The 72089-nt window shown below is 43.5% G+C and overlaps 1 protein-coding gene across 3 annotated transcripts; it reads right to left on the reverse strand.

The window, feature by feature from the left end:
* Positions 1-7059: 7059 nt before the first annotated feature.
* LOC130367794 (intercellular adhesion molecule 5-like) lies at positions 7060-44948 on the reverse strand. Of its 3 annotated transcripts, XM_056570581.1 has the most exons (9): positions 44762-44948; positions 41320-41832; positions 19216-19461; positions 17097-17408; positions 16025-16312; positions 14841-15113; positions 13342-13572; positions 10690-10956; positions 7061-8062 (listed from the first exon to the last, which is right to left on the reverse strand). In XM_056570581.1, the coding sequence occupies exons 2-9, from the start codon at positions 41372-41374 to the stop codon at positions 7833-7835; spliced, it is 1902 nt and encodes a 633-aa protein (XP_056426556.1). In that variant the 5' UTR covers positions 41375-41832; positions 44762-44948; the 3' UTR covers positions 7061-7832. The 3 variants fall into 3 exon arrangements, with proteins under 3 accessions (XP_056426557.1, XP_056426558.1, XP_056426556.1); XM_056570582.1 differs by lacking the exons at positions 41320-41832; positions 44762-44948 and adding an exon at positions 32862-32915 and having other exon boundaries at positions 7060-8062; XM_056570583.1 differs by lacking the exons at positions 19216-19461; positions 41320-41832; positions 44762-44948 and adding an exon at positions 18941-19093 and having other exon boundaries at positions 7060-8062.
* Positions 44949-72089: the final 27141 nt, after the last annotated feature.

The raw sequence follows: 72089 nt of genomic DNA on the forward strand, positions 1-72089 counted from the left end.
TATATGGTCTTCTCATGTTGCCACAAACTCCAAGCTGTGTCATTCAGGCACTATATGCTGCCGTGAACTCCAGGCTGTGTCATTCAGCCACTATGTGGTCTCCTCATGCTGCCACCACCTCCACACTGTGTCATTCAGCCACTATATGGTCTCCTCATGCTTCCACCACCTCCAGGCTGTGTCATTCAGCCACTATATGTTCTCCTCATGCTGTTGCCACCTCCTGGCTGTGTCATTCAGCCTCTATATGTTCTCATGCTGCCGCCACCTCCAGGCTGTCATTCCCCCACTATATGGTCTCCTCATGCTGCCACAAACTCTGGGCTGTGTCATTCAGCCACTATATGCTGCCGCCAAAATCAGGCTGTGTCATTCAGCCACTATATGCTGCCATCACATCCAGGCTGTGTCATTCAGCCACTATGTGGTCTCTTCATGCTGCTGCCACCTCCACGCTTGGTCTCGTGCTGCCACAAACTCCAGGCTGTTTCATTTAGCCATTATATGATGCCACAAACTCCAGGCTGTGTAATTCAGCAACTTTATGCCGTTGCAAACTCCAGGCTGTGTCATTCAGCCACTATATGCTGCCGCAACCTCCAGGCTGTCTCATTCAGCCACTATGTGGTCTCTTCATGCTGCCGCCACCTCCATGCTGTGTCATTCAGCCACTATATGGTCTCCTCATGCTGACAACACCTCCATGCTGTGTCATTCAGCCACTATATGCTGCCTCCAACTCCAGGCAGTGTCATGCAGCCACTATATGGTCTCCTCATGCTGCTGCCACCTCCAGGCTGTGTCAGTCAGCCACTATATGGTCTCCTCATGCGGCCGCAAATACCAGGCTGTGTCATTCAGCCACTTTATGCTGCCTCCACCTCTTGGCTGTGTCATTCAGCCACTATATACTGCCACCAACTCCAGGCTGTGTCATTCAGCCACTATATGGTCTCCTTATGCTGCCGCCACCTCCACGCTGTGTCATTCAGCCACCATATAGTTTCCTCATGCTTCTGCCACCTCCACGCTCTATCATTCAGCCACTATATGGTCTCCTCCTGCTGCTGCCACCTCAAGGCTGTGTCATTCAGCCACTATATGGTCTCCTTATGCTGCCACAAACTCCAGGCTGTGTCACTCAGCCACTATATGCTGCCGCCAACTCCAGGCTGTGTCATTCAGCCACTATGTGGTTGCCTCATGCTGCCGCCTTCTCCATGCTGTGTCTTTTTTATCCACTATATGGTTTCCTCATGCTTCTGCCACCTCCAGCCAGTGTCATGCAGCCACTATATTTTCTCCTCATGCTGTCGCCTCCTCCAGACTGTGTCATTTAGCCACTGTATGTTTTCCTCCTGCTGCCTCCAACTCCACGCTCTATCATTCAGCCACTATATGGTCTCATCATGCTGCTGCCATCTCCAGGCTGTGTCATTCAGCCACTTTATGGACTCCTCATGCTGCTGCAAACTCCAGGCTGTGTAATTCAGCCACTGTATGCTGCCACCACCTCCAGGCTGTGTCATTCAGCCATTATATGCTGCTGCCTACTCCAGGCTGGGTCATTCAGCCACTATATGCTGCCGCCAACTCCACGCTGTGTCATTCAGGCACTATATGGTCTCATCATGCTGCCGCCACCTCCTTGCTGTTGCATTCAGCCACTATATGGTGTCATCATACTGCTGGTACATTACCTAAACAATTTTTTAGTAGCCCTAGCTACCAAAAATCTTCAATTAGAATTTGAAAATGTATCTTTTATTTTTTGGAATTGTGAGGCCTTATGGTCTCCTCATGCTGTTGCCACCTCCAGGTGTTGTCATTGTACCACCATATGGTCTCCTTATGCTGTTGGCACCTTAAATTAAACTTGAAAAATGTTGATGTATCTAAAATCTTCTTTTTAAATTTTAAAAAATATCTTTAATCTTTTCTGTTGTGAGGCCCTATGGTCTCGTCGGGCTGCTGCCACCTCTAGGCTCTGTCATTGTGTCGCCATGTGACTCCTTGTTAGATTGGGTTTTGTGGTCATACAGTGTTAGATCAAAGTAAACGCCGGGATATTAAACTTGGGAATCTATTATAAATCTTAAATTTAAAAAAATCGATGTCATCTTTTCAAGACTGAGGCCCTATGGTCATCGATGTCTTATATTACCTGTGGAATTATCACAAGAATCCAATTAAACAGCTTGGAGCCATAACAATGAACCATAACTGAACCATAGGTGGTAGGTGGTACAGGTGGTATCTCGCCTGGCAGAGGTCCGCCAGGTTGATTGTCACCAGAATGGGTACTCTTTAAATAAATTGAAATTAAATAAAAATTACATTAAAAATGTCTTTATTCTCTTCAATTTTGACGCCAAATGGTCTCCCTGTTGCCACATCCAGACGCTCTGTGGCAGTGATTCTAACAGCGATGCCTGTAATCTGCATGTCATACTGAATAACAGTATTATTTCACTAACACAGCACACTCCCTATGCGTGTTAAGACAAGGTAAAGTGTTCTACACCCCTATTGAGGCTATGTGGACTCCCCATGCTTCTGCCACCTCCACGCTGTGTCATTCAGCCACTATATGTTCTCCTCATGCTGCCGCCACCTCCCCGCTGTGTCGGTCAGCCACTATATGTTCTCCTCATGCTGCCGCAACTCCAGGCTGTGTCATTCAGCCACTATATGCTGCCGCCAACTTCATGCTGTGTCATTCAGACACTATATGGTCTCCTCATGCTGCCACCACCTCCATGCTGTGTCATTCAGCCACTATATGGTCTCATCATGCTGCTTGGTCAGTACCTTAAAAAGTTTTTTGGTAGCACTAGCTACCAAAAATCGTCAATTAAAGATTGAAAATGTATCTTTCAATCTTTGGAATTGTGAGGCCCTATGGTCTCCTCATGCTGCTGCCACCTCCAGGGTGTTTCATTGTGCAACCATCTGGTCTCCTTATGCTGTTGGCACCTTAGATTAAACTTGAAAAATGTTCATGTATCAAAAATCTTTAATTTAAATTTTACTAAATATCTTTAATCTTTTCTATTGTGAGGCCCTATGGCCTCATTGGGCTTCTGCCACCTCTAGGCTCTTTCATTGTGCCGCCATGTTACTCCTTGTTAGATTGGGTTTGTGGTCATACAGTATTAGTTCAAAGTAAACTCCGGGACATTAAACTTGGGAATCTAATATAAATTTTAAATTTAAATTTTAAAAAAATCGATGTAATCTTTTCAAGACTGAGGCCCTATGGTCATCGACCTCATATATTACCTGTGGAATTATCACAAGAATCCAATGAAACAGCTTGGAGGAATGACAATGAACCATAACTGATTAATTGAAACATTCGCACTTTCAGAGTCAGGGGGGCGCTGAGAGGCAGGGGCTGGAAAAAGTGGTATCTCGCCTGGCAGAGGACCACCAGCTCGATGCTCACCAGAATGTGTACTGAAAAAAATTAAATAAATTGAAATTAAATAAAAATTACATTAAAAATTTATTTATTCTCTTCACTTTTGACGCCATATGGTCTCCCTGTTGCCACATCCAGATGCTCTGTGGCAGTGATTCTAACAGTGATGCCTGTAATCTGCATGTCATACTGAATAACAGTATTATTTCACTAACACAGCACACTCCCTATGCATGTTAGGACAAGGCAAAGTGTTCTACACCCCCATTGAGGCTATATGGTCTCCTCCTGCTTCCGCCACCTTCACGATGTGTCTTTCAGCCACTATATGTTCTCCTCATGCTGCCGCAAACTCCAGACTGTGTCATTCAGCCACTATATGGTGTCCTTATACTGATGCCGCTATGCGACAGTGATTTCAATAGAGACGCCTCTGATCTGCATGTCATACTGAATAACAGTATTATTTCACTAACCCAGCACACACCCTATGCGTGCTACAGCAAGGCAAAGTGTTCTACACCCCTATTGAGGCTCTCTGTAGGCCCGAAATAGTCATTTTTAATCCCTTAAGGATGCAGGGTTTTTCCATTTTTGCATTTTCATTTTTTCCTCATTACCTTCTAAAAATCATAGCGCTTTCAATTTTGCATTTAAAATTCCATTTGATGGTTTATTTTTTGTGCCACCAATTCTACTTTGCAGTGACATTAGTCATTTTACAAAAAAATCCACAGCGAAACAAAAAAAAAAATTCATTGTGCGACAAAATTGAAGAAAAATTGCCATATTGTAACTTTTGTGGTCTTCCGTTCCTATGCAGTGCATTTTTCAGTAAAAATGACACCTTATCTTTAGTCCATAGGTCCATATGGTTAAAATGATACCCTACTTATATAAGTTGGATTTTGTCGTAACAAAAAATTTTGTCGTAACAAAAAATCTTAACTACATGCAGGAAAATTTATATGTTAAAAATTCTCATCTTCTGACCCCTATAACTTTTTTATTTTTCTGCATACAGGCCAGAATGAGGACTAATTTTTTGCAGCGTAATCTGAAGTTTTTATCGGTACCATTTTTGTATTGATCGGACTTTTTGATCGCTTTTTATTCATTAATTTTTTTTGCGTGTACGCCATTGACCGTGCGGTTTAATTAATGATATATTTTTATAATTTGGATATTTCCGCACGCGGCGATACCACATATGTTTATTTTTATTTACACTGGGTTTTTTTTATGGGAAAAGGGGGGTGATTCAAACTTTTATTAGGGAAGGGGTTAAATGACCTTTATTAACTTTTTTTTCACACTCTTTTTTTTTGCAGTGTTATAGGTCCCATAGGGGCTATACCACTGCACACACTGATGTTTTACACTGATCTTTTACACTGATCCCTGCAAAGCCATAGCTTTGCATGAATCAATGTTATAGGCGGTGGATTGCTCAAGCCTGTATCTCAGGCTTGGAGCAATCAATCGCCGATCGGACGCGACGGAGCAAGGTAAGGGGACTTCCGTTCACGTGCTAGCTGATCGGGACATCGCGATTTTATCGTGATAGTCCCGATCAGCCCGACTTAGCTGCTGGGAATCTTTCACTTTCATTTTAGATGCGGCGATCAAAGTTAAAGGGGTATTCCAGGCAAAAAAATTTTTTTTTATATATCAACTGGCTTTGGAAAGTTAAACAGATTTGTAAATTACTTCTATTAAAAAATCTTAATCCTTCCAATAGTTATTAGCTTCTGAAGTTGAGTTGTTGTTTTCTGTCTAACTGCTCTCTGATGACTCACGTCCCGGGAGCTGTGCAGTTCCTATGGGGATATTCTCCCATCATGCACTGCTCCCGGGACGTGACATCATCATTGAGCAGTTAGACAGAAAACTTCAGAAGCTAATAACTATTGGAAGGATTAAGATTTTTTAATAGAATTAATTTACAAATCTGTTTAACTTTCCGGAGCCAGTTGATACAAAAAGGTTTTGCCTGGAATACCCCTTTAATAGCGCACGACACAACGCTATTTGCCCAGGGTCCCGGCTATCATTAGCAGCCGGGACCGACCAGGTATGATGCGGGGTCACTGTGTGACCCCGTTTTAAATACTGGGACCGGGCGTAGGGCATACAGGTACGCCTTACGAGGTTAATAGCAACTCGCCACAAATGAATTCGGACCGAACCAAATTTTTTATCAGAAATGTTTTCAAAAATTTGCTCATCTCTAGTTATGGATATTATAGGAAAATGTCTTGTAAATATATATATATTTTTGTGAGAAGGAATGAGTGTGGGGTGGACTTGTGTTTTATTTAATGTTATGGTGTTGGTTTTTATGATTCATTATATTGTTATTTAATGTTTATACACAGTGACCTCACCAGCAGAACAGTGATTATGGCTCATATATTATATAATATATTGTTATTGAAAGGTGCACTTATCCTTTTACTATCCTGAGCAGTTATAGTTATACAACTATGAACTACTATAAATTAGCTTATTTAAAAAAATGATCAATAAAACAACCAACAAAATAATAAGAAACCATAATCTCCTTATATAACAGATTATACCTGAGATGGACATAATACACAGACAAGACAGAATTCTATAAAACCTATAATATACTTAAAAAAAAACTTAAATGACTATGGAATAACTAGAACATTGACACGATAATTTACAGCTGCAGAGATATGAACCTGTGGTGTTCTCCACGTGCTAATATACTATGTAACCAGGGTGCGGTATAATGGATGTCTGTGATAGTGTCATATATGGACCTTCATCAACTAAGTATCTATAAGCAATAGAAAGGAAGATAATTATGGATAGATAGATAGAGAGATAGATATATATGAGATATATATATGAGATAGATAGATATGAGATAGATAGATAGATAGATATGAGATAGATAGACAGATAGATAGATAGATAGATATGAGATAGATATGAGATAGATGATAGATATGAGATAGATATAAGATAGATAGATATGAGATATAGATAGATATGAGATAGATAGATAGATAGATAGATATGAGATAGATAGATATGAGATAGATAGATGAGATAGATAGATATGAGATAGAAAGATAGATTTGAGATAGATAGATATGAGATAGATAGATATGAGATAGATAGATATGAGATAGATAGATGAGATAGATAGATATGAGATAGAAAGATAGATTTGAGATAGATAGATATGAGATAGATAGATAGATATGAGATAGATAGATAGATAGATAGATATGAGATAGATAGATATGAGATAGATAGATGAGATAGATAGATATGAGATAGATAGATATGAGATATAGATAGATATGAGATAGATAGATAAATATCAGATAGATAGATATGAGATAGATAGATACATATCAGATAGATGAGATAGCTATGAGATAGATATGAGAGAGATAGATAGATAGATAGATAGATAGATAGATATGAGATAGATGATAGATATGAGATAGATAGATAGATAGATATAAGATAGATAGATAGATATGAGATATAGATAGATATGAGAGAGATAGATAGATAGATAGATAGATATGAGATAGATAGATGAGATAGATAAATATGAGATAGATAAATATCAGATAGATAGATATGAGATAGATAGATAGATAGATAGATATGAGATAGATAGATAGATATGAGATATAGATAGATATGAGCTAGATAGATATAAGATAGATAGATATATATGATATAGATAGATAATTTTTCTTCTATTTACATTTGTACAACTGTATACATATCTATATCTTTCTATCTTATATATATCTATCAATTTATCTAATCACATGTTTAGCTCCACAGATCCTTTCTTGACGCCTCCCTGTCTCTAGGGGGCCCACTGCGCCTATGATCCAGTAGTTTCAGGTACTCCTGATCTTTTTGACCTTGTGGTAGATAACATTTTCCTCTGAATCTTAGGTAAGTTTTCTTTGATAAATCGTCCGCCTTTGGTTCAGCGAAATAACAATAACAACAAATATTAAAGAAAAAACTGAGTAAACAAAAAAAAAAAACATACAAAAATATTTCTCTTTAAAGTTGGTGGTAGGGGAGTCCTGTATGAAGATGTGCGGGGGAGGGACAGTTGTGTTTCCTTGGCAATAGAATCTTTCTGATGTTCCATTTTATACTGGCAGTTGGAGTTTGGTTGCTATGGGTAACACCTTCACCTAAACCTCAAACAATCATAGCTGGAATCTGATTGGCTGTCATAGACATTATTCCCCTCTTTGTCCAGGATAAAGTACAGTGAATGTGGTGGTTTCCATGGTGACAGGCAGACATTGTCCTCATTGACCGCAAAGGCCACAACATGGCGGCTCACATAGGAGTCCATTTTTTACATCCCTGAAGCTCCCTGCCCGGGTTATGAGTTTTGGGATTGATGAATGGGATCCATATTCATTTCAGTATAGTTAGTTTCTTGGCTCAGTGTTGGAATGTTTCCATTCTTCTGACTTTGGTGCTTTTTCTGCATCCGCAGTTTGTAAAATCCCTTTCGACCCCTTTTCCAAGTACAATATTTATATGTGCCTATAGCGATTATTACGACCACTGTGGCAGCCACTATACCAATAATCAGTCCAATATTACTGTCTGTATGGGGAAGCAAAAACACAGAACAATTACTACAAATACTACAAAAATATCTCCAATGTGACAGAATGTGAGGATCTTTGTTCATAAATATACAAACAAAACAGTGACGAGAAAAGGATATGCAAAACAGCTCTCACAGCGCTTCTTTTGTAGCGGCTTTCCCTTAAAGGGGTACTCGACTGGCCAGCATTCGGAACATTTAGATCCGAACGCTGTGTGCTCGCTGAAGGGATTGGCCATGCCCCCTCGTGCTGTCAAGTCACGTCCCCTCAATGCAAGTGTATGGGAGGGGGCGTGGCAGCCGCCACGCCCCCTCCCATACACTTGCATTGAGGGGTGTGGCCTAACGCCATGAGGGGGCGTTCCGACCCCGGCAGCGTACACACAGAGTATGGAACTAAATGTTCCGAACACTGGCCAGTGGAGTACCCCTTTAAAGTTAGAGTTTCACTCCAGCTAGTTGTCTGGAAAGCTGACTGGGAATTTATGCCATGCCAGAGAACTCCCCAGAAGGAGCGTGAATGGCCCATAAGTCTCCACACATCTTTAGAACGCTCTTCTTAAGGAGAAACATTACCCTTTTTGTCCCACAGTGATAGGCCTCTCACTAGCCAGACAGCACCTATGTACTGATGAAGGGTAACCTCAAAACAGCTGTCTGCAGATGGGTATTCTTTCCTTTTTGAGGGATCTCTGGCTTGGCATACGTTCCCAGTCGGTTTCCGAAACTGTAAAGACTAATACATAATGGAGCAACACAGTAGGAGAAAGATAATAGTGCAGGGATGTAACTCTGCTAAATCATCCCTCTAATATCATGACCTCTAAACCACCCCTCTAATATCATGACCTCTAAACCACCCCTCTAATATCCTGACCTCTAAACCACTCCTCTAATATCCTGACCTCTAAACCACCCCTCTAATATCCTGACCTCTAAACCACCCCTCTAATATCCTGACCTCTAAACCACCCCTCTAATATCCTGACCTCTAAACCACTCCTCTAATATCCTGACCTCTAAACCAACCCCCTCTAATATCCTGACCTCTAAACCACTCCTCTAATATCCCGACCTCTAAACCACCCCTCTAATATCCTGACCTCTAAACCACTCCTCTAATATCCTGACCTCTAAACAACCCCTCTAATATCCTGACCTCTAAACCACCCCTCTAATATCCTGACCTCTAAACCACTCCTCTTATGCCCTGACCTCTAAACCACTCCTCTAATATCCTGACCTCTAAACCACCCCTCTTATATCCTGACCTCTAAACCACCCCTCTTATGCCCTGACCTCTAAACCACCCCCTAATATCCTGACCTCTAAACCACTCCTCTAATATCCTGACCTCTAAACCACCCCTCTAATATCCTGACCTCTAAACCACCCCTCTAATATCCTGACCTCTAAACCACTCCTCTAATATCCTGACCTCTAAACCACCCCTCTAATATCCTGACCTCTAAACCACTCCTCTAATATCCTGACCTCTAAACCACCCCTCTAATATTCTGACCTCTAAACCACTCCTCTAATATCCTGACCTCTAAACCACCCCTCTAATATCCTGACCTCTAAACCACCCCTCTAATATCCTGACCTCTAAACCACCCCTCTTATGCCCTGACCTCTAAACCACTCCTCTAATATCCTGACCTCTAAACCACCCCTCTTATATCCTGACCTCTAAACCACCCCTCTTATGCCCTGACCTCTAAACCACCCCCTAATATCCTGACCTCTAAACCACTCCTCTAATATCCTGACCTCTAAACCACCCCTCTAATATCCTGACCTCTAAACCACCCCTCTAATATCCTGACCTCTAAACCACTCCTCTAAAATCCTGACCTCTAAACCACCCCTCTAATATCCTGACCTCTAAACCACTCCTCTAATATCCTGACCTCTAAACCACCCCTCTAATATCCTGACCTCTAAACCACCCCTCTAATATCCTGACCTCTAAACCACTCCTCTAATATCCTGACCTCTAAACCACCCCTCTAATATCCTGACCTCTAAACCACCCCTCTTATGCCCTGACCTCTAAACCACTCCTCTAATATCCTGACCTCTAAACCACCCCTCTAATATCCTGACCTCTAAACCACCCCTCTTATGCCCTGACCTCTAAACCACCCCCTAATATCCTGACCTCTAAACCACTCCTCTAATATCCTGACCTCTAAACCACCCCTCTAATATCCCGACCTCTAAACCACTCCTCTAATATCCTGACCTCTAAACCACCCCTCTAATATCCTGACCTCTAAACCACTCCTCTAATATCCTGACCTCTAAACCACCCCTCTAATATCCTGACCTCTAAACCACTCCTCTAATATCCTGACCTCTAAACCACCCCTCTAATATCCTGACCTCTAAACCACCCCTCTAATATCCTGACCTCTAAACCACCCCTCTTATGCCCTGACCTCTAAACCACTCCTCTAATATCCTGACCTCTAAACCACCCCTCTTATATCCTGACCTCTAAACCACCCCTCTTATGCCCTGACCTCTAAACCACCCTCTAATATCCTGACCTCTAAACCACTGCTCTAATATCCTGACCTCTAAACCACCCCTCTTATGCCCTGACCTTGTTACTCACCAGACACAACCGTCACCTCCCGCTTTGTACTTGATTCTCCATGCTGGTTCCTGGCCACACATGTGTAGGTTCCACTGTGGGTCTGAGCTGCTGTGCGGATAATGACTGAGTTTTTATCTGCGGAGTATGTGACCTCAGCATTATTGGGGATCTGCCAACTGTATGTGGGATCCGGCAACCCCTCCGACTTACACGTTATATTTAGTGGATCTCCTATTGTAATTGTTGCATTGGTAGAAACAGTCAGGACTGGGGTCACTGGTTTATCTGAGGAAAAGAGAAAAAATATAATTACTGTGGAAAATTAAGAAAGTGGACGCCCATGAGCAGAAGAATAGGGATAGGAGCAGATATACTCCCTATTGTCCCACTGACTATTATGGAGAAGTTCATATAACAATATGGATTTTTCTTCTGACAATCCACTATACATTAGAGAGACTTTAATGGGGGAACTCTGCTGGAAAACATTTTTATTTTTTATTTTTAATCAACTGGTGCCAGAAAGTAAAACAGATTTGTAAATTACTTCTATTTCAAAGTCTTAATCCTTCCAGTACTTATCAGCTGGTGTATGCTCCACAGGACATTCTTTTCTTTTTGAATTTCCTTTCTGTCTGACCACAAGTGCTCTCTGCTGACACCTCTGTCCATGTCAGGAACTGTCCAGAGCAGATAAGGTTTTCTATGGGGATTTGCTCCTGCTCTGGACAGTTCCTAAAAAGGATAAAGATGTCAGCAGAGAGCACTGTGGTCAGACAGAAAAGAAATTCAAAAAGAAAAGAACTTCCCGTGGAGCATACAGCAGCTGATAAGTAGGTTAAGATTTTTAAATAGAAGCAATTTACAAATCTGTTTAACTTTCTGGCACCAGTTGATAAAAAAAAAAATATATATATATATATATATATATATATATATATATATATATATATATATATATGTTTTCCAGCGGAGTACCCCTTTAAGGCAAGGCTTTCTGGGAAAAAAATGCAAAGAAGCTCTTCTCTACTCTCTATTGCCACCTATAGGACAGAGAGCGCAGCTAATCTGTGAATTCATACCACTGCCCAGCGGTCTCTTCCTTATAGTATCTGTTTCAGGGAAATTTATGGGATGATGATAGGCATTACAGCTCCATCAGAGGTAGTTTTACCCAGCTTTCCCAGATCCCTACATTTTCTAGTTATATAGGAGGTATGGGAGCAGGAGATTATCAATGAATGAGTGCACAGAGTTGTAGAAAAGCTGGATAGCAATACTCATGGGAGCTGTGATGGTTATGGGTAAATGTGTTGTCACCCAGCTTTTCCAGAAACAGATATTGAAAAGATAAAATAGGGGGTGGTTTAATAAGCCAAATTTAAAGTATCCTATTAAAGACCCAGGGCTAGAGCCCAAATCCCAGCCATGCCCCCTAACCACACCCTCAGACACACCCCTAAGAGAATGCATGAAGCATTATCAGAGACATTACTCCTCTATTCTGGTGATCGGTGGGATTCCCAGCAGGCAGAACTCACCGATCCCCTAGCTATTCCCGATCATGTGGATAGGGGATCATTTTAAATTTTGGGAATACCTCTAAGAGCAATGGTTGTTGCGATATGATCATAAATCATCAATTTGGGCATTTGGAATTTTTTAAAGTTTACTCCATTCATCGTGTGGGATAATAAATATTATATTTTCAAAGATCGGACATTTACACATGTGGCAATACCAGATATATAGGGAATTTTTATTTCATGATATTTTTACATTTTATTTTATGGAGAAAGGTGACAATTTTTTTTTTATTGGGGGGGGGGGGTGGGGTAGTTATATATTTTTAGAATCTTTTATTTATTTATTTATTTTTTACCTGGCTGGTTAGCAAATACAGGGGGAACATCATGCTTTTTTTTCCCATTTCTAACCCCTTAGGGACATGTGCTCTAAATGTACGCTGCAACGCGTTAAGTCTGTCTGCCGCAAGGAGATGTTGTTCTTCCACTTGTCGCACCTAGCCAAGCCTGAAAGCCTGGAATCTTCTGAAACTACAGCTATGCACGGAAGGTGGGAGAACAGTGGGGATGACATCGGCCAGGAGTATCATGTTACTTCCCAGAAGCCACTGCTGGCAATAAAAAAACTGCAGTAGCCAGACACCTGGGGCTATGGGCCTGAGACCCGGGGCTACAGCCCCATTAGCCCCCCCCCTAGCAACGCCCCTTAGAAGAGTCAGAGAGGAGTTACAAATAGAGTGTCTCTAGTTCTGCAGGGTTACTTTCAGTTGGCGTCATGTAATGCTTCATTCTCCCGCAGAAAAGGAATTGAATTGACTTCTTGACGAGTTTCGCCATAGATTACAGAAGGGGTCTCCAGCAGCAACCACTGCTGGGGAAATGTGGTATTACATGGCATCTGTTCAAAAGAAAGCTCTTTGTAGTGTCTCTCTACCCTGCACCTCCTTAAAAGGGAGATATTTAATAAAGATGTTGAAAGGAAAACTTGTTTTTCTCTAGCTGTTATGGAACTACAACTCCCAGCATGTCCTGAAAAACAACAGCTGGGAAATGATGTTTCACAACAAAGAGAGAATAAGAGGTGACAAAACATTGTATTATGTTGTGAGGAGGGAGACCAGATCATAGAGCGCAGCAGACGTACATTGCACGGTTACATTGATCTCCTTCGATACGTTTCCTCTGCGGTTTGTTGCCTGACATGTATAAATCCCGGACATGTCTCTTGTTATTATATCTCTGTCCTTTATATAACGTCCATCGGCTCCGCATTCTACTATCGGCTTTGGGTTTCCGTCAGCCTGACATGAAAATGTCTGTCCTTCTACGAAAGGTAAAATCGAGGGGCAAGAACTTTCCGTGAACTCTGGGGGATCTGAAATGGAAATAAAAACATTGTATATCACATATTAATAATAAATGACATCTATATATCTAATATCTATCTATCTAATATCTATTTATCTCATATCTATCTATCCATCTCATATCTATCTAATATCTATCTATGTCACCAAAGGTACATATAACCCTACATATATAGTAGGTAAAGGTATGTGATTGTAATTATAACACCGAAAAGAGAACCATACCACAGAATAAACAGCAAGATAATAGAATATACAAAATCAATCTTTATTAATACAATTTAGTGATAAAAAATATATTAAAATTTGAAAAAAAGAGAATAAATAGGCACTGGTGGACATACAAAGATATAGGACAATGGTAGGACACAAATACATCAAAATATGCAAATATAAGGAATAAATGCCACAATAGCTGGTAGGATACAAGGGTGATGCCTGCCAAAAATATGCAATAAAGGGTGCCAAACCATACCTACACCTGAACCCCAACGATCGTTTCGCTGTTATGCCGCTTCTTCAGGGGGCCCCCTGAAGAAGCGGCATAACAGCGAAACGATCGTTGGGGTTCAGGTGTAGGTATGGTTTGGCACCCTTTATTGCATATTTTTGGCAGGCATCACCCTTGTATCCTACCAGCTATTGTGGCATTTATTCCTTATATTTGCATATTTTGATGTATTTGTGTCCTACCATTGTCCTATATCTTTGTATGTCCACCAGTGCCTATTTATTCTCTTTTTTTCAAATTTTAATATATTTTTTATCACTAAATTGTATTAATAAAGATTGATTTTGTATATTCTATTATCTTGCTGTTTATTCTGTGGTATGGTTCTCTTTTCGGTGTTATAATATCTATCTATCTCATATCTATCTATCTATCTATCTCATATCTATCTATCTCATATCTATCTATCCATCTCATATCTATCTATCCATCTCATATCTATCTATCTCATATCTATCTATCTATCTATCTATCTATCTATCTATCTCATATCTATCTATCTATCTCATATCTATCTATCTATCTATCTCATATCTATCTATCTCATATCTATCTCATATCTATCTATCTCATATCTATCTATCTCTCTCTCTCTCATATCTATCTATCTCATATCTATCTATCTAGAAAATTCCAGAAGCAGAGCAGCACCTCAGGAAAACACAGGAGTGGGTGGAGAAATCCGGCTCATGTCCTAAGCCTCTACGATATCCAAACTGAAGAAATTCTTTATTCACCAAACATGTGGAGCCATAAAACACTTACAATGTACTTCTAGTGTCTGTGTTGAAGATTGGGATATGTCCGAATTCTCAATAATATAAGCTGTGCAGGTGACGACAAGGCTCAGAGTTCTCCTGCTTGCTGTGAATGTGTGGGTCACCATAGAGGTCTCCTCCCTCCGCTCTTCTTCATCATCCACACTAATGGACAGACCATAAGGCTCGGGTCGTTTGTTAGTTATATGACAAGTAGCCGTCACATTCTCACCCAGGTCTGTGACATTTCTGGATAGAGAAAAATTCATAGTCGGAGGCTCTGGAAAAGAGGATTGAGAAGATGTTACTATGAGCAGATACAGGACGTCATGTCTACTGTTTCTATAATGGCATTATCAGACTAGGTTGTCTCCGGATGACTGGTATAATGACAACTAAGGGACATCCCCCACATGGGAAACTTCAGATATAGACTAAAAAGATGAACTTGTAACTGGCATCAGCGCCACAAAAACCTGGACAGATGCCATGGCTCACTGACTGTTGAGCTGACCATGGTTATCTGGACAGATATCTTCTATATCAGTGGTCCCCAAGTCAGTCCACAGGGCCAACCAACAATCTGGGTCCTCATTGGCTCACCAACATAATATGTCCTCATGGCTCACCAACATAATGGGTCCTCAAGGCCCTTGAGGACTGTGTTGGGTACCTCTGCTCCATATTGTAATTCAAAACTTGAACGTGTCGTGAGGTAGAAGGAAGTCCTACTTTAATTCTTACTCAAGGGCCCACATATACTGTATCATCAATATACAGTTTTTCCCCATGTATTAAGGTCAGATTATGGCTCTGTTTACTGCACTATTCGTGTCACTGAAATGGTGCAAACTACAGCAGAACCCCAACAAAACCCACTGTAAGTCAGTTAAACCTGTTGGGCATCGGTCGTATCTGTCACATGATAAAGATTTGTCACCTTTCCATTGTCACGTACGTCTGGACATTTTAATATTTGCCATGAAATATTATTTACACAATTCTATGATAATAAGCAAGGGGTGAAATGTGACTTCACTAATTCTTAGGGTGTCTATAGACAGGTAGCGGTAATAAAGGAAAAGGGAAGGTGGTTTGAGATTGCATCACTGCGTGCAGATACCGAGGCATTATGATCTGTTGGATATGAGGAACCCCAACTCTCAGCATACTCAGACCCCAACAACTTACCATAAATATATACATTCACTGTAGTCTCATTGGACAAATTAAATAGGGAAGATTCACAGTTGATGGTTTTCAATCCTAGAAGTGAGTATGAAGCATTTGGATGGACCGTGCCCTTTACGGTCCCTTCATCTGTCACAACAGGAATAACATCTAAGCTGTTGTCTTCAATGAGTATGTTCAGTCTGACATCTTGTGGAGGAAATCCATTGGAGACCAGACATTCTATTGAAAATATGGTCCCATTCTCTATCCATTTCTGTACTGATATAACAGGAGCTTCCGGCAGCGCTGGTATTAAGAGAAAAATCTATATTAATGCAATATATTACTGTAGACATACCAGAATTATGTCAGATGCCCTAGGATTGTACATATAAAATGTGGGTTCTGGCTTGAAATGTACTTATAATTTTAGTTTTAGAAGAACAGCTCAGAAGTGGTGCGGTATATCAGCTTTACTCCAGAATAAAATCAAGCATACATCATAGTACGAAGGTAACGCATTTCAGGTTTGATCCAACCTTACTCCATCATTTAGTTTTAAATAGCAAATATATTGTTAATATGTCCACAATTCTCAAGATTGGGCTCTGTTTTATGTGTAGAAAGTTCCTGGTACCACATCTTTAGGGTAACACAAGAACATTCTGTCTTCTTGAGTCTAACACTAGGGGGACCTCACTGCATAGGTATGTTTTGCCATTCTGAATAAATTCATTTGCCCCTAGTGGTAGAACAAAGAACTTCAGAAGCTTTTTCCTGAACTGCTCAGATAGACATAACCAGTTACTAGGATCCCCCACGAATCTGGACTGACCATTCAAGCTGTGCAATAGAGCTGCAGGCCTTTGGTCAGAAGGAGTCCAAAGAAGTACACTCACAGTACATTATATAACTAAGGGGGTGAAAAAGGGGGCAATGACCATTATTACCCATGGGGGCCCACCCCCCTCTCAGTCCTCCTCATGTATACATTTTTTTTAAATAAATATTGTCTCATAAGGATGAGGACTATGGGCCATACCTCACTTTTGTAGGAGAAGATAGAAACGCCAGTCATGATCCAACTTACTGTAGGTCTGCACAGTTATCCTCGAGGACTTGACCATGTGGTGTTCTGATCCAAGTTGTAGGACGGCCTCACAGGAGAAGTTCATAAGGTTGTCTCTGCGACTAGCGATGAATGTATATAAGTGGCTCACAGTCTGTCTGTCCTTCACGTGGGGTCCTTCATAGGATTTGTTGTTGATGATATCACCTCCTCTTGTGATGTATATGGTAAGATACTCCAAAGGAGCAACGTCATAGACCGTACAGATGATCTTATAATCTTTTCCTTCTACTAGCTCCGTCTGCATGTCTATAGTGATGTTTGATGGGAGAGCTGCAATGACATCAAAAAAAATTATTTTTATTGTATTATTCTAGTTGTATTATTAGCCAGACACCATTGGGATTGATGCATTTCACACCTTGATGTAAGACACACAATGGCTCAGACTCTCAAACCACTCCAAGGCCATGAAGAACGCTTGTACAATTATACATCCTTTTCTTCTCAGGTCTTAGTTGTTTTTATTGGGGCATATAGATTTCGTAGATCTGCCCCTACTTCGTAAGCTAGACGACATGCCATGCTACATTCCTATTGAGTTCTCTCATGTTAGGACACAATTTTCCCTGGAGATAACATCAGATCACCAGATCATTTCAGCAAGTGATGAAATGGGTAGATGTCAATTTAAATATTCATTCTCACTGGCGCAGCGCTCACGTGACCAGCCACAATGATTATTTAAATTGAGCGGGTGGGTCCGCCTCCAGCACGCAATTCACAGAAGAAGAAAGCGGATCTTCGGAGGGACAGATCTCCAGAGTAAAGGTACGTATAGGAAACAGTGACCATTCATCGGTCTCTTGTTCACTCGCACTATAACCCAGTTGATTGGGTTTAATCTGGGTGAACAGGATGACCATTTCCCTTTAAAATCTAGTATATTCACAGCTGAAGGATTGTTACAATTATCTCCAGTCTAGATAATCATCTGGAGGGTAAACACTGAGAAGGGTTTGTTCTCTAGATGTATTTAAAGGGGTATTATGGCAATAGACAACTTATTCCCTATCCAAAGGGTAGGGGATTAAATGTCTGATTGCGGGGGGCCCGGTGCTGGGTCCCCCCGTAATCTCCATGCAGCACCTGCTCCAGTTTCAGAAATCTCTGTGTTTCCAGGACAGGATACGTGATGTTACGCCATGCCCCCTCCATACATGTCTATGGGAGGGGGCGTGACAGACATCACGCCCCCTCCCATAGACATGAATGGAGGGGGCATGGTGTGAGGTCACGTCTCCAGTCCTAGAAACACAGAGGTTTCCGAAACTGGAGCAGCAGCCCGCCATAGAATGCGGGTGTGGCAGGCCTCCCCACAATCAGACATCTTATCCCATATTCTTTGGATAGGGAATAGGTTGTCTATTGCCAGAATACCCCTTTAAAGGGATATTCCAGGCAAAACCTTTTTTTATATATATCAACTGGCTCCAGAAAGTTGAACAGATTTGTAAATTACTTCTATTAAGAAATCTTAATCCTTCCAATAGTTATTAGCTTCTGAAGTTTTCTGTCTAACTGCTCAATGATGATGTCACGTCCCGGGAGCTGTGCATGATGGGAGAATATCCCCATAGGAACTGCACAGCTCCCGGGACATGAGTCATCAGAGAGCAGTTAGACAGAAAACAACAACTCAACTTCAGAAGCTAATAACTATTAGAAGGATTAAGATTTTTTTATAGAATTAATTTACAAATCTGTTTAACTTTCAGGAGCCAGTTGATATATAAAAAAAAGTTTTGGCCTGGAATACCCCTTTAACTCTTAGAGGATTGAGTAGACGAGATAAAAAACCTTACATTCTATCTCCTGCATCTGCATTCTAGAACCCGGTGAAAAGATAGAAGCAGTTTATAGCCGTCTCTGTTTTCCCTTTTGTAGTCTACGTAGGACTCCGTCAGGGGGATGTAGTAAATAGAGGCAGTGGTAATGGTGTGATCACCGTGTGCGTCTCAACAAACCTGATCTGGAAAAGGTAAGAACCTTCTCTGCTCTGTCTAACAGTCTAGATGTCATAGAAGGATAAAAGACCGAGTCATACATGTATATCATAAGTGTATAATTTACTACTCACCATAAGCCATGACTGTGGTAGAAATTTCTACCTTATCATATAAACAATATGTTGTTGTGTTCTCCCAGTCATCAACCAAAACTTCAACTGCTGACCAGTTGGGCCCCTTCTCGGTATTGATCTTCTGTAATCTGGATTCATGCGCTGTGTTTTTAGGATTAGGAGTAGAGCAGTTCATCCAAACTGTTGTATTAATTGGGGCAAATAGTGGAGGACTTAAGACTTTCACCAAATCCTCCGACCTCACTGCAAAAGAAATCAGAAGGCACTGTTATATACCGGAAGAACATCTCAGAGATACATAGCCACTCTCACAGTCATGTAATCGAATCACAAGTTCTAACAGTTCCTTTTCTCACATTTTGTATTATTGCACCTTATGCTAAAAAAAAGGTCAAGTCCCCCCCCCCCTCCATTATTATGCTCTCAATACCCGAGAATTAGACCCTTCACTTGGGACTTAGTTAAAACCCTTTGACAGTGATTTCAGCCTTTAGTCTTCTTGGGGATGAGGTCTCAAGGTTTACAAGCCTGGATTTGGGAATTTTCTGCCATTCTTCTCTGCAGATCCTCTGAAGCTCTAAAAGGTTGGATGAGGAATGGTGGAAGCCATTTTCTGGTCTTTCCAGAGATGGAGCGTTCTGGGTCATTGAGACTATATCTGTATATAGGGGTACTCCGCCCGTAGACATCATTTGGAAAGGGGATAAGATGTCTGAACGCGGGGGTCCCGCCACTGGGAACCCCTGCAATCTCTCCTACAGCAGCCCGTGTCATCTGCTGCACTGAGCGAACTCAGCTTCATGCCAGAAGACGGGCGATACAGGGGCCCGAGTTTCGTGATGTCACGGCCCCGCCCACAAAATGCAAAGTTTGCTCCGTGCAGCAGATGACAGGGGGTGCTGCTGGAGAGATCGTGGGTGTTCCCAGTGGCGGGACCCCCTGCGATCAGACATCTTATCCCCTATCCTTTGGATGTCTAGGGGTGGAGTAACCCTTTTAACCCTGGCCAGTCCCTGTCCTAGTAGCTATATACACCCCCACAGCATAATGCTGCCCTATCATGCTTCACTGTAGGGATGGTAATGAGCAGGTGATGGGCAGTGCCTGGTTTCCTCCAGACATGATGCTGCCCCCACCATGATCACTGTAGGGATGGTATTGGGCAGGTAATGGGCAGTGTCTGGTTTCCCCCCAGACATGATGCTGCCCCCACCATGATCACTGTAGGGATGTTATTGGGCAGGTGATGGGCAGTGCCTGGTTTCCTCCAGACATGATGCTGCCCCCACCATGATCACTGTAGGGATGGTATTGGGCAGGTGATGGGCAGTGCCTGGTCTCCTCCACACATGATGCTGCCCCCACCATGATCACTGTAGGGATGGTATTGTGCAGGTGATGGGCAGTGCCTGGTCTCCTCCAGACATGATGCTGCCTCCACCATGATCACTGTAAGAATGGTATTAGGCAGGTGATGGGCAGTGCCTGGTTTCCTCCAGACATGATGCTGCCCCCACCATGATCACTGTATGGGTGGTATTGTGCAGGTGATGGGCAGTGCCTGGTCTCCTCCAGACATGATGCTGCCTCCACCATGATCACTGTAAGAATGGTATTAGGCAGGTGATGGGCAGTGCCTGGTTTCCTCCAGACATGATGCTGCCCCCACCATGATCACTGTAGGGATGGTATTGGGCAGGTGATGGGCATTGCCTGGTCTCCTCCACACATGATGCTGCCCCCACCATGATCACTGTAGGGATGGTATTGGGCAGGTGATGGACAGTGCCTGGTTTCCTCCAGACATGATGCTGCCCCCACCATGATCACTGTAGAGATGGTATTGGGCAGGTGATGGGCAGTACCTGGTTTCCCCCAGACATGATGCTGCCCCCACATGATCACTGTAGGGATGTTATTGGGCAGGTGATGGGCAGTGCCTGGGTTTCTGCAGACATGATACTTGGAACCAAGATTGGACCTTTTGTCCTTAATTCTATCAGACTAGAGAATCTTGTTTCTTATAGTCTGAGAGTCTTTTAGGTGCTTTATTTGTAAGCCCCAGGTGGCTTTTATGTGTCTTATACTGAGGAGAGGCTTCTTTCTGATTACTCTTCCATAAAGCCCAGATTGGTGGAGGCTGCAGTGATGACCTTCTGGAAGTTTCTCCCATCTGCACACAGGATCCTCAGAGCTCACAGTTGCCTCTCTTGCCAAGGCCCTTCTCCCCATTACTTAGTTTGGTGGGGCAGCCAAGAATGGCCTCCAAGATAAGCTGCTCCTTCTGGAGAAACTCAGCCCCACATGGCCATTACCTATCAATGTGATGTGCCAGGGAACTCCAGGATGACCACATGGTGATGCCTGCAGTGGGTTGGTGTGATGAGGGTAGTAGTACCTGATATGTCATGTGGCTTCATGGGTGCAACCCTATGTCCCGCTGTGAGCCCACAACTTCCTTTCCAATTAAGTAGTTCCCCTTATGCAAAGTCCAGGAAAAAGACTTTTGTAGCCAGGGTTTTGGAAAACATCTATAAACTTTAATTAACTCCTGAGGCAGATCAGTACAATGCAAACACTTGGAAAAGTTGCTCAAGTCTTGTACAGTTCTCTAGAATACAATGTTGAACTCAGGAGAAGCACATTTTGTCATTAGTCACTGTCCCCTGTGCGTTTGTGAGATTTGTTCTTGTGAGACTTGTTAATGTCTACTTTGGTACTTTCTTGTACTTGGACTTGAGAATGAGTCTTGAGAATGTAGACTGACTTTGTAATGTACTAGCATGTGTCCCGTTAAATTGAGCAAACTGACAAGGAACCTCATGAGGGGTGGACCATGTCAGACTGTGTAGAATCCCTCTCCACTTGCTTCTATGGACTATGCTGAGACATGTCTCCTTGACCAGGAACGGAGGCAAGCGGCACCCACTGTTCTTTTGCAATTGAGCCTCAGAATACTTATCCCAAAGGCTACCCCTTGATTCTTTAGCTTTTTGAGATGAAGATAGATATGTCCTTGTAGAGGGACAATAGGTGGAACAGACTTGGATATGGATTGTAGACAGGAATAGGAAATGGTGGCCTACTGCCTGACTCCAGCTACATGTAATGCTCACTGTTTTGCAGTCTCCTTATGTAGCAGAGGTAGCAGCTGCACTGGGGCCCTGTTGCTTAAGGGGGCCCTAAAGCACATCTTCCCCATTAGAGACCAGTAATGTATTTGGGGCCCTGTTGCAGATTTTGCATTGGGGCCCAGAAGCTACGCCTCTGGATGCAGAGCACCATCTGCTCCCCTCACCAGGACTATACTCTTTAACTAGAGAATTGGTCCATCCTCAAATCCCAGGCAAAGGAGTTGGACATGTTACTATATACACTGCTCTTTTCACATTGCAATACATTTTTAGAAAGGCAACTGATAACCACTAGAATGCTGTAAAGAACTCAATGTATTCATATTTGACCATAAAAATACAGGATACATGTGCAATGTAGACACAGAGATATAGGCCATCAGCACTTTATACACATATTTGACTGTCCAGCAAACCTTATTACATTACAGACACCCGAGACTAGTTAAGCACAGAAGCTGGTACAGCTCCGTGGGCCACCACATCAACACAAACAGAACAAACATTGTTGTGTTCCAGAGAAGATACACAATCCCTTCATAATCCCTATACAACCACCCACTAACAGGTGCTGACAGGTACCTACCTACCTGGGCCTGGAAATTCATCACTCACGTAGAGACACTAAAAGACAAGACATGCAAATCCTTCTACACCATCAGAGTACAACTGTACCATCTCAAACCACCAATGGTGCTTTGACTGGACATGTTTGACTGCATCATGGTCCCAATCCTACTGCATGGCAATGAAATAATAACACATACGATGAATGATCAAGGAGGGATTTTAGTCCAACCTTCTCTAAGGCTCGGTTCACACTACGTTTTGGACATACGGGGACCGGATACGGGGCAAAAATGAGCCGACCAGAGTCACTATCTGACTCCGGTTGGCTCATTCAAATTAATGAGATGGGGGCTCGGGCCTGCTGGTATATGAGAGTGCCCAGTTTTCACTTCCCCCATCCAGATCCATTCCCTGTATGTCCAAAACGTAGTGCAAACCCAGCCTTATTCTACTGGAGCACATGAACAAGAACCTGTGGAGTTGGCTGCGCAGATTCCACTATACTCAACAATCCAGAATAGGGCACTAATCATTCTAGGCCCATGAGATGTTCTACTACAACCTCCTAACTGAGGTCCGCAGCAACCATATTATACTGAATATATTTTCTTTACTCCAATATATCTAATCATTACAAGTAATACAAGCATATGATCGTATCATAGGAGTTGGCACAACCGCAACGCCTCTAAGTGATACCATGCTGAGTTGACATGTTCCCTGTCAGATGTTTGACTGATGATGATGAGCTTCTTCCTTTACGCTTCTAACTCCCCACACTAAAGTGTCTTAGCCGCAGTACCACTATACACACAGTTGTGTCAGATCATTTCATACACTTCAAGATGACTTATTTCTTAAGAAACCAGACATCTAACTAAAGACATCTTCACAGGAAACACTTGTCTGGTGAAAGTTGTCGTGTCATCATTTAATGGTGAACTTGTGGGTTCCAAGTACCAAATTATACTAGATGGATGCCTGAGAAAGAGTTAATCTAAGGTACCGAGAGAGTACATAAAGTACTCCCAGATGTTTTGCAAAGTGGGGGTCTGATTTTAGTCTGTAACCATGGAGACACATAGGTGTGCATGGGAGCTGTATGCACTAAACTGTAGTAGGTCTAGTGACAAACCCTAAAAAAGTCTCAGCAGTTTTGGTTTTGTCCAGGATCATTAAAATAAGGCTGATGCAGTGCCACACCTGTCCGCTGGCTGTGTGTGGTATGGCAGCTCAGCCACATTCACAGTAACGGGGCTGTAATACAAGGCACAACTCATGGACAGATGTAATGCTGTTTCTAGAAGCATGAAACCATGTTTTTGTAGCCCTGCGCAAACCCTCATATCATGATTGTGGCTTTTACGCGTAAAGTCAATAGACACAGGTTGTGGACTAATAAACAGGACCATGAAAATGAAAGTAATACGTATATAGAAGAAACAAACAGGCGTCTTGCACTCGGGGCCGGAAGAAGCGCATTCCTATGCGTGAAACCGCCGGTAGTCGCCTCTGAGCGCCCCACTCTACCTTGCATACCGATCCGGAGGAGCAGCCCGAGATGGGAGCCGACTGACCAGTACTTATGCGGTGAGTGCAGGACGCCTGTTTGTTTCTTCTATATACATATTACTGATTGCTATTCATGTTGTCCTAGCATCGCCGCACCTGGATTTACCTGGCTACCTGCCCTGTTTTCCAGTATCCATCTCGGGGGGCTGCATTTTGAAGGCATCGGTGCCACTTTTTCTTTTTTTTCTTGCTAGTATGATGAAAATGAAAGTCATGAATGCGGGAAGCAGAGAATTATTTAGATACGGGGAATAGGCTGGAGCAGCGAGCAGCTGGCTTCACTTACTGTCATGGTGTTTGGCGGTAATGGAAACCCCCAATAAATTCCTCTCATACCAAACATACTCCAGATGCCCTCTTGTATTAAGCATCACAATTCTCACACCCAATAATAGAACAGAAAGTATTCAAGATTAGAACTGTTCTAAAATGGTGACAGAGCATTCCCCTCCGCCTCATTATTAGTGCTCTGCCTGTGTAAGGGCTCCTTTGACTTAAAGCGGGGTTTCCACTTTTGACACTATCTTAGTTATCTTGAAAGAATATGTACCCTTTTGAAACAGTTATGCAAACAGTCTTAATTTAAAAAAAAATCCCTCCAATAGAAGTCTCCAATAGTGTCTCCATGGTGACAGACTACAAATAAACACTGTGTGTAGTCTGACCTTGTAGTGATGGGGAACTCTTCCTTTTTCCCTGTCTTCTTTGTAACTGGAAAAGTGCAGATGGAAGTGACAGCAGGATCTGACTAGTAACTACACACACTTTTCTGGTATTGTGTAGACCTGTGGTCTCCAGATGGTAGACCAAACCCATTTCTTACCAGTCTGTTCCTTATAGGCTAATAGATCTAATTGCAGAATGCAGAACTGCTGAGAACCCGATAAGCAGCAAGAATTTTAGGAGATGGTACTATTCATGAGGCTGTACTTTTCTGGTATTTGCCTCATTAACATAACCAGCTCCCATATACCCTGTTAAGGAAAATGGACATCATAGACTCCTGTCTGGGACCCCCATACTCCGAACCAGAGGGACGGTTTAACCGCACTATATAAAGTCACAGATATACACCAAAAACGACCCATGGGCATGGTCTCCTTCTGTACCTACCTTTTACCAAAGTGAAAGAGCGAGGGTGAGGGTTTGTTTTAAAGTGTACCTGTCGTTAACAAAAACTTTTAATATAATGTAGATAATACTGTTACAGTAGAATCTCCCAATAGTGGACACTCATGGGGAAAATAAGTGTCCACTATTGAGAGATGTCCCCTATTGGGAAAAAAGGCTAAAAAATCTTTCTAGATGACCGAATACTTTAATGTACTCACTCCAGAGTGTAATTACCTATAAAACATGATAATAAGCAATATTACAGTAGAGACTCCCAGTGCTGTTTAATTCCCCCTCCCCCAATGCCACAACATTCTTTCCCCTTTAAACCCTTCTGTGCCACTTTATTCCCCCTGTGCCAAATTATCCCTTTCCCTTCCCCTTGACCCCCCCCTTGTGCCATTTCATTCCCCTTTTATTACCCCCTTTACCACTCCCTGTACCATTTCTTCTTCTTCCTGTTCCATTTCATTCCCCTTTTATTACTCTCTGTTTAAATTCATCACCCCCTCTTTACCACCCCCTGTGCCACTTCTTCTTCCTGTGCCATTTAATTCCCCCTTTATCACCCTGTGCCACTTTATTCCCCCACTGTGTCTTCTGCCAAATCATTCCCCCTCACCCCTTATACCACATCACTTTACCCTTCCCTCCTTCCCCTGTTGTTCTTCTTACCTGGCCAGCAGGCTCAGGGGCTCTCAGCGGGTTTGACATGTTCCTGAGGTCTTCTGTGCTACACTTACTGAGAGCAGCAGAAGCGGCTGCGGTCACGACCGTCAGGAGCATCACTCATCGGTGCCCGCAGTTGCTGCTCACAGCCTCTTAATGAGTGCAGCGCGGAGGAGAACGTCAAACCTGTACAAAGCCCCTGAGCCTGCTGGCCAGGTAAGAAGAACAACAGGGGAAGAAGGGAAGGGAAAAGTGATGTGGTACAAGGGGTGAGGGGGAATGATTTGGCACAGGAAGAATAAAGTGGCACAGGCGGGATAAAGGAGGGAAAGAAATGGAAAAGGGGTAGTAAAGGGTGAATGATGAATTTGCACAGAGAGTAATAAAGGGGGAATGAAATAGCTCAGGGGGGGATCAAGGGGAAATGATGTGTCACAGGGATTATAATGAGGGGGATGATTTGGCACAGGGAGATCTGGGGGGGCAAATGATGTGGCCGACTGAACATACAGAAGTGTGGAGGCCCAGTGCAGAAGTGGTCCTTCTGTACACTGTTGGTCCTATCAGGTGGACTCAGTCCCAGTCCCCGTCCCCTGGCCTCCACACTCCTCAGGACTCTCATACTTTCTACTGTGATATAAAGAGTTAATGTATTATAATCATGTTAATGTGCCTTTAAGTGTTGTTGCTAAGTCTTTGTAACCAGGGAAGGTGCATGTGACCAGGTAACTTGTGGGTGACCTATGGAACCCCTCCAAATTGCTCCCTTATATAGCAGGGAGGAGCTAGTTCAGTCAGATTAGTCTTAGTGCATGCTGAGGAGCAGTAAAGTTAAGAGCTGAGAGTGTCTGGTGTTCTGAGGGAGAACACCTAACCACGCAGCCACGCTTCCACACACAGTGAACACCCTCCAGGTGAAAGTCAAAGCCTGGTAAGCAAATACAGGGGAGAAGTCTAGTCAGTCATAGTCAAGTAGGTCAAGTCTAAAGTCAGCATGGGACTGCATAATTGAGTCCAAGTCCACTACAAATCCCAGCGAGACCATAAGTCTCTTAAAATCACTGGTCATCTCCTTTGGCCTAAACTGAGCTAAGACTAAAACATCTGTCTGCCTCAGTAAAGCTGCCGTAGTTCCGTAACCTTCAAGCGGAGTGATTATTTGTCCCGCGCCTAGCCCAGGATCCAGGGGCCATACCTCGGGGGGTGTAGAGGATAACTATGCCCTGGTGTCACGAATACTAAGGGTTAATAACATCTGCCCTAAGGGTAACAATATGTGCCTTTCATAACACCCCTCACCACAGAAGCAGGAGACCACTGTTTAAACAGCAGTTTTCTGCTTCTGTGCTGGTGAACCTGGACTCCTTACTGATGTATTGGCTGTACCCCCTGACAACAGCCCTGTGTACAAGGTAGGGCCGGCACATAAGCCTGGTTGTCCCCTATTGTGAGCGTTTTGTCCCCTATTGGGAGTGTCCCCTAATCAGAGGGTGCAAATAGCAATGAGCAGTAATACCAGCTGCCCCTTTTCACATCTATGGTCTCTTGCCGTGCTGACGGAAGGGGAGAGGAGGGAAAGCACAAACTGCATTTAGTGCCTGTGATGTGATGTCACAGCTTACAAGGGGAAGAGCACAGCTGATATGGAAGATCTCTGAAACTATGACTAAAAACATATTATTAAGTTGCTATATTATACTTTTTAACACCATACAATGTTTGATTCTTTTGTTGGACATCCCCTTGAAGGCCAGTCATGTTGGAAACAGAGAGTGAAACTAAACTTAAAGGGGTACTCCGCCCCTAGACATCTTATCCCCTATCCAAAGGATAGGGGATAAGATGTCAGATCGCCGCTTTCCCGCTGCTGGGGATCCCCGGGATCCCCGCTGTGGCACTGTGCTATCATTACAGCACAGAGCGGGTTCGCTCTGGACGTAATGACGGGCAATACAGGGGCCGGAGCATCGTTACGTCACGGCTCCGCCCATCCTGACATCACGGCCCGCCCCTTTCAATACAAGTCTATGGGAGGGGGCGTGGCGGTCATCACGCCCCCTGCCATAGACTTGCATTAAGGGGACGGGCCATGATGTCAGGAGGGGCGGAGCCATGACGTCACGCTGCTCCGTCCCCTGTATCGCCCGTCATTACGCACAGAGCGAACTCGCTCTGTGCTGTAATGATAGTGAGGTGCCGCAGCAGGGATCCCCGGGCTCCCCAGCAGCGGGACCACGGCGATCTGACATCTTATCCCCTATCCTTTGGATAGGGGATAAGATGTCTAGGGGCGGTGTTCTTCAATTATATAAATAGGAGAAAGGTTAAAATTTTGATAGATTTGCTATCTCCTCATGACATTTCCACTTTCATTGCTTTTTGAACAGCTGACACTCTTAGCTGTTAGAGTGTCAGCTGTTCAAAAAGCAATGAGAGTGGAAATGTCATGAGGAGATAGCAAATCTATCAAAAAAATTTTCCTCTGAATCCAAGAAAATATAAGGAAATGTAGAGGGATAATATAATTTCTTTATTTAATGACAGTTAATGTCGCCTTAAGAAGATTAATATAGACAAATGACTGGGCCTGTATGACATTCACCTCCGGGTTATAAGGGAACTAAGAAACGTCATAGACAAATTGGCAGAACTGGATGGATTTATGCATTTATTTGTGCCATGTTACTATATTAATAATTCAGCCAACAGAAAATAGGACCAATATATCATTTTTTTCTATTATTTTATTTTATTTTTTTAACATTAAAATCCAGAATATTTGTCCTCTCGGACCCCTGTAATCTATAGAACAGAGCCCCATGAATGAAGTGGTGGATAGCATGTACACCATTCATTCTCTATGGGATATCTCCGAAGCTCCCATAGAAAATAAATGGAGCGCATGTCATCTACCGCTCCTTTCAATAACAAGAGCCAGGGCCCCGTTCTGGAGATCGCAGGGGTCCCAACGGTCAAAGATTTACCTCCTATCCTATGGATGGGTGATATTATTTTAGGTCTATTTTAGTACTCTTTCACTTATTGATTTATCATGTGACTTTGATTCTTACGTAGGATTGGTCATTTTATTGCTTTTAAAAGCCTTGTGTCTCTTCTTCTTGAATGCTATGATTAAGGGATATGTCAGCACCCGAAACGCGTCAGCTGTCATGACTGTGGAATGACCAAAAGTTGAGGATTTTAATGTAGTAAAATAAAAATTCATCATCTCTGGGAATGGACTATCTTTATTGAGTTGCTATCGAACAAGTTTATCTTTGCATCGATCTAGACCAGTGGTCTCCAAGTTGTGGGCCTCCAGCAGTTGCAAAACCACAACTCCCAGCATGCCCGGACAGCCGTTGTCCGGGCATGCTGTGAGTTGTGGTTTTGCAACATCTGGAGGTCCACAGTTTGAAGACCACTGATCTAGAGGGTTGCAGGACACCATACTCTTCGTACAGAAGCATTCTTCCCCTCGGATTATTTATGACCTTATAGAACTAAGACACTGACCAGCACCGTGACAATCTGGCCCTTCACTAGTGTTGCTCGCGAATATTCGCAATGCGAATTTTATTCGCGAATATCGCATATTCGCGAATTCGCGAATATTCGCGAATATGGCACTATATATTCGTAATTACGAATATTCGTTTTATTTTTTTTGTCATTTTTATTTTTTTGGTAATTTTTTTTTTCACAGTACACATCACAGTGATCATCCCTCTCTGCTTTCAGCTTGTGTGGTGTAAAGAAGGCTGTAATACTGCCGCGCGAAGTTTCGCATATGCGAACATTTGCATATGCTAATTTTCGCATATTCGAATTTTCGCTTGCGTTAATTTTGTATATGCTAAGTTTTCGCATATGTTAATTTTCGCATTCGCGAATTTTTCGTTTATGCGAAAATAAAACGCCAATATTACAAATATGCGAATATTCGCGAATATATGACGAATATTCGTCCATATATTCGCGAATATTCGCGAATTCGAATATGGCCTATGCCGCTCAACACTACCCTTCACATGCTTAGTGTGTAAAGGGGAGAATAAGTCTGTGACCACAGGAAATTATTACAAGGAAGTGGAAGCCAACTCGGATTAGATTACACAGAGCCCCGGGATAATATGGAGCATGGATGCTGGTTTATAGTCAGTGAATATTCTGCAAAGCAAGGAGAAATTCTTCATCTAATCACATACAGAGAAACCTAAAAAAAAATGTGTGTGTGTGTGTGTGTACATATATATATATATATATATATATATATATATATATATATATATATATATATATATATATGTATAGATCAATAGTAAGCAGCACATCAAGTAAAAAGTCCCAGGGGTGCACGCCAATTGGATCTCGGTGCTCCGATCCCGCTTTAGATAAAGATGATAATAGGCAGCACACAAAAATTATTGCAAAAGAAAGTGTTCGTTATTCCATATACGAGACAACGTTTCAGCGATCTCACATCGCCATTTTCACATCGCCATTTGAAAATGGCGATGTGAGATTGCTGAAACGTTGTCTCGTATATGGAATAAAGAACACTTTCTTTTGCACTAATTTTTGTGTGCTGCCTATTATCATCTTTATGTATATATGTATATATATATATATATATATATATATATACATATATATATACTGTATATATATATATATATATATATATATATATATATATATATATATATTGTGTCCTCTACAGTGTCTCCATTGTCTCTTTTCATATATATATATATATATATATATATATATATATATATATATATATATATATAATATGGCTTAGTTAGGGCTATTACTTTGGTGCTAGGGTGGTGGCATATTTATCACTAAGCCAACAAGACCTAGGAGGGCGGCAAAAATGTCTCTCCATGATAAACCACTGGTCCGAACGGATCTCCGAATGCTTAGTCCCAACTTGTAAACCCCTAACCCTGTCATCACCATATACAGTAAATATATTATCTGTCTGTATACACTGTTATATATATATATATATATATATATATATATATACATACAGTGGTCCCTCAACATACGATGGTAATCTGTTCCAAATGGACCATCGTTTTTTGAAACCATTGCATGCTGAGGGATCCGTGCAATGTAAAGTATAGGACAGTGGTCTACAACCTGCGGACCTCCAGATGTTGCAAAACTACAACACCCAGCATGCCCGGACAGCCGTTGGCTGTCCGGGCATTCTGGGTGTTGTAGTTTTGCAACATCTGGAGGTATGCAGGTTGTAGACCACTGTTAGAGGAAGTTGTACTCACCTGTCCCCGCCGCTCCGGACCCGACACCGCTGCCCGGGATGTCGCCGTTAATCGATGTCGCCACGTCCCCGAGGTGTCCCCGACGTTCCGGCAAGGCCTCTACTTCCCCGGCATCCGCGCTCTCCGTCGCCGCCATCACGTCGCTATGCACGCCGCTCCTATTGGATGACGGGACGGCGTGCGCAGCAACATGATGACGACGATGGAGAGCGACGACGATGCAGAGGATCCCGAAGAGGACGCACCAGAGCCCCGAGGACAGGTAAGAGACATCACCGGAGCTCACTGGGCACCGTAAACGGCTATCCGGTGGCAGCTGAAGCAGTCTGCGCTGCCGGATAGCCGTTTATGCGATGGCCCCGACATACAAAAGCATCGTATGTTGATGCTGCCTCTGAGAGACCATCGTATGTTGAAATTATCGAATGTCGGGGCCATCGTAGGTCGAGGGGTCACTGTGTGTATATATATATATATATATATATATATATATATATGGCACCCTTCATAGGAGGAGGGGGTGCCTGAGTTTAGCTAGGCTTTGGGCAGAACAAAACCTAAATAAAACATTGGTTTTAGGCATAGTTGGTATACACACATACATGTATGGGGGTATACATTTTATTTCTGTTATTATATTTATATTTTTACATTCTTTTATAATAAAACTTTTCCCCAAAAGGAACATTCATTAAACACTCTGGGGGGAGATTTATCAAAACCTGCGCAGAGGAATAGTTGCTGAGTTGCCCATAGCAACCAATCAGATCGCTTCTTTCATTTTGCAGAGGCCTTGTGTTAAAAATGAAAGTAGCGATCTGATTGGTTGCTATGGGCAACTCAGCAACTTTTCCTCTGCACAGGTTTTGATAAATCTCCTCCTCTGTCTCCGCTCCAATCTCCAACTCTGTTGCCCGACTAATCCACCTCTCACCTCACTTCTCCTCTGTCTCTTCCCTATGCCCATACCGTTTACCTAACCCTTCTCTGTTTAGCCATTGCCCGACAAATTCCGTGTAAACTGCTCACGATAACAGACAACGCCATTCACAAGCTGTTCCCTCCATATATCTCTGATCTGATCTCCCTCACCTACCGTATTTTTCGGCATATAAGATGCTCCGGCATATAAGACGCACCTAATTTTATAGGATAGAAATCTGGAAAATAAAGATTCTGAACCAAATACAATGTAAAGTATAGGACAGTGTTCTTCAACCTGCGGACCTTAAGATGTTGCAAAACTACAACTCCCAGCATGCCCGGACAGCCAATACGCTGCACTCACCAGACTTCCAACGAAAGTGTCTTCTTTATTCATATAAGATAAAACACACCAGCAGGTACAGCGGGAGAGCGGGCACACAGGCAAGCGGGGGGAGTGGCGACGGACCGTTGCCACTCCCCCCGCTTGCCTGTGTGCCCGCTCTCCTGCTGTACCTGCTGGCGTGTTTTATCTTATATGAATAAAGATGACACTTTCGTTGGAAGTCTGGTGAGTGCAGCGTATTATTTCTCCTATACTAGTATGGACTGTTTCTTCTTTGTACGCTTGCACCACGAACACCAACAGCCGCAGGAACACACCGGAGCAGCCCCCTCTGATAGCACTCTGACATACGAGCCGTTTAAATAGGTTACTGGTGCCGGTATTTAATTCTTCTATGTAAGAAAGATTTGTAAATTACTTCTATTAAATTTTTTTTAATATTTCCAGTACTTTTTAGGGTCTGTATACTACAGAGGAAATGGTTTTCTTTTTGGAACACAGTGCTCTCTGCTGACATCATGAGCACAGTGCTCTCTGCTGACATCTCTGTCCATTTTAGGAACTGTCCAGAGCAGCATATGTTTGCTATGGGGATTTTCTCCTACTCTGGACAGTTCTTAAAATGGACAGAGATGTCAGCAGAGAGCACTGTGGTCATGATGTCAGCAGAGAGCTCTGTGTTCCAAAAAGAAAACCATTTCCTCTGTAGTATTTAGCAGAATTAAGATTTTTTTTAATAGAAGTAATTTACAAATCTGTTTAACTTTCTGGCACCAGTTGATTTAAAAAAAAAAAAAAAGGTTTTCCACCGGAGTACCCCTTTAACCCTACATTCCATGGTATTTTACATTATGGGTTCTGTACAATGAGACTAACCAGACGTGTAGCTTTGCACACAGACAGAGCTTGGCCGCTGTCATCTGCTATAGTGTTGAGCGGCATAGGCCATATTCGAATTCGCGAATATTCGCGAATATATGGACGAATATTCGTCATATATTCAAGAATATTCGCATATTCGTTATATTCTCGTTTTATTTTCGCATATGCGAAAATGCGCGTATGCGAAAATCAACATATGTGAATATTAGCATATACAAAATTTATATACGCGAACATTCGCATATGCGAAAATTAGCATATGCTAATTTTCGCATATGCGAATTTTCACACGCCAGTCTCACACAGTAGTAATACAGCCTTCTTTACACCACACAAAGCTGGAAGCAGAGAGGGGTGATCACTGTGATGTGTACTGTGAAAAAAAAAAAAAATATATAACAATATTCGTAATTACGAATATATAGCGCTATATTCGCGAAATTCGCGAATTCGCAAATATGCGATATTCGCGAATAATATTCGAATTGCGAATATTCGTGAGCAACACTAATCTGCTATTGAGAATAATGCAACTATTACCTCTAAACCTATATTTACAGTGACCACATGGTTGGATGACTAATGGTTGTCTTTCTGCTTAGTGATCACCCCATGACAAAAAGAGGTACGCTGTATAGCTCTACTTTGTCTACCAAAGAAGATAACTCGAAGCTGACCCGAAATGCTTGTGAAATTCCTATAACTATTATACACTGCTCAAAAAAATAAAGGGAACACCTAAACAACACAATGTAACTCCAAGTCATTGACACTTCTGTGAAATCACACTGTCCACTCAGGAAGAACACTGATTGACAATCAATTTCACATGCTGTTGTGCAAATGGGACAGACAACAGGTAGAAATTATAGGCAATTAGCAATACACCCCCCCAATAAAGGAGTGGTTTTGCAGGTGGTGACCACAGACCACTTCTCAATTGCTATGCTTTCTGGCTGATGTTTTGGTCACTTTTCAATGCTGGCAGTGCTTTCACTCTAGTGGTAGCATGAGACGGAGTCTACAACCCACACAAGTGGCTCAGGTAGTGCTGCTCATCCAGGATGACACATCAATGCGAGCTGTGGCAAGAAGGTTTGCTGTGTCTGTCAGCGTAGTGTCCAGAGCATGGAGGCGCTACCAGGAGACAGGCCAGTACATCAGGAGACGTGGAGGAGGCCATAGGAGGACAACAACCCAGCAGCAGGACTGCTACCTCTGCCTTTGTGCAAGGAGGAGCAGGAGGAGCACTGCCAGAGCCCTGCAACATGACCTACAGCAGGCCACAAATGTGCATGTTTCCACTCAAACAGTCAGAAACAGACTCCATGAGGGTGGTATGAGGGCCCGACGTCCACAGGTGGGGGTTGTGCTTCCAGCCCAACACCGTGCAGGACATTTGGCATTTGCCAGAGAACACCAAGTTTGGCAAATTCGCCACTGGCACCCTGTGCTCTTCCCAGACAAAAGCATATTTACACTGAGCACATGTCACAGAGTCTAGAGACGCCCCGGAGACATTCTGCTGCCTGCAACATCTTCCAGCATGACTGGTTTGGTGGTAGGTCAGTAATGGTGTGGGGTGGCATTTCTTTGGGGGGGCCGCACAGCCCTCCGTGTGCTTGCCAGAGGTAGCCTGACTGCCATTAGGTACTGAGATGAGATTTTCAGACTCCTTGTGAGACCATATGCTGGTGCGGTTGGCCCTGGGTTCCTCCTAATGCAAGACAATGCTAGACCTCATGTTGCTGGAGTGTGTCAGCAGTTCCTGCAAGAGGAAGGCATTGATGCTATGGACTGGCCCGCCCGTTCCCCAGACCTGAATCCGATTGAGCACATCTGGGACATCATGTCTCGCTCCATCCACCAATGCCACGTTGCACCACAGACTGTCCAGGAGTTGTCAGATGCTTTAGTCCAGGTCTGGGAGGCCATCCACCACCTCATCAGGAGCATGCCCAGGCATTGTAGGGAAGTCATACGGGCACATGGAGGCCACACACACTACTGAGCCTCATTGTGACTTGTTTTAAGGACATTACATAAAGTTGGATCAGCCTGTAGTGGGGTTTTCCAATGATTTTGAGTGTGACTCCATATCCAGACCTCCATGGGTTGATAAATTTGATTTCCATTGATAATTTTTGTGTGATTTTGTTGTCAGCTCATTCAACTATGTAAAGACGAAAGTATTTCATACGATTAGTTCATTCAGATCTAGGATGTGTTATCTTAGTGTTCCCTTTATTTTTTGGAGCATTGTTTTTTTTATGGGTATTTCTAATGGACAGTTATATTATGTCATATATTAAACTGAAATATTCTGGTTAATAACACAATGCCCTTTTTTGGTAAAAAAAAACAACTAAACAAACAAACTGCAAAGAAACGTCTATATATACAATGAGGAACTTACTCCATTCGACAGATTCTAGGTGGTTTACCCTTCGGAAAATATGACACAATGAAGGTCTGTGAATAATATTTGCTCACCACAAATCAGAGTCTATCTTATCAGCCATTGAAGGTTGGATATCTTTGCCGTTTTTTACTCATGCGGGAACCTTTTTGTTTTTTCGTTTTAAAATTTAGAGCATTATAGCAATTGTGGGGAAGGGAAATTAAAGGGGTGTCTGGAAAATAAGCCACAAGTAATTCAGTGGTGGGGTCTGACTCCAGAGACCATTAGGCCTCCTTCATGAACTACATAAAACACTATATGAAAGATAGCAGTTGTATCTGATACTGCAACTTTTTATTGTGCTGCTTAGTAGGGCTCCTTGAAGTCAGATCACCCAGTCAAATAGTTATGGCCTATTGTAAAAGAGAACTCCAGCCAAAACTAACTTATCCCCTATCCACAGGATAGAGGATAAGTAGCTGATCGCATGGGGTTGACCACTGGGACCCTTCGCAATCACTGGAACCGGACACTGGCTGTAAATGAGAAGTGCGTGTCATCTACCGGTAGACGGCACACGATCCATTCATTTCTATGGAAGCGTTGGAGATGTCCGAAAACTGTACTGAAGCTACTCACTAGTGTCGGGAGCAACACAGGGATGTAAAATAAGTGTGTGGATGTGGAGCACCATGACTGCTATTCCCCTCCCCCGCATAGGGTCACATTCTGCCATTTTCAATAGACTCTTTGGTCTTTCTGATGACTTTAATAATCTATAAAAATAATACATGTAGTACAAAAATTCTGGAGGATAATTTTCGTGATGTAAACCTTATCAATTTTTTACTTCCTACAACAACGAGATTAGAAAGTAAACTCATTGAGTAAAAGGGGGGTTACTCTAATAAAAAAAATTAAAATAAACTACTTATCATTAAGTAGAAAGAAACAGAAAGAAATCTGAATTTGCCCCGATTTAATTTGAATGATCTGTTTCTGAATTTTGAGTCCATTCATGGGAAAACTAAAGTCTGTGGTTTGATGTAGGGAAATAAAAGAGAGTATATTGTGAATGAAGTTCCCCATTGTATTCTATGTAAATAGATAGATAGAACACATGGAGCTCATGCACTGCCCCCTTTTCCGATATCTGGCTGTAGTAGGGGGTTGATGGGAACCCCCATTAATAATTCTGGTCTGGGAGTCATGCCTGTGGTTTGGTGTCTGTATTTAGAGGGTATCGGTCTGGGATTCTTTTTTTAAGGGGGTTCTAGCCAATTAAGGCTCCCCTCCCATAGACATGAATGGAGGGGCGTGGCGTGACGTCCCCAGTCCCGGAAACCCGGAGGTTTCTGAAACTTGAGATGCAGCCCCACATAGAATGCTGGTACTGCAGGGAGATCGCTGGGGGTCCCAGCAGCAGGCCCCCCATGATCAGACATACTTTGGATAGGGGATAAGATTTTTTGCCCCGAATACCCCTTTAATTCTGGGGTCTGTATGAAGGTGGTTCTGGTTTGGACTCCTTATCTCTGGTCTGTGATTTGTATTTGTTTATGGTCTCTGGTCTGTGATTTGTATTTGTTTATGGTCTCTGGTCTGTGATTTGTATTTGTTTATGGTCTCTGGTCTGTGATTTGTATTTGTTTACGGTCTCTGGTCTGTGATTTCAATTTGTTTACGGTCTCTGGTCTGTGATTTGTATTTGTTTATGGTCTCTGGTCTGTGATTTGTATTTGTTTATGGTCTCTGATCTGTGATTTGTATTTGTTTATGGTCTCTGGTCTGTGATTTGTATTTGTTTATGGTCTCTGGTCTGTGATTTGTATTTGTTTATACTCTCTGGTCTGTGATTTGTATTTGTTTATGGTCTCTGGTCTGTGATTTGTATTTGTTTATGGTCTCTGGTCTGTGATTTGTATTTGTTTATGGTCTCTGGTCTGTGATTTGTATTTGTTTATGGTCTCTGGTCTGTGATTTGTATTTGTTTATGGTCTCTGGTCTGTGATTTGTATTTGTTTATGGTCTCTGGTTTGTGATTTATATTTGTTTATGGTCTCTGGTCTGTGATTTATATTTGTTTATGGTCTCTGGTCTGTGATTTGTATTTGTTTATGGTCTCTGGTCTGTGATTTGTATTTGTTTATGGTCTCTGGTCTGTGATTTGTATTTGTTTATGGTCTCTGGTCTGTGATTTGTATTTGTTTATGGTCTCTGGTCTGTGATTTGTATTTGTTTATGGTCTCTGGTCTGTGATTTGTATTTGTTTATGGTCTCTGGTCTGTGATTTGTATTTGTTTATGGTCTCTGGTCTGTGATTTATATTTGTTTATGGTCTCTGGTCTGTGATTTATATTTGTTTATGGTCTCTGGTCTGTGATTTGTATTTGTTTATGGTCTCTGGTCTGTGATTTGTATTTGTTTATGGTCTCTGGTCTGTGATTTGTATTTGTTTATGGTCTCTGGTCTGTGATTTGTATTTGTTTATGGTCTCTGGTCTGTGATTTGTATTTGTTTATGGTCTCTGGTCTGTGATTTGTATTTGTTTATGGTCTCTGGTCTGTGATTTGTATTTGTTTATGGTCTCTGGTCTGTGATTTGTATTTGTTTATGGTCTCTGGTCTGTGATTTGTATTTGTTTATGGTCTCTGGTCTGTGATTTGTTTATGGTCTCTGGTCTGTGATTTATATTTGTTTATGGTCTCTGGTCTGTGATTTGTATTTGTTTATGGTCTCTGGTCTGTGATTTGTATTTGTTTATGGTCTCTGGTCTGTGATTTGTATTTGTTTATGGTCTCTGGTCTGTGATTTGTATTTGTTTATGGTCTCTGGTCTGTGATTTGTATTTGTTAGGCCTCCTTTACATATATCAGTCGTCCTGCAGCGTTTCCATCCAGGAGAAGTGATCAGACAGTTCACAATCATCCGGCATCTCAGTTTGGACACCGGATGATCGGACTCGCTGGACGGAACCAGACAGGGAAGGCACCTTGCTGTGTTCCCCTTGTGGCGTTGACAAAACAAAATGGATGCCGGATGCTTCACAAATGATGACAACTGATGCATATTGTCATCAGTTGCGTCAAGATTTAGGCTGGGATTATGTTTGCCGGACATATGTAATCCTAGCCTTAATGGTCTCCGGTCTGTGGGCCCTATTAATTTATGTGGGATTTGGCGTGTGGTTTAAATTAGTTTAGGGTTCTGGTCTGTGGTCATACGAAGGTTAAATGTACTATGTGAGCTTTTAATGCCATTGTCTGGAGGGCATGGTATCCTATCTAAATGGATAAGGCACAGGGCCAAACATTTTGAATGGTGCTCACAGCATGCCACTTTGTACACCCTTTATTTTTCTCTCTGATGTCCCTTTCTGAAAATTGTCAAGTATATGAATAGATAAAAGATCACTTAATGGATTCCTTTTTAAAGTGATCTCGAAAACCCAGCTACAATAACAACTCTGTTGAGTGGAATTACCCTGGTGTTATCCTGGCATGGAATACCCCTATTACACAGTGCAGGTCCCCTGGGGACAAGCAAACTGTTCCCCCCCCCCTCCAGTTCTTTCAGACTCCATAATTGTTACACACGAATTGGCATCCAGTGATTTAGACCTAGAGATTGGCTTAGCTTATAGAGGGGGTTCAGGACTGGTCATTGAAATACCAGATGATCTGCACCACCGTTAAATTATCTGCACCACCGCTTGATGATCTTCACCACCGCTAGATGATCTTCACCACCGCTAGATTGTCTGCACCACCGCTAGATGATCTGCACCACCGCTAGATGATCTGCTCTACCGCTAGATGATCTGCTCTACCGCTAGATGATTTGCACCACCGCTAGATGATCTGCACCACCGCTAGATGATCTGCTCTACCGCTAGATGATCTGCTCTACCGCTAGATGATTTGCACCACCGCTAGATGATCTGCACCACTGCTAGATGATCTGCACCACCACTAGATGATCTGCACCACTGCTAGATGATCTGCACCACCACTAGATGATCTGCACCACTGCTAGATGATCTGAAACACAACTAGGTAATCTGCACCACCGCTAGATGATCTGCAACACAACTAGGTAATCTGCACCACCGCCAAGTGATTTGCACCATCACTAGATGATTTGCACCACTGCATTGCATTGATAGAAACATAGAATGTGTCGGCAGACAAGAACCATTTGGCCCATCTAGTTTGCCAAATATTCTGAATATTGTGCCTATCCCTATCTTATATGAAGAATAACCTTATGCCTATCCCTATCTTATATGAAGGATAGCCTTATGCTTATCTCTATCTTATATGAAGGATAGCCTTATGCCTATCCCTATCTTATACTTAGGATAGCCTTATGTATATCCCTATCTTATATGATGGATAGCCTTATGTATATCCCTATCTTATATGAAGGATAGCCTTATACCTATCCCTATCTTATATGAAGGATAGCCTTATGCCTATCCTTATCTTATACAAAAGATAGCCTTATGACTATCCCTATCTTATACTTAAGATAGCCTTATGTATATCCCTATCTTATATGAAGGATAGCCTTATGCCTATTTCTATCTTATATGAAGGATAGCCTTATACCTATCCCTATCTTATATGAAGAATAGCTTTATGTATATCCCTATCTTATATGAAGGATGGCCTCATGCCTATCTCTATCTTATATGAAGGATAGCCTTATACCTATCCTTATCTTATATGAAGGATAGCCTTATGCCTATCTCATACATGCTTAAACTCCTTCACTGTATTTGCAGCGACCACTTCTGCAGGAAGGCTATTCCATGCATCCACTACTCTCTCAGTAAAGTAATACTTCCTCATGTTACTGCAGAAACCTTGACCAGTTTATATAACTCTATGTCCTCTTGTGGTAGTTTTCCTCCTATATAAATCTCCTCTCCTCCTTTACTGTGTTGATTCCCTTTATGTATATAATAAATATTTCTATCATATCCCCTGTGTCTCGTTTTTCTTCTATACATGTTATGGTCCTTTAACCTTTCCTGGTATATATTTTTTATTATAGTAAAACAATACCTTTCTATACCCATAGTGAGTTGTGCTGAATAAATCACATAGGTCGGTTATATCTGTAGCTGGCGGGTGGCCATAAACCTTACCGTGTGCCACCACCCCATCATGCCGATTCCGCAGGACCTACCTTGGTAAACCAGTATAAGGGTAAACAGTACAAGCAGAATCTGTCGAGTCCTCATGGTGAGATGTGCTGCAGCAGTAAGGGGTTAATTCCAGATGGCGGGTACAGAGATGAGGGTAGATTGTCCACAAAAGAAGAAAAAGGCGCAGCCTTGTAATATCCTCGGGATGTCTTTCTTGTAGTCTTATGGTCCCCTTCTTCTATGGTTACTGTCTTGTTCAGATCAAATCCAGTTCTCTCTCTGCTTCTCGTGAAGTATCTGGCTCTGCAGCTTATCTCAGTTCCAGCCCCCAATAGTGATCTCAGACAAGGGGCGGTAATATGGGAAACCACTGTGGTTACTTGTAACAAGCACCAACTTTCTGCACTGTTCTGTGCTGCTGTATCTTTATCCGATCTCTACCTACAGTATATCCTGAGATGTTTTGCCTCTATGTGGTGACAGACCCTTCCTCTGTTCTTCCTCTGTTCTTCCTCTGTCCTCTTCCTTTATAAGTCTCACTTGCAGTTTCTTTTCTTGTAAGAGAGAAGGTGAAGAGTGTTGGGGGATTTCCAGATCAGCAATACAGGAATTTCCCAAACAGGGGCATATCTTCATAGATTATTAACTTATTATCCCCTAGACATTCTAATATTTGATAAGCCTGCCCAGTGCTCTAGGGTAATGCCAGTATTCCCTTATGTCACATCCAACAATTCTCATCACATCTCAGACTTCAGGTTAGAGCACGTAAACTAATATGGACGCCAGACCAGACAGCCTAACAAAAAACAGACATCAGACCCCCAAAGGTAATGCAGACCAGATCACCTAAATAAATACAAACTCAAAACCAGTCTCCCTTAAAGGGGTACTCCGCCCCTAGACATCTTATCCCCTATCCAAAGGATAGAGGCTAAGATGTCAGATCGCCGCGGTCCCGCTGCTGTGGACCCCGGGATCCCCGCTGCGGCACCGCGCTATCATTGCTGCACAGAGTGAGTTCGCTCTGCACGCAATACAGGGGCCAGAGCATCGTTACGTCACGGCTCCTCCCCTTGTGACATCACGGCCCGCCCCTCCTCAATACAAGTCTATGGGAGGGGGCGTGGCGGTCATCACGCCCCCTGCCATAGACTTGCATTAAGGGGACAGGCCGTGATGTCACGAGGGGCGGGGGCCATGACGTCACGCTGCTCCGTCTCCTGTATCGCCCGTCATTACGCACAGAGCGAACTCTGTGTGAAGAGCGAACACAGAGCGAACACGTTTGGATAGGGGATAAGATGTCTAGGGGCGGAGTACCCCTTTAAGTAATACAGATCCCAAATCAGACCCTCTAAACAAATGCAGACTCCCTACAGTACTACAGATCCCAGGATAGACCCTCTAAACATATACAGACTCTCTAAATTAATGCGGACCCCAGAAAAGACCCTCTAAAGAAATACAGACTCCCTTCAGTGATACAGATCCCAGGATAGACCCTCTAAACAAATACAGACTCCCTACAATAATACAGATACGAGGATAGACCCTCTAAACAAATACAGACTCCCTACAGTAATACAGATCACAGTATAGACCCTCTTAAAAAATGGAGACTCTCTACAGTAATACAGACCCAAACCAATAATTCTAAACAAATACAGAGTCCCTACAATAGTACAGATCACAGTATAGACCCTGCAAACAAACACAGACTTTCTAAAGTGATATAGACACTGGGATAGACCCTGCAAACAAACACAGACTTTCTAAAGTGATATAGACACTGGGATAGACCCTGTAAACAAATACAGACTCCCTAAAGTAACACAGACCCGAGGGTAGACCAACTAAAGTAATACGGAACACAGGATAGACCTAATAAAAAAATACAGACTCCTTGAAGTAACACAGACCCAAGACCAGACCCTCTAAAGAAATACAGATCCTAGTACCTCTAAACCAATACAGACTTCCTCTAAAGAAATAAAGAAAAAAACCTAGACTAGACCTTCAAAACAAATACAGACCCCAGACACCCTTAAAGGGGTACTCTGCTGCCCCAGCATTCAGAACCTTTTTTCTGAACGCTCCGTGGGGGTCATGACATCACGCTATGCCCCCCTTTATGCAAGTCTATGGGAGGGGGCGTGACGGCCGTCACGCCCCCTCCCATAGACTTCCATTGAGGGGTGGTGGCGTGAGCTCACGAGGGGCGAGGATGTGGCGTTACAACCCCGGCTACCTGCACCTAGCGTTCTATATGAATGCTATATGGAGTCCCAGTGGCGGGACCCCCGCATTCAGACATCTTATCCCCTATCCTTTAGATAGAGGTTAAGATGTCTAGGGGCGGATTACCCCTTTATATAAATGATGAGCACTCCTAAATAAATACAGACCCCAAACTGGAGCACCAAAAAAACGAAAACCTCCAATTCAGACCCTGTAACAAATAAACACAGACTTGATAAGGTTAATTGATACAGATTCCAGAATGCTATAGTAATACAGACCCCAGACCAGACCCCTTAAAGTAATACAGACCCCAGACAATAACCTTATTCCCACAGTTTCCTTCATTCCTAAGCACGGCCATAGACAACTCCTTGACCACAACCCCAGTTTCAGGACATTGTCCACAGCAATGCCCAGGAATAAAAATAACTGTAAGGAGGTGAGTAGATAGATAGGACTTACTACCTCAGGAGTGTCACAGACATTCAGTATATAAAACAGATGGGCTGCACAGCAGGATTCATGCTCCTCCGTAGCTGTGGTTTTATGAGATTACATCTAAATAAGCAGGAATGGAAGGTCCTATCCGTGGCTTATACAAGAGAAAGGCAGCAGAACTCTACAGAACGCTATAACCTGCGCAGTTCCTTCTGTTGGCACTCTTCTTTTATTTATATTGCCATATTGCTTACAAATAACCATATCTATCAGTGCCATATAGTATGATGCCAGAAAAAACACTTCAATAGAGTTGTTACCAGCACTATACACCATAAAAATAACTATTAGGTAAATAAGAAAAAAATATGGGCACTCACCTTGTTAAAACTTAGCTTTTAATTCTTCACATTAAAAAACGCCCACGTGGTAATGAAACAAAAACAGACCCGGCGGGCGCCGGGTCTGTTTTTGTTCCATTACCACAAGAGCATTTTAATGTGAAGAATTAAAGGGGTTATCCACCATAAGGAGATTTTAGTACGTACCTGGCAGACAGTAATGGACATGCTTAGGAAGGATCTGCACTTGTCTTGGGGCTAAATGGCTATGTTGTGAGATTACCATAACACTGTGGCTAGCTTTTTGTGAACTGGTATTTCCTGTTTGAGTTTTCTTCTTTTGCCTACAAATCCCATAATTCCATTTTCCTCCCTCCCACACATCAGCCACCCCACCCATTGAAACATAAATGAGCTGCATCCATTCAAAAGACCTGTGGTTTTCAATCAGAGTACCTACAGCTGTTGCATTAGTTGCAGATTGATCTCTCTCCCACCAAGCGATCGCTCCACCCATTGAAGCAGACAGGCTCCCTGTCATCAGCTGACAACTGGGAAAAATCTGAGACGACAGTCATTTTGTATGCTGTTAAAAATAAATATTGGGGTGAAAAATCACAGAAGAATTGTGAGAAAACTATCACACACAGGTACAGAAACTATATTATTTATAGCCCCAGTGGCATAGTCAAATTAAAAAAAATCCTGGAATACCCCTTTAACATATATATATATATATATATATATATATATATATGTATATATATAAATACATACACATATATATATATATATATATACACACACATAGGGGGAGATTTATCAAAACCTGTCCAGAGCAAAAGTTGCCCAGTTGCCCATAGCAACCAATCAGATCGCTTCTTTCATTTTTAACAAGGCCTCTGCAAAATGAAAGAAGCGATCTGATTGGTTGCTATGGGCAACTGGGCAACTTTTCCTCTGGACAAGTTTTGATAAATCTCCCCCATATTGTTTAGGAGAATGGAATCCTGTGCAGGTTCACACACAGTTTACACTTTCTCAGTCTTTGTTCTATTTTTTCATTTGTGTCATTGTTTATTTTTTTATATTTTAGGCCCTTTAGGGGGCTTTCCTATGTCATGTTTAGCTTCTACAGACTAAGGCATATCTAATGTGTCACTCCATGATACAACTATGTGAACAATGTGCTTCTATAGAACTCGAACCTCCCCCAGCAGCCCCATAGAGGGGCCAGTGCTGCTATATTACTTCACACTGAGAGACTCCAGGATGACAGGTCCTGTAATTAGAAATTCCCACTGCCTAGTTGTTTTATTATTAGAGTCTCCCACAATAACACTAGCAGAGTTGGGAATTTCCTGAGCCGTGACGTGAAGCTCCTCAGGCCCAGAATAAAATTCTGGACCAAACCATCACTTGCCAGAGGAGCAAAACATATTTACACTGTGTGCACAAATATTAGGCAAGTGAGTATTTTCACCCTATTTTTATGCATATTTTTCAACTCCAATCTGTACAAACTTAAATGTCTATGGGATTTAAAGAGTACCTCTCATGATCTTGTTAAATGTTATAATCCTCCCAGTTTACTGCCCATCAGGATAAACCACCCACTGCCTTTTATTTTATAACTTTTTCACAGACTGGGAAGGGGCTTTCCCCAGCAGGTGTGACATCATCTGAAGCCATACAGGGGAGAACTTCCTCCCTCACTACACACAGCCCAGAGCAGTTAAGTTTAAGGGAGTGATAATTGGCTAAGGTTGCACCTACCCTCCCCCCCCCCCCCCAAGCGTGGAGATCAAGTTGCCATGTCAAGTCCGAGGGGGAGCTTGAAAGGTCCACCCCTTGTTGCCAGGGGGGCGGACAAAGAGGTTGCACCGCTGAGTCCCAGGCCCCGCTGATGACGTCCTTCCGGCCGGCAGCCTTCTTGTCGGGGACCAGCATAAGAAGCGACGCGCAGCCTGACCTCTTCAGTTCACCGGAAGCGCTGGCTGGGATTGAGAAGATGGCAGAGTCGCTGCAAGCCACGCGTGTCGGGAGTCCCAAGATGGAACTGGAACCTGTTGCCGAAGGGACGAAAGCAGGAAGATCCCTGGGCGCAGCCATACAACGAATCCTGGTGGCTGCGCCAGGCTCTGGAGGCACCGGTCAAGTACCCGCTGCTGTGCAGATTCTACCAACAGAAAAGTAAGTTACCTTACCATGGGGCCCCTGTATACACCCTGTAGTGCCCCGCAGCTCCCCTGAAGATTTGAAGCATAAGGGGAAAGCACTATATGGGGGATCCCAACCAATACTGACCAGGCCGCTGCACCAGGCCGCTGCAGGCACCAGGCCGCTGCACCAGGCCGCTGCAGGCACCAGGCCGCTGCAGCCCAGAGGCTCAGTCATGAGAAAAAAACGATGTCCCAAGATTAAAGCCCAGGTAGCCGCACAGACCGCAGATGGCTACCTTCTCTGTCTCTGCTGCGTTGGAGTCACAAAGGAGCGCAACACTCAGGGCAAAAAGACACCCCTGCCCAGCATCAACAAGTCTGTCAGATTCGTAAAAAGATTATGGAAATCATGACCTGAGAGGTACAAACAAAAGACCAGAAGGAAGTTGTTAACACACTGATTCCATGCATCCTAGGCCAAGCCATTGAAAAGGCCTGTCAATCTATCTATCCTCTCCATGACATCTATTCAGAATGAAACTTAAATTTGCCTAAAGGCCTGACCCGGCCCACTCTTGCAGCCACAGAGCTGTGGCCGCCATGTCCACAGGCCCCACAGGCCTCAACAGATCCACCCGAGGTGCTTGCTATGGCTCCTGAATACTTGTCCAAGTCAGCAGATGTGCCCAGGCCTACTCCTTGGAGCGAGAAGGTTTGGCCTGATCTTCGAACACCAACAGAAGTACCCAGGCCTGCTCCTGCCGTTGAGGAGGTGTGGCCTAACCAGCGGGTACCAACAAAAGTGCTTCAGCCTACTTCAGCAGTTGCGGAGGTTTGGCTGGATTAGCAGGCACCAACAAGTCATCCCCCAGTGGCGCAAGCTGCTGCGGTGCAAGTGGTAGTCACTGTCAGTCCGACTATCACTGACTCTCGTGTTTCATGGAACACTCATGTTGACCCTATGCAGGGAGCCCAGTCTCGCAATGCTAGGTTTATGTCCCAACCTAGGACCCAGTCCGACAGGCGAGGCTAGGAAAGAAAGTTGCCAAAATAATTAGTGTACAGTAAATTCACCAGACTTGGTCATATGAGACTCCTTAGGTACAGGAATATTGACCTGAGCTCTTAGCATATTAACTCTATAGTATATTCGGACTGCTGAGCAATACATGGACAGTCGTGTGAATATTCCAAAGTGATATATTTTTGTTGCTACTGTATACAGGAAAAAAAAAAGGGTTACGGTCTTGTACTAAAAAGTTTTCGGTCCTGCATTATAACTGTTATGGACTAATACAATGAATATAAGTTGTTGTACACCAGAAGTCATAGATAGTGTACAGTATTTTTTTTTTTATATATATCTGGTAGTTTTCTTACAGGGGCTGTCCTGAACCAATCGGAAGAAGCAACATTTCACCCCATCACCAGCGTCATGAACAGTAAACAGTAAAGTCCTGTACTACACATAGTCATCAGTACACATAAAGTACACCTAAAGTTATGTACACATAAAAGGCATGTACATTAGGACTGTAACACTCACAACCACACAGTCCATATAAATGTTATGTTTCAAATGTCAAATTTCTTGTGTCCTCATGCTCAGGATGCTTTACTGGCCAGAAGGTATTCCTGTTTCTCACAGAAGCAAGTAATAAAAGTCAAGGGTAACAGAATGTCAAATGTTTTCTACAAAAATATGTAGCATAAGAAAATGTCTAACATAAAAATAACTAGTGTTCTGGGGAGAAGTGTATAATGCCAAGGGATACCAGTAGCCAAGGCATTGGGCAGAGAGCCTCCGGCAACCCAATCCGCCAGTGTTATGTCTAGTCTTGTATAAAGTATTGTTATGCATAGTAAAATGTCATAATATGCATAGTCAACTGTCATAGTATACATAGTCATAGTCCATAAGTCATGTTATACCATAATCATAGATATGTTGTTATTCTCCATTGAATGCAGAAAATCTACCAGAGCATGAGTGGACATTTATACAAATGACTCTATTGCATTATCAGTTTTTGTTAAACAACAGCCTGGAATTGGACGTTGGGCTACAATGCCCCAGGACTGCATTTGGCCCCAAGGCCGCTTCGCTCCCCAAGCACAACAGGACTATTTGTCGAAGGCGACTTCTGTTAAGTATGGGGATTTGTGATGTCCCAGTACGGGATATAGTCCCGTACAGTACTTAGGCCCTGTCAGGTTGAGTCCCTCTGTGTCCTAGGGGCTCTCCTGCAGTATCTCCCCAATGGTAATATACGTTATGTATAGTGTTATGTGTGTTATGTATAAAGGACCTTTGAGTTAGTCACATGATAATGTGTTCACATGATGGGTTTGTTACCCAGAGAGCACCAGCTAACCAGGTGACCTGCAGCTTGACCTTTATAAGAGGGGGAGCCATTACAATCGCACTCTTAGATCCTAAGGCACAGTAAAGACCAGATGTCTCAGAGCTAGTGTGCAGCACATCTGGAGTCCTCAAGCCTAACTTACAGCCACATGTCAGTTAGTCATGTCATCTATGTCTGCTGTCACTACCTACAGTCAAGTCTATTATAGTCAGCATGGCTGACCTAAAGTTTGTCAAAGTCACTACAAGTCCCAGCAAGCTGCAAGGTCCTTCTGTGTTACTGGCCACCTCTCTGGGATCCTGGCCTAGCTGTAAAGACTATTTCCATCTGTCTACCTCAGCAAAGCTACCATTATCCCTACACTGGTCTTGGACCATTATTGCCCTGCCTAACCTTGGGATAGCGGTGCTACCGTTCGGGTAGTTTCTAGGAAAACCACGAAGTTTCGGAGACCACGCCTCCTTTCTCAAGTATCCCCCTTGATACTTGAGAAAGGAGGCATGGTCTCCGAAACGTTGTAAGGTTTCAACGCAAGCTCCAGTCTGTTCCCCTTCGTGAGAGGAAGGTCCATGTACTGAAGGAAGCCCGGACATGGGGTGAAGACTTCCTACAGCTTGAAGAGTGTTGAGCGTGTCCGTAGAAGGTGCACTTGGGGTGAATTGACATTTTGTAATATCTACTTTTTGCAAAGACTTTGCCTGATATATTGTGATTTTTTTTTACATTTTTCACTAAAAGCAATTTATAAAGTAACAAAGTTGTTGGTGGCGTTTTTCATTTTTGCATCCAAGAGGTTTACCAGTCTGGATCAGAGATACTGTATTTCTTATTATGGTCATAGCTGTAATACAAAGCCAGCACCTGAACCCCCTCTATAGAACCTTACTGGCATTATGACGTATATGTTCGGTGAACAAAACATAAAATAGGATAGTTACTTTCTTTACTGAACTAAACATTTACCAAAATGTATAGCAGTGTTATCTATACATTACACTTAGATTACATGGTTATTTGATTACATTATGTCGGTATAATTTGAATACTGGACATGCCAGAGTTACAAACGCCCAAATGATGCTTTTTTTGCACAAGTTTTGAGCATAATCGACATTAATGTAAAAAGTTTTCCAACATTTTGAACATCTTCCAGGAAGGGAGCTGGAAGGGGGCTCAGCTGCACATGGGTGCATCTTGGAGCTGACATATATTTCTGTGACTTTTGGTGTCACAAGGCAGCCCATGGCATGCCCTCCTCAGATGCAACTTTTCTGCTCACTTGCGACACCGAAAGTCAAAGAAGTATACGCCAGCTCTAAGCTGGCTTATATATTTGCGCAAGGTGCAAGAGAAGCAACGTCACCGATAGATTTACTAGGAGGCATGCCGCTTAGTAAATCCTGTGGGCCGAAAGTGGGTGGTCCTTTACTTATGAACAGCGCACCAAAACAATGCAACCATATGTAGGGTGACATTGTGTTACACTTTTAATTTTTATTTTAAAGGAGTATTCCAGTATCCTGATTTTTTTATAGTTTGTTTCTATGATGATACCTACATCGGTTACCCACAGCTCCCGTTTTAGCACCTGTCCCCTCCTCTTCACTGCGTGTTGCTACTTCTGAGTGGATACATCTCTGTAGGACCTGTCCGCTTAGCAGGTCCCTGACTGGCGGGACACGTTTGCAGCCAATGATTGGCCCTAAGAGACATCTGTGCAGCGTGTCTAATACAGCCATATTTTTACATCTAAGTCGTTGCACAACCACAGTTATGATGACTCCTCAGAACTGTGGTCAGGCTGGTACTTGAGGTCTTAACGTGCCACTGTCATTTAGAACAACTTTTCACATGTAACCCAAACATGTCAAGAACTAATCAGGTCTCACGAGTCTCCCCTACTCTGAACCAAAACCTATCCTTTCACTGCCTAAGTCTATGGAGTTAAAATGTTGTATTTGCTGGCCGGCTGAGGAGTGGAGCCTGTTGCCGCACACTTCCCTATAACTCCTGATCTCAGTGGGTGTCAGTATAAGACCCAATGCAATCCAACTTTTCACATGTCTGAGCAACACGTCAAAAGCTGTTCTAAATAACACATTAAAGGAGTACACTGGCGAAAATAAACTTATCCCCTATCCAATGTATAGGGAACAAGTAGCTGATTGCGTGGGGGTCCGACCACAATCTTCAGCATAGGACCCTGGCGCTCTCAGTGAGGAGCGCATGTCTACCGGTAGAAGGCAGGCGCACTATTCATTTCAATGGGAATACTGATGATGCCTGAGAGCTGTGGTGGGGTCTTTTAGGGGCTCCCATAGAAATGAATAGAGTCCCAGCTGCAGCATGCGCTCCTCACTGAGCGTCAGGTCCTGTCCTGGTGATTGCGGGGGGCCCCAGTGGTCAGACCCCCATGATCAGCTACTTATCCTCTATCCTATAGATTGGGGATAAATAAATTTTTGCTGGAGATCTCCTTTAAAGGGTATCTCTCATCAAAAAAACTTTTCATATATTATAGATTAATGTATGCAGAATAACTTTACAATTGCATGTTATTAAAAAATATGCTTCTTTCTATTTAATTTTCCACTTTGAAGAAATGACCACTAGGGGTCTCCCTACCAGTCCTGGCAGCAAGCATTTCAGACTCATGCTGGAGTCCTAAACACTACGAGCTGCCAGTCTGCTTTGTTCACAAAGGAGAACACTCAGAGCTGCCAGCCTGCTTTGTTCACAGCCTGTTTGGCTGTGAACAAAGCAGGCTGGCAGCTCTGAGTGTTTAGGACTCCAGCATGAGTCAGAAATGCTTGCTGACAGGACTGATCAGGAAAAATACAATAGAAAGAAGCATATTTTTCATTAACATGCTATTGGAAAGTTATTCAACATTCATTAATCTAAAATATATCCAAAGTTTATTTGATGAGAGGTACCCTTTAATACGAATGTAAAAATATATCCCTATCAAGCTAATGTGAACATGGCCTGAGGGTGTGTGATATCTAGCCATTACACTTACAACAACCCCCACCCTAAATCTTCTATGGCCATTCTAGATGCACCCTTGGGAATCCCCTGATATCTTTACAGGATGTCACAATGTACATGTTACACAGATGCTTTAGTGATTTGTGCCTATTATGACCCTATTAGTAGCATGAGAGCGTGATGAAGGAAGCCCACCACGAGGCTCTTTCCTTTCACTTTTGTTTTCCTTCACAATGAATGAATTCCCGGAAAGCTCTGTGCCCTGAATACTGAGGAGTCCTGAGCCTAATACTGTACTGTGTAAGGAGTGTTTACTGCTAGGATGTATATGACATAAAGAAGAATAAAGACATAAAGTGCACTAGAATTTAGTGGAGCAGTCTCATTCCAAAGGGGAGGGGTGATGGGGGACATTACGAAAATTCTCCTCCTAGTCAGGGGTTTCCCCTGTTTTTTTTAGGTTACTCACCTTTACCTTAGAGTTCAGTCTATTCTTTGCTTGTCTCTCAACAATTTCCCTGTTTTCCCAGAAGGTGTGAGGAAAGTCCATTGTAATGCAAACAGACCTGGCATAGGGGAGAGATAAGTGTGAAAAAGTGAGTGTTTTTTTGCGTGACTCTTATATATTAGGGAGGGTTTGCACCACAATTTGTCCCTCTGTTGTGCGCATACATGAGGCTGCCGACTGATATATGTATGAATATATATATATATATATATGGTAGAGGGTGTGATGCAAAGGGCAGAAGTATATACCCGAGGGGCAGGTGGCATTAACCCCTTGTATTCGTGATGCCAGGGCGTGATTTATCCTCAATACCACCCAAAGGTATACCGCTGGATCCTGGGCTAGGCTCGGGTCAATAATGACTCTGACGCCAAGTTATGGACAACGGCAGCTTTACTGAGGGTAGACAGGTGGTACAGTCTATACAGTTCAGCCAGGGCCCACAGAGGTGACCAGTGATGTAGGGACCTTAAAGGGGTTCTCCACTGCCCTGTCTTCCGGAGCTCCGCTCGCAGCGTCCGGAAGTTTATTACTCCGGACGCTGTGTGCGGGCTTCCGTGTTCGAGGCCGCCCCATCGTGACGTCACGCCCGCCCCCTCGTGACGTCACGTGATGTCACGTTTCCCGCAGCAGAAAACCAGCATTATAAACATACTGTTAAGCACAGGTGATGCATGGAGATCGCCGGAGGTCCCAGCGATAGGACCCCCCCCCCCCGATCAGACACCATATCTGTGGCCGTAGAACCCCTTTAATTTGTCATGATAAAAATGACATCATCATCAAAACTGACGTGTTTCAGAACCATGGCTAAAAGCAAACAAAGTAAATGTTCACATTACACTGCGTAATGGAATAAAACTAAAATTGAAGTTATGTGATGGGAACATTCACTAAATCCATTTGTTTTTGTCAGGACTAAGGACTTTGGGTCAGAAACCCAATCGGCTTTGCTGATGATGAAGTTTTTATCATGACAAAATAAAGATTTGATTTTTTTTTTATTAGAACTGGAAGTCTCTTGTATTCTTGGTTAGTAATTGTCCTTGGAAAAGAGAAAACGCTGGAGGTTAGTAGTGCTTTCTCTTCTATCGAGTCATTTCCCGCACGTTCGCATGTTTATACTTCACTTCATTAGTGCATCAAACCTTGTTATTTTATCAGAGTAAAAACCTGTGTACGTGCGGGCAATTACCCGAACATAGGAGGAGATTTATCAAAAACTGTGCAGAGGAAGAGTGGTGCAGTTGCCCATAGCAACCAATCAGATCGCTTCTTTCATTTTTAAAGAGACCTGTGAAAAATGAAAGAAGCGATCTGATTGGTTGCTAGGGGCAACTTCACCACTCTGCCTCTATACAGGTTTTGATAAATCTCCCCCATAGTAACTAGCTGACCACACTCTGGCCACTGAAGAAAACGGGGCCTGTGGGGTCTCTGTTCGCATGTACGTTGGCAGCCTTTTTTTTTTTTATAGTTTTTTTCTTTATTTATTCGCTTAAAGGGGTTATCCAGGAAAAAACTTTTTTTTATATGTCAACTGGCTCCAGAAAGTTAAACAGATTTGTAAATTACTTCTATTAAAAAATCTTAATCCTTTCAGTACTTATGAGCATCTGAAGTTAAGGTTGTTCTTTTCTGTCTAAGTGCTCTCTGATGACACATGTCTCGGGAACCGCCCAGTTTAGAAGAGGTTTGCTATGGGGATTTGCTTCTAAACTGGGCGGTTCCCGAGACACGTGTCATCAGAGAGCACTTAGACAGAAAAGAACAACCTTAACTTCAGAAGCTCATAAGTACTGAAAGGATTAAGATTTTTTAATACAAGTAATTTACAAATCTGTTTAACTTTCTGAAGCCTGTTGAGATAGATATATATATATATATATATATATATATATATATATATATATATATATATATATATATATAAAGGTTTTTTCCTGGATAAAAACTTTAAAGGGGTACTTCACTGGAAAACATTTTTTTTTTAACCAACTGTTGCTAGAATGTTGAACAGATTTCTCTTTTATTTCTCTTAATCCTTCCAGTACTTATCAGCTGCTGTATGCTCCACAGGAAGTCCTTTTCTTTTTGAATTTCCTTTCTGTCTGACCACAGTGCTCTCCACTGACACCTCTGTCCATTTCAGGAACTGTCCAGAGTAGAAAACCTCTACTGCTCTGGACAGTTCCTGACATGGACAGAGGTGTCAGCAGAGAGCACTGTGGTCAGGCTGAAAAAGAACTTCACAACTTTCTCTGGATCATACAGCAGCTGATAAGGACTGGAAGGATTAAGATTTTTTTTTAAGAGAAGTAATTTACAAATCTGTTTAACTTTCTGATACCAGTTGACATAAGACCAAAACATTTTTTTTCAGTGAAGTACCCCTTTAAAGGAGGACCGAATTGTGAGGTGAACCCTAATGTATAGATTACAGCACCTTTTAAAATCCATGGGGTAATCCTGTACCATAATAATGGCATATTCCATGTTGTTCTGCCATACAGGTACCATCCACATGGCCTAATACGGTAAAATTCCTTTAATCTTAAATTCAATAATCCAGAAAAATCTGAATATCCGTCAGTTTTCTTTCCTAGCCTAGGACAGAAGTAGAAGACAGAAGATTTCTCTGACATTGTTGCAGAGTTTTCCAACCAGTCGACCTCCAGCTGTTGCAAAACTACAACTCCCAGCATGACCGGACAGCCTTCGGCTGTCCGGGCATGCTGGGAGTTGTAGTTTTGCAGCAGCTGGAGGCACCCTGGTTGGGAAACACAGGTCTAGGGTTTTCAGTTGTTGCAATACTACAACTCCCACCATGTCCGCACACCCGTCAAGTGTAGCACACACCTGTACAAGTGCCACAATGGCATCCTACACCAGATAGACGGTGTGGATGTGTAACATATAGAGTAATACATACATTTAGGTGCACTGCTGTAGTAGATGTAGACAGTAACATGTGACTAACCCTCAAAATAATGTCAAAATTGAGAAATGATGTTAAAATACAGACATGCCAACCTCACAGGTGCACCAAAATACTGCCTATAATAGTGATTAAGGTCCAAATCTAATGCGTCTTAATCACTATTATAGGCAGCATTAAAGGGGGTTATCCAGGAAAAAACTTTTTTTTATATATATATCAACTGGCTCCAGAAAGTTACACAGATTTGTAAACGACTTCTATTAAAAAATCTTTATCTTTTCAGTAATTATGAGATGCAGAAGTTGAGTTGTTCTTTTCTGTCTAAGTGCTCTCTGATGACACCTGTCTCGGGTGCTGTCCAGTTTAGAAGCAAATCCCCATAGCAAACCTCTTCTTCTCTGTGCAGTTCCCGAGACAAGCAGAGATGTCAGCAGAGAGCACTGTTACCAGACAGAAAACAACAACTCAACTTCAGCAGCTGATAATTATTGAAAGGATTACATTTTTTTTAATAGAAGTCATTTACAAATATGTTTAACTTTCTGGAGCCAGTTGATATAAAAAAAAGTTTTTTCCTGGAATATCCCTTTAAGGTTCACCTGTGAGGCCGGCAACATATCAGCCTACTTGGATGGGGATCATAGCCTTCCTCCGCCCTCCCATTGTATGTGTGCTTAGTCACACTGGAGGTAAGTGGCTGTGAGTCAGACCTAATGCCGCTGTAATTGCCCACTGGCCCCTGGTATTGCTCCCACGGCACAGGTAGGTTCAGTGTTAGGTCCCGTACCACTTTATTATTATTTTTTTTTTAGTTTTATTTTCTTTTTATTGGCATAACAGAACATTACAGGATATCATCGCAATACACATAATCTTATAAATTTCACACAATATAAAGCACTGGTTCCTGATTATATAATTTACCCGGGCACTAAACACATAATGGGAAAGGAAAAAAAAAAAGGGAAAATTTAAATTCCTCCCCTCACCTCCGCCTTCCCACCCCCACAATCAATCTCAGCCCCTATTTAACCATCTATTCTAAATAAGATCAAATGTATCTGCTAGTCCCCTTTTCATATAAATTGCTTTCTCCCAGACCACCAGCTTCTCCATCTTCCTGATAAGGTGTTTTTTAGTCGGGGGGTCTGATGTGTTCCAAAGTTGTGCTATTAATTTCCTTGCGTTGTATAACAACCTACCGAGAGCGATTTTAGTATAGGCAGGTGTGGTGTCCCGGTACCACATCTTATACGGTACCTATGTATGTGTGGGTCCCCAAAGCCAGAGTCCCTAGGACGTAGGGATCCCTGTTGTGTAGCCTACCCCTTGTCGCCTCTTTTCCAACTAATAGACCAATAATTTATTCAAGGTTAATGTAAATATGGTTGTATAGATGTAAATAAACGGTTAATTACCGGTTCCATAGCGTTGCAGGACCTGCGGGTCACGTGACTAGGTAAACTCTATGGTATTCTGCTTAAGGACCTTTGGAGGCCCGGTGACGTATGCAATCCCATTACTCTGTGTAATGGTGAGTGACAGATGTTCGGACCAATCGGATTCACCCCGCCCCCTGCCCATATAAAGGAGCGGAGGCCATCTTCTCTCTCTCTTGTTCCTGGGCTGTCAAACGCGAAGGATCTGCGCAGCAACTATCGCAGTGAGTTAGGCCCGAGCCTTGTGGCAACGGCTAAGTAATTCAGAATAGAGAGTGTATCAATCCCCAGACACTCTGCAGCATCACCGGACCTAATATAACCCCTAAATCCGGACGGATCTGCAAATATCTACCCTAAATTCAGAGACTTTGTAAATAGCTCAAGGTCCACAACAACTGTCAGTCACTGAGCAATATAAGGACTGTTTGTACGAGACTGTTAATGTGCCTTGGATGTACCGTAAGCACTTAAGTAAAGTTGTTCAAGTTCATGTTCAATCTCCTTGTGGACCTTCAGTCATTTCATGCACCTATCGTTACTGGGAAGGGCGGCGATAGGCCGGAGCACTGCCTCAGCATACCAGCCCTCAGCCTGGCGTCACGAACTATAGGGTTAACATTAACCCCTCATATACCGATACCATACCACCACTACCATACACCCCCCAAGGGCTACCACACAGGTATTATTAAGCTATCCAAGTATCCTAATATGCAGATTTTTTATTCCATTGGGATTACTGCTGGGCCCCAATTGCATGGGAAAACTGAAAGTACTGAAAAAACGCACCAGCAGGGGCATGAAAGTTCTCTTGGAAATCCCCAAAAGTCTGCAGCTTATCCCCTTTAAAAAAGGTCTTTAACCCATACTACCCCTAACCTCTTCCATATATCAGATCTTTCCAGTTTAAATAGCTCAGGGAGCAGTAAATGATCCCATAGTGGAGTATATGTATTTATTTGTCCAACCCTCCTGATTTGTTTAACTTTAAACCAGACTTTATGTATTAAATTAAAGGTTGGAAGAGAAGGGGACAGTTTCCTCCTAAACTCATTCTTTTCAAAGGCCATAACCAGGTTATCACCTAGGAGTGCACTTAATGTAATAGCCATATTGGGATTTGAAAGGTCCCTTTCATCCCAGCCTCAAAGGTGCTGGGATTGTGCTGCTAAAAAATACACCCAGGGATTGGGCAACGCAAGCCCCCCTCATACTTCTGGCGATATAAGTAATCAAGTTTCAATTTTGGTTTTCGCCCGTTCCAAATCAAGTCTCGCAATTGAGTATTGAGCACCACTTGAGAAACCTTGGCATGGTGTGTGGGCTCAGGTTTGTCCTTCATATAAGGATATACTGGCTAATGTCTCAATTTTAGTTAGTCATATGTTACTGTCTACATCTACCACAGTATGGCACCTAAATTTATGTATTATAAGTGTTGATGTTACAAGCCTTGTGCCTGTGGTTTCCTTTCCTTTGTCCCCATGACAACACTTCCTGTATGGGCCTTGGCCATCTTCACACTTAAAGGGGTAGTCCAGTGGTGAAAAACGTATCCTCTATCCTAAGGATAGGGGATAAGTTTGAGATCGCGGGGGGTTCGACCGCTGGGGCCCCCTGTGATCTCTCTGTACGGGGGCCAGGCTCTCCGGCCAGATAGCGGGTGTCGACCTCCGCACGAAGCGGCGGCCGACACGCCCCCTCAATACATCTCTATGGCAGAGCCAGAGATTGCTGAAGGCAGCACTTCGGCTCTGCCATAGAGTTGTATTGAGGGGGCGTGTCGGCCGCAGCTTCGTGCGGAGGTTGACACGCCCCCTTCCCGCGGGCTGTTGGGGCTCCGTACAGGAGATCGCAGGATGACCTTTGTAGAATGACCTTTGCACCGGTCACAGAGCATGCTCAGAAGAACTCTCCTATTTAAGTGGATGGGACAGCTCCAGTCTATTGTTGCCTATATCCACGGGGTTGCTGTAAAGCATATCTCTGAATGCTGTTAAAAACAGCTCATGCAAGATAGCTGCCCCCCTAACAATGTACAGTAAATAAAATAAATTATAATTAGAAAATTGGACAGAGTTTAAAATAGAAAACACAGGAAGCCTCATAGGGAGACTCTGGATAATTTTGCTTAAAGGGGTACTCCGGCGCTTAGACATCTTATCCCCTATCCAAAGGCGGGACCCCCGTGATCTTGCACGGCGCACCCTGTTAAAATCAGTCCCCGGAGCGTGTTCGCTCCAGGTCTGATTACTGTCGATCACAGGGCCGAAGTGTTGTGATGTCAAGGCTCCGCCCAGTGTGACGTCACGCTCCGCCTCCCTCAATGCAAGCCTATGGGAGGGGGCGTGACAGCAGTCACGCCCCCTCCCATAGGCTTGCATTGAGGGGGCGGAGACACCCGCGATCAGGCATCTTATCCCCTATCCTTTGGATAGGGGATAAGATGTCTAAGCGCCGGAGTACCCCTTTAAGTGCCTGTAGCAACCAGAAAGGTACTCACCTCTTGGGGTTGTGTAAGACCAAAAGACCTGTATTTGCCTTATTAGCCCCAATCACAGGTTGGCATCAGGAATATACCAAAATATGGAATACAGCTAAAATATCTGGAGGCCGGGCTATAATCCCTCAGGATAAATGTTAGAGTTGTTGTACTTCTAATACTTATTGTCCTGAATGGAGTCTCATATAGAAAAATATTAACCCGTCATTCCTGGGCACCTAGAATATAAAATAACAAAGGGGACTCACCTGTCGCTGTTCCCTTGATGTCCCGGTATCATACTCCGGTTCTTCGGTGGTCAACGCGTCACACTTGCAGGTCAGCAAATCGCCGGCTGCAGCGATGTCCTGCCTAGATAGGCTGAACGACAGTGTAATGCATTGTGCCCGGGCGACCAATGTCTGGGCTCAATCCATAAATTGCTGCTTGACTGATAAGACACGACAAAAACTGGCCACCAATTACAGGATGGCTCAGTTTACGGACCACAACCACATTATTACCTATATATATTTGGTCTACCTTGAAAGATTTGTGACACCTCCAGTGGCGTTGCTAGGGTTGGTGTCACCCGGTGCGGTAAAAAATGGTGTCACCCCATAGCTACCCCCCCCCCTCCACATAATAAAGTTTTTAGCCTGTTGTGACGGATACCACTAGTGTAGCGCATTGTGAAAAGTTCCAGTAAAATAATTAAATATACCAATTGCCACAGAATGGAAAAGCGCTAAAGAGGTTTTCACCATTTAAAACTACAACTCCCAGAATTACTTAAATGGGTACTCCACTGGAAATGATTTTTTTTTTTAATCAACTGGTGCCAGGAAGTTAAAATATGAATCCTTCAAGTAAGTAATTTACAAACCTGTTTAACTTTCTGGCACCAGTTGATTCAAAAGAAAATGTTTTGCAGCTGAGCACCCCTTTAAGCAGTGGTGAGGTTATGCTGGGAGTTAAGTTTCACTCATCTTAACTGCAGAACTTACAAGTGACTACAGCTCTGATAGGACATAGTGAGGAGAATACACAATGATATCAGTGATTACAGGTGACGTCTTCTCTATAGTGAGGAGAATACACAATGATATCAGTGACTTCAGGTGCCGTCTTCTCTATAGTGAGGAGAATACACAATGATATCAGTGATTACAGGTGACGTCTTCTCTATAGTGAGGAGAATACACAATGATATCAGTGACTACAGGTGACGTCTTCTCTATAGTGAGGAGAATACACAATGATATCAGTGACTACAGGTGACGTCTTCTCTATAGTGAGGAGAATACACAATGATATCAGTGACTACAGGTGACGTCTTCTCTATAGTGAGGAGAATACACAATGATATCAGTGATTACAGGTGAGGTCTTCTCTATAGTGAGGAGAATACACAATAATAGTGACTGCAGGTGACGTCTTCTCTATAGTGAGGAGAATACACAATGATATCAGTGACTACAGGTGACGTCTTCTCTATAGTGAGGGGAATACACAATGATATCAGTGACTACAGGTGATGTCTTCTCTATAGTGAGGAGAATACACAATGATATCAGTGACTACAGGTGACGTCTTCTCTATAGTGAGGAGAATACACAATGAGATCAGTGACTACAGGTGACGTCTTCTCTATAGTGAGGAGAATACACAATAATAGTGACTACAGGTGACGTCTTCTCTATAGTGAGGAGAATACACAATGATATCAGTGACTACAGGTGACGTCTTCTCTATAGTGAGGAGAATACACAATGATATCAGTGACTACAGGTGATGTCTTCTCTATAGTGAGGAGAATACACAATGATATCAGTGATTACAGGTGACGTCTTCTCTATAGTCTTTCCTTATCTAATTCAGATGGAACATACCACCAGGTCCAGCTAAATGTTCTCTCTGCAGAACGTGACGCCCAGACGGCTCCTCACTATGTCAGCGCATTCTCATCCTCTATATGAAAATAATAATTATTATTATAAACCTGCCAGACACTGTATCCTCTAAATATAATAAACTAGTATACACTAGGGCTGCACGATATATCGCAAAAACAATCGAATCGCGATTTTTGCTTTTTTGCCATATATCGATATGGACCCCGGGAAAACTTGCGATTATCTGCCTGGGCGGATCCCGTGTGTGGCTGCAGCGCGGCCCGGCCAGGGCAGATAAAAACAAATTTAAATATTAAAAGTCTGTGTTTCCCAACCAGGGTGCATCCAGCTGTTATGAAACTACAACTCCCAGCATGCCCGGACAGCCAAAAGCTGTCCGGGCATGCTGGGAGTTGTAGTTTCACAATAGCTGGAGGCACCCTGGTAGAGAAACACTGATCTAAGTAAAGGGCGCAGGGATAAAAAATATTAAAAACATTATGCTCACCTCTTCCCGATCCCTGCATCTGTACACCTCCGTGCGGTCCCGGTGTCTCTATACAAGCTGTAGGACCTTTACCTTCAGCCAATCACTGGCCGCAGTGGTGTCACATGTCAAGCCAGTGATTGGCTGAAAGGTAAAAGTCCTCAAAGGTCTGCAAACACACACAAACCTAGGGGAATATGTGACAAGGGGTGGAGGGGGCAGAATGTTAAAGGGGGGGGGGAAGGGGGAATGTGACAGGGGGGCACATTGTGATGGGGGGGGGCAGAATGTGACAAGGGGGGGGAATATGTGACAGGGGGAGCAGAATGTGACAAGGGGGGGGGGATATGTAACAAGGGGGGATATGTAACAAGGGGGGGCAGAATGTGACAAGGGGGGGAAATATGTGACAAGGGGGGAGGGTGAATATGTGACAAGGGGGAGAGGGGGAATATGTGACAAGGGGGGGGAATATGCGATAAGGGGGGGGAATATGCGATAAGGGGGAGGGGGAATATGTGACAAGGGGGGAGGGGGAATATGTAACAAGGGGGAGCAGAATGTGACAAGGGGGGGGGAGATGTGAAATGGGCGGTGGGCATAAAATGGGTGAATAGTTGTAAAATTGAGGAGATTGGACATGAAATAAAGGGATTTCACTATTTATTTATTACATTGCATCACATATCGAAATCACAATATTTAGGCCATAATTGCAATCTCACATCTTTCTCATATCGTGCAGCCCTAGTGTACACTACACTCTATGAATATAAACCTCACACACCGTGCCCCCAGCAGTAGCACCCCCATCATCCACCAGCTGATGCTATTACCACAGAACAGGGGGGTAGGGGGAATGGGGGGCCGGGGGGTGCCCTGGCAACACCCCCCAGCAGTAGCACCCCATCATCCACCAACACCCCCCTATTCCCCCTATGGTAATAGAATCAGCTGCTGGATTTTGGGGGTGCTACTGCTGGGGGAGGGTGCTGGTGGGTGATGGGGGTGTTACTGCTGGGGGGGCGGGTGCTGGTGCATGATGGTGGTGCTACTGATGGGGGGGGGGTGCTGGTGGATGATGGGGTGCAGCCTCATCATCCACCAGCAACACCTCCCCCCTCCCAGAAATAGCACCCCCATCATCCACCAGCACCCCCCCCTTCTGGTTGATGGTGGTGCTACTGCTGGGGGGGGGGGGTGCTGGTGTATGATGGGGTGCAGCCTCATCATCCACCAGCAACACTTCCCCCCCCCCAGAAATAGCACCCCCATCATCCACCAGCAAACCCCCCCCCCCCATTCCCCCTATGGTAATAGAATCAGCTGCCGGATTATGGGGGTGCTACTGCTGGAGGAGGGTGCTGGACTGCTGGTGGATGATGGGGTAGTTACTTCTGGGGGGTGCTACTACTTGGGGGTGCTGGTTGATGATAGGAGTGCTACTGCTGGTGCACGATGGTGGTGCTACTACTGGGGGGTGCTAGTGGATGATGGGGTGCAGCCTCATCATCCACCAGCAACACCTCCCCCCAGAAATAGAACCCCCATCATCCACCAGCACCCCCCCCCTTCTGGTTGATGGTGGTGCTACTGCTGGGGGGGGGGTGCTGGTGTATGATGGGGTGCAGCCTCATCATCCACCAGCAACACTTCCCCCCCCCAGAAATAGCACCCCCATCATCCACCAGCAACCCCCCCCCCCCCATTCCCCCTATGGTAATAGAATCAGCTGCCGGATTATGGGGGTGCTACTGCTGGGGGAGGGTGCTGGTGGATGATGGGGGTGTTACTTCTGGGGGGTGCTACTGCTGGGGGGTGCTGGTTGATGATAGGAGTGCTACTGCTGGTGCACGATGGTGGTGCTACTACTGGGGGGTGCTAGTGGATGATGGGGTGCAGCCTCATCATCCACCAGCAACACCTCCCCCCAGAAATAGCACCCCCATCATCCACCAGCACCCCCCCCCTTTCTGGTTGATGGTGGTGCTACTGCTGGAGGGGGTGCTGGTGTATGATGGGGTGCAGCCTCATAATCCACTAGCAACAACCCCCCAGAACTCCCACAGCACCCCTTTTTCTCTCTACCTGGCTGACTGGTGCAGACTGGTTGTTGGCTCGGCAGCTCCAGCTGTCCCCGGGCTGACTAGTGTGGGCGGCGGCGCGTCATGTTAGCGCCGTCCATCTAGCTCCGCCCGCCGTCCATCTAGCTCCGCTCCGGGACGTGTGCCGGAGCTAGGGTGGGGGTGGAGTTTGGTGCTGTCAGGCGGGGGTGCTGTCAGCGGCTGAGGACCGGGGGGGGGGTGCTGTCAGCGGCTGAGGACCGGGGGGGGGAGGCTAGGTGCTGTCAGCGGCTGAGGACCGGGGAGGGGTGCTGGTCTGCACCCCCCGCACCCCGGTCGCAACGCCACTGGACACCTCAAGGTATGTTATTTTAGGTAGCAGATTCATTTTTTCTACAATAGCCTTGATAAGCTCTTGAGAAAGTTCTACAAAAGTACCGCATCATATATTAAAGGGGTACTCAGCTGCTCAGCGTTTGGAACAAAATGTTCTGAATGCGTCATACCCCCCTCCCATAGACTTGCATTGAGGGGGTGGGACGTGACGTCACGAGGGGGCTGGGATTTGGCATCACGAGCTCCCAGCGTCGGTGTGAGGTGGTTTTTTGCGCCCCCGTAGATCCATGCGTCCGCTCCTCCCCCAGCTCTCCAAACATTTCCGAAGCTAGAACTGGGGGAGGGCAGAGCAAGGGGAGAGAGAAGTTCACGCCCCCTCCCTCATCTCCCTGAGCTCGGCTGGATGCAGATCTCTACGGCCACGCCCCCTCCCTGAGGACATAGATCGCCACGGCAGGTCCCTCCCTCATCTCCCCGAGCTGAGGACATAGAGCAGTGCTCCCAATGAGCCATATGTGTAAAGGGGGACATACTGTACTGGCTAAAGGGGGACATTTAGCCTGTACAGTATGTCCCCCTTAACACATAGAGCTCATTGGGAGCACTGCTCTATGTCCTCAGCTTGGGGAGATGAGGGAGGGACCTGCCGTGGAGATTTACGTCCTCACCTCGGGGAGATGAGGGAGGGACCTGCCGTGGCGATCTATGTCCTCAGGGAGGGGACGTGGCCGTAGAGATCGGCGTCCAGCCGAGCTCAGAGAGATGAGGGAGGGGGCGTGAACTTCTCTCTCCCCTTGCTCTGCCCTCCCCCAGCTCAAGCTTCGGAAATGTTCGGAGAGCTGGAGGAGGAGCGGACGCATGGATCTACGGGGGCGCAAAAAACCACCTCACACCGGCTCTGAGCATTTGGAACATTTTGTTCCAGTGGAGTACCCCTTTAAAAATACCACAGACTTGTTGCTGAGATTACAGTCTTACAATCTCTGAGCGTGCCATCCTGATCTCTTGTGATGTGGTTAACAGATACATCTGCTACACAAAATAGGCTCATTGATATAGAACGTGTCTGGGGAAATGTATTAAATGCAGCGTTTTCATATTCGGCACTTATATGATGCTTCATTCATTCTTTCATTCAAAGAGGCGTTTGCCTTTTAATCAATCCAGTGGCTCTGTGCTTCCGTAAATTTCTGTCTGGTCTAAAGTGGTATGTGATGAGGGTACACCCCCTGCACTCCCTCTCCATACAAAACCATGCACATTTCCTGCCTCCTTTGTTGGCGCAAGCAACATATTTGTTCAAAAGTCGCAAATTTTTGCACTAAAACACCAAAAAGCCAACTTGACTTTGCACTGCTTCAGCCGAGGAGCAAGGTGCACTAGGTCCGCCTGTGTGTGAAGTTAACAATCCATCAAAATAACATATATATTTAATATGATATTTAAACATTGGAGTTGGGAATAATTTGTATTATTTTATATCATCCTAATGAAGGCTGCACCATGTGGGGTACAGTCATCTAATCCATATGGGGTTTTTAAACATTCATACCCCTGTAAGTAATATAAAACTGCCCTTATGTAGAAAAATATAACTATTATAATACTGCCTCTTCTATACAATAATAAAACTACTATAATACTGCTCCTATGTACAAGAATATAACTACTATAATACTGCTCCTATATACAAGAATATAACTACTATAATACTGCCTCTTCTATACAATAATAAAACTACTATAATACTGCTCCTATGTACAAGAATATAACTACTATAATTGTAATATAGAGAGAAGAGCACCAGGCACTGTCTACTCGACTGTAAGTCAAATTATCCTGTCCGGACTATCCGGGGTGTGTGACCTGCTGTACTAGGTGCTATGGGGAGCGTCTACGTCTATAAAGGACAAAGTCTTTCATACAATGGCAAGTAGAAATGAAGGTAGACGGACGACTCACCCAGATAGCAAAAATATCTTCTTTTATTCAATGCTTGCAGCTTAAAATAACAGCAGGTTCAGGGGGGTCTGTCAGCAGGAACGCAGGGCTGTGGAGTGCAACGACCGTATCGCTTCGGACTGAAGCTTCTTCCGGCCGGAGGCCGGAAGAAGCTTCAGTCCGAAGCGATACGGTCGTTGCACTCCACAGCCCTGCGTTCCTGCTGACAGACCCCCCTGAACCTGCTGTTATTTTAAGCTGCAAGCATTGAATAAAAGAAGATATTTTTGCTATCTGGGTGAGTCGTCCGTCTACCTTCATTTCTACTTGCCATTGTATAACTACTATAATACTGCCTTGTTACGCCGAGCGCTCCGGGTCCCTGCTCCTCCCCGGAGCGCTTGCGGCGTTCTCCTCTCTGCAGCGCCCCGGTCAGACCCGCTGACCGGGAGCGCTGCACTGACACTGTCGGCGGGGATGCGATTCGCATAGCGGGACGCGCCCGCCCACAGATCGCATCCCAATCTGCTTACCTGTCCCGGTCCCCCGGCTGTCACGTCCTGGCGCGTGCGGCTCCGCTCTCTAAGATTTAAAGGGCCAGTGCACCGCTAATTGGTGCCTGGCCCAATCAGTGTAATTAGCTCACCTGCTCCAGGCCTTCCCCTTCCCTGCATTGCCGGATCTTGTTGCCCTTGTGCCTAGTGAAAGCGTTTTCTGTGTTTGCCTTACCAGTGTTACCAGACATTCTGCCGTTACCCTTGACTATCAACCTTACCGCCTGCCTTGACCTTCTGCTACGTCTGACCTCGCCTCTGTCTAGTCCTTCTGTCCCATGCCTCTCTCAGCAGTCAGCGAGGTTGAGCCGTTACCGGTGGATACGACCTGGTTGCTACCGCCGCAGCAAGACCATCCCGCTTTGCGGCGGACTTTGGTGAATACCAGTAGCAATTTAGAACCGGTCCACTGGTACGGTCCACGCCAATCCCTCGCTGACACAGAGGATCCACCTCCATCCTGCCGAATCATAACATGCCTCCTATATACAAGAATATAACTACTATAATACTGCTCCTATATACAAGAATATAACTACTATAATACTGTTCCTATGTACAATATAACTACTATAATACTGCTCCTATATACAAGAATGTAACTACTATAATACTGCTCCTATATACAAGAATATATCTATAATAATACTGCATCCTATATACAAGAATATAACTACTATAATACTTCTCCTATATACAAGAGTATAACTACTATAATACTGCCTCCTATATACAAGAATATAACTACTATAATACTGCTCCTATATACAAGAATATAACTACTATAATACTGCTCCTATATACAAGAATATAACTACTATAATACTGCTCCTATATACAAGAATATAACTACTATAATACTGCCTCTTATATACAAGAATATAACTACTATAATACTGCTCCTATATACAAGAATATAACTACTATAATACTGCTCCTATATACAAGAATATAACTACTATAATACTGCTCCTATATACAAGAATATAACTACTATAATACTGCTCCTATATGCAAGAATATAACTACTATAATACTGCCTCCTATATACAAGAATATAACTACTATAATACTGCTCCTATATACAAGAATATAACTACTATAATACTGCTCCTATATACAAGAATATAACTACTATAATACTGCTCCTATATACAAGAATATAACTACTATAATACTGCTCCTGTGTACAAGAATATAACTACTATAATACTGCTCCTATATACAAGAATATAACTACTATAATACTGCCTCCTATATACAAGAATATACCTACTATAATACTGCTCCTATATAAAAGAATATAACTACTATAATACTGCTCCTATATACAAGAATATAACTACTATAATACTGCCCCTATATACAAGAATATAACTACTATAATACTGCCTCCTATATACAAGAATATTACTACTATAATACTGCTCCTATATACAAGAATATAACTACTATAATACTGCCTCCTATATACAAGAATATAACTACTATAATACTGCCTCCTATGTACATGAATATAACTACTTTCTTCTTCGACTTCCGGCAGCACAGAAGGAAATAGGCCTGGCCTCTTTTATTCATCCTAGGACCGCCCACCTAAAAAAAAACTCCACAATAGTCAACCAATGGCATGACAGCATACCTTATAACTAGTCACATCTCATATATTCAAACTGTGTTTTTTTCTGTCCTCTTTTCTTCCTAACAGAGGTGTTAATTCACATTTGCCCACCATTAATCATATTTTCTTCTTTTTTTTTTTTAGATATTATTCCCTTGCTGTAGTTGTATTACACCAGTGTCACCAGTGCAGATCTGAGGGCCAATGTGGGTAACCCTGGCCTACCTGGTGTCTTGCAGTCCCTTTTGACCCATGCGGGAAACCTGGGTTATATGAGGAGGTCTTTTCAGATTTCTGCAAGTTTCTCCCTTCTTAGTCATTGGTATGGTGAAAAAGGAGGTGTTCTGCCTTGGGGTGACGGTTCCCCCGTTGTCGGCAGCTATACAGTCCATTCCAGCGGATACCAGGCGTCTCACGTGCGATCCCGGCGTTTTGCATGGACGTCTATGGGACTTCCGGTTTGGGCGCCATCTTGTGAATGGCAGTACGCGCCTCAGGCGCAGTCAGCAGGGACCGGAAGCGGATGCGTAGCAACCGGATGTGACGTGTCTCTGGTTTACGGGCGGGTAAGCGCATTTAAACGGAGCAGAGACGGCGGTGCCTTGCCTTTCTGTGCAGGCAGCCGGATTTCTCTGCTCCAAAGGTATGACCTGCTCCTCAGTAGCCAGGGCTGAGCGCTCTGATCTTATGTGCTGACTGTTGCTCAAATTATTTACTATTATATTTTTAGATGTCAAGCCCCGCTTCCTCTAAGAAAAAGAAGATGAAGACAAAACACAGGGAGTGTGTCTCTTGCCAGCAGCCCCTGCCGGATGAATTATCTGGAGATTTATGTGAAATATGCAGATCTCATCTGACTCCATCTTCGAGTAAACGGAAGTCTTTATGCATCAGTTGTCTTCATCCGTTACCATCAGGCTCAGTTTCTACAGTTTGTAAAAAATGTACTGAACCAGAAGAAACCTCTGCCTTCCTTGATGATGCAAGAAGCTTTTTTTCTTGGTTCAAGTCTGAGTTTGGTTCTAGCTCAGGAGTCAGTCTGAAGAAAAAGAAAGAAGAACGTAAAGCAGAACCCTCTGCTTCTTCCTCATCAGAAAACGTTTCAGCTCAGTCTGACTCCTCAGATTCTGAAGATATTATTACAGAAGATTTTTTTCTTTTCAAGAAGGAGAATGCTGGAAAATTGATTAGAGCAGTAAAAGATATTATGGAATCTTCAAAGCAAAAGTTCAGGGAAGATAAGGAGAGTCTCTTCTATTTCCCCAAAAAATCTTCTGAAGTTTTGACAGGTCATCCAGTCTTAAAAACTATAGTGGAGAAAGAATTTAAAAAACCAGACAGTAGGCTGGAATTAGGTTCTAGATTCAGAGCAGTTTATAAGTTGGATCTGTCTGAATCTGAATCCTGGGAGAACCCTGCTAAAGTGGATCGACCTGTAGCCAGATTATCTAGAAGAACACTGCTACCCTCTGAGGATTCTTCTATACTTAAGGATCCTATGGATAAGAAGACAGATATTCTGATAAAACGTGCCTACTGTAATACAGCTGCTTTAATGAAAGCCTCCCTTGCTTCTGTACCTGTAACCCGGGCTATTCGAGTCTGGCTGAGCCAACTTGGAAGAAATATTCAGGAGGGAATCTCTAGAATTGATCTCATGGAGGAAATTGATACATTAAAGACGGCGGAGGATTTCGCATGTGATCTCCCCCTAGACGTGACAAGAATATGTGCGAAGAACCTTGCAGTATTAAATTCAGCCAGAAGGGCTATCTACCTTAAGCCATGGCCAGGCGATGCCTCATCTAAGGTTAACTTCTGTGCACTACCGTTTGAAGCTGGTTTTCTAGTAGGATCACAACTGGAGAGTATCCTGGAAGCAGAGAAAGGAGAGAAGGCTCTGGCTTTTCCCTTCACCAGACAGAGGAAGCAGTTCCAGCCCTTTAGATTTCGCAAGACTGGTTTTAAAAGAAGACCGTATCAAGAAAGAAGATACAATAAAAGATTCCAAGAAAATAAGAGAAGACAGCCAGATCAAAAGCAACCAAAAACAGAATTCTGACTACCTCGGGTCAGGTTCGGTAGGAGCAAGACTGCTGAATTTCCAGCCTGGCTGGAGATGACTACAGACAAGTGGGTGCTAAAAATTATTGCAGAAGGTTACAGTCTAAATTTTGTGTCAATACCCCCCGAAAGGTTCATTCTCAACAGAGCGAATTCAATTGTTCAGCTTCTTCTCAGAGACTTTCTAAACAAGAGAGCCCTGGAACCTGTTCCGCCAGAGCAGCAAGGTTACGGTGTCTACTCACACGTCTTCCCCATTCCAAAACCAAACGGCAAATGGAGATTAATCATAGATTTGCGATACCTAAATCGCTATTTAGCAAAGGAAAAATTTCGCATGGAAAATGTAAGGTCCGCTACTCATCTAATTCAGCCTCACGACTGGATGGTTTCATTGGACTTAATGGACGCTTATCTGCATGTCCCCATAGAAGAAAAATCCAGAAAATTTCTGAGAGTTGCTGTTTTCCTAGATCAAAAAATTCACCACGTCCAGTTTCGGGCCATGCCCTTTGGCCTAACATCTGCCCCAAGGGTATTTACAAAGATCGCAGTTACAGTCGTAGCTTCCCTAAGACTACAAGGAATACAAATAATACCATATTTAGACGATTGGTTGCTTATTGCATCCACCCAGGAACTCCTCCTATAACACTTACAGACAGCTCTGAATCTCCTGAACAAGCTTAGGTTTATTCTCAATCCCCAGAAATCAGAACTTTCACCAACAAAGACAAAACGTTTCCTAGGCATGATATTCAATTCAGTATGTCAGAAAGTCTTTCTTCCGGCGGAGAAACAAGACAAGATCATCTTTCAAGTGAAGACTCTGATAAAGTCTCCCTCTACATCCATTAGGAGATGGGGTACTATCTGCAGTGTTTCAGCAATAAACCCTACCCCTGTTCTCTAAGCTAGCGAGAATTCCTTCTGTGCTGCCGGAAGTCGAAGAAGAAAGTTGAAATTGTATACTTACTGTAATTTCTCTTTCTTTGAGACAGAAGGCAGCACATATAACCCACCCAATAAAATCAATTAAGCATCAAAGAAAAAAGTCTAGTTATTTACACAGTTTGAATGTATGAGATGTGACTAGTTATAAGGTATGCTGTCATGCCATTGGTTAACTATTGTGGAGTTTTTTTTAGGTGGGCGGTCCTAGGATGAATAAAAGAGGCCAGGCCTATTTCCTTCTGTGCTGCCTTCTGTCTCGAAGAAAGAGAAATTACAGTAAGTATACAATTTCAACTATAATACTGCCTCCTATATACAAGAATATAACTACTATAATACTGCTCCTATATACAAGAATATAACTACTGTAATACTGCTCCTATATACAAGAATATACAGTAACTACTATAATACTGTCCTCTATGTACAAGAATATAACTACTATAATACTGCTCCTATATACAAGAATATAACTACTATAATACTGCTCCTATATACAAGAATATAACTACTATAATACTGCTCCTATGTACAAGAATATAACTACTATGATACTGCCTTGTTACGCCGAGCGCTCCGGGTCCCTGCTCCTCCCCGGAGCGCTCGCGGCGTTCTCCTCTCTGCAGCACCCCGGTCAGACCCGCTGACCGGGAGCGCTGCACTGACACTGCCGGCGGGGATGCGATTCGCATAGCGGGACGCGTCCGCTCGCGGATCGCATCCCAATCTGCTTACCTGTCCCGGTCCCCCGGCTGTCACGCCTCTAGGGCGCGCACGCGCCAGCTCTCTAAGATTTAAAGGGCCAGTGCACCGCTAATTGGTGCCTGGCCCAATCAGTGTAATTAGCTCACCTGCTCCAGGCCTATATTACCTCACTTCCCCTTCCCTGCATTGCCGGATCTTGTTGCCCTTGTGCCTAGTGAAAGCATTTTCTGTGATTGCCTTACCAGTGTTACCAGACCTTCTGCCATTGCCCTTGAC

This window comes from Hyla sarda, chromosome 4 (assembly GCF_029499605.1).
Source record: "Hyla sarda isolate aHylSar1 chromosome 4, aHylSar1.hap1, whole genome shotgun sequence".
NCBI lineage: Eukaryota > Metazoa > Chordata > Amphibia > Anura > Hylidae > Hyla > Hyla sarda.

Coding starts and splice junctions, on each gene's coding strand:
- LOC130367794 (XM_056570581.1), bottom strand. CDS start 41,374: ATGAGGACTCGACAGATTCTGCTTGTACTGTTTACCCTTATACTGGTT. Junction 15,114..16,024: donor AGTGAATGTATATATTTATG/GTAAGTTGTTGG, acceptor CCTCTTTTCCAG/AGCCTCCGACTATGAATTTT. Junction 13,573..14,840: donor ACAGACACTAGAAGTACATT/GTAAGTGTTTTA, acceptor TTTCCATTTCAG/ATCCCCCAGAGTTCACGGAA.